This window comes from Camellia sinensis, chromosome 6, assembly GCF_055761805.1.
Source record: "Camellia sinensis isolate YWXY chromosome 6, ASM5576180v1, whole genome shotgun sequence".
NCBI classification, from domain to species: domain Eukaryota; kingdom Viridiplantae; phylum Streptophyta; class Magnoliopsida; order Ericales; family Theaceae; genus Camellia; species Camellia sinensis.
In genome coordinates, this window is record NC_138966.1 from 204,366,201 (window position 1) to 204,438,289 (window position 72,089).

Genomic DNA, 72,089 nt, shown 5'->3' on the forward strand with positions numbered 1-72,089 from the left:
AAAATTTGGGGCGTCACACAAATGGTTCTGATCCAAGGCCGATAGTAGTAATGCTGAACAAACATTGAGTACGGGAAAGAAATAAACCTTATCGTATAATCCTGTTGATCAATTCTGTGCTCCTCCGTACGACGTCGCTTTACTCCCTGAAAACACAAACGTGAGCTAGCCGGCGGGTGTGTGCCGGATACCTCTCCGATGCCTAAGTCAGCAAAATAGACAAATAGACAAAAAGTTTTGTGTATTCAGGAATCAAAGTTGTGTTACCTCTCCATAGGTGATGTTATGAGCTTTTATAGCTTTCGTGTGGCACAATCCTAGTAGGATTCTTACTCCTTCATGTAGAGTCCTCCTAGGAATTACATTTTTGAAAGATAATGCTTATCTCTCAACACCCCCCTCACTGCTTAAACCAAGTGAGATGGTTTTACTACGGTTGGATGTCAATACGACCGAGATAACATGGCCATGCTAAAGCCGCAGACTAGACCGAGCTCCAACTAACTCGGTTCTTCCTTTCATTGCGCGTGTACCTCGGCTGACATTCCAACTGGGTTGTCCGGACTAATTACAAGGCCCTTTTACCCAGCCCTTCTCACCGTGGCCCTCAGAATGACCCATTACCTAGTTCGGCCCAATTTATATATAAATTACCCTCTCAAATATTATTAAATGAGAGTCGTCAAATATCAACATTCTTTTTTATTTGACCCAAATGGTTCTGATCCAAGGCCGATAGTAGTAATGCTGAACAAACATTGAGTTGGGTTAAATTTGGATTGGGTGTGGACTAAGTTTAAGTGGATATTTAAGATTTAGGTATTGTTTGACATGTGTTATTTCTCTATTATATCATTTTAACCCCAACCTACATTTTAAATATTTTCGTAAAAAGTCAAAAAGTATATTAATTTGAAACTTTCCAAACAGACCTTTACTTATTTACTAGTTTTTTAATTTTTTATATATACTTATTTTTATCTTCAGTGACTTTATTAACAAATTAAAAAATTTAAATTTCTAGATTTAGTTTGACGAGACAAATTAAAAAATTAATTTTTTAAAAAAAATTCAAAAAAAAAAAAGCCCAAAAATAGTAGTCTTTTTTTGGGCTTGTCTTAGCTTTTTTTCATTTTTTTTTAACTTTTTAAATTCATCTACACAAGACAAATAGAAATATATATATATATATATATATATATAAAATTTTGAGAAAAGCCACTAAAAACAAAAAAAAAAATTAATAAAAAAGATGTGACTTTTTCAAGAGTTTCCAAAGTGTAAAAATACAAAAATATCTTGAGTAAGTCGAGATTGGCTAGGCTACAAGTCTAAAAATCTCTATAATCCCATCCTTCAACAAATTCCATAATAAAAAATATATATTATAAAAATAAAATAGGTAAATTATAAATATATTCCCTGAAGTTTATTTAAATTACGAATTATCCCTGTAATTTTAAAAATTGCAATATGCTCTTAAAGTTTTTTTTTTTTTTTTTAAATTTCATAACAAATAAGTCATTTTATTAATATATCATCAAGTTAATTAACAATTTTTAATGATGTTAAAATTTTATTTCAATTAATAATTCAGATAATTTTATTATTATATAGGAGAACAGTTGGAAATTTTATTTTTTCAGTTAATTTTGTTAAATAAAAAATTATAACAGGGAGGTATTTGTAATTTTTCAAATCACAGGGAGCAATTCATATTTTAAGTAAGCCTCAGGGGGTGAATTTGTAATTTATCCAAATAAAATTAGGTAAATTATATAGATATAATTAAACTAATATATAATATTTATAATTTCATATAAAATTAAATATCAATGGGGCATTTATTAAAAAGTTCCTTTTCATCTTCTTATGTTTCATTTAATTTAAATTATTTTCTTATATTTTAATAAATTTTACGAGTGACACAATTACCACAATATCCCTAATAATGATAGGATGAACACCAATTAATGTTCACAATGATAGTGTAAATGTTTCATAATATGAACATTCATATTGTCAATATAAGCATTCACACTGTAAAATTTATTTATTTATTTATTTTATAAAATTATATATTCAATTGAGATTTTATTTGATAGATTTCGTTAATTAGGTTTGAAAAATATAAATTTCATTAAAAAAAATATGTACAACAATTCTAAATTTCTAAAGAAAAATATACAAAAAATACAAAATAGTCCAAAATACTACACACCATGTTGCTAAGGTTTAAAAAAATATTTAAAAGGGTAAAATTATTTATAAAATACCTTAAATATGATAAATAAGATTTGGTAGATCAAATGTCCAAATAATAAGACTTATTAAAATACAAGAATATGTCATGAAATAATTGAAATAAAAGTATTTGAAAGAAAATTTCTTAATAAATTTATCATCCTGATTTTTTTTAAATAAATTAAAATAAACAAGCTGAATCAACTAGTGCACACCCGTAAATGATAGTGATGTGGTGCAATCAAGGGCGAGCTCATAAGAAGTATTATGAGGTCAATCTCATGGTATACTTGCTCTCTTTTGTTTTTGCCAATTAAAAGTTCTTTTACCATCAATTGAGCCTTGAGTTCTAGATCCCACAATTTTATAATGGAGACTAATCTCTCAAATACAATAGGACCTCGATTATAAGCTGCCAATTTCAAACTTTTTCTCAAGATTTGGTAAACCAAAAATTATCACGAGTCTAAAATATTACAAGATCGTGTTCCCATAAAAATATTTTATTATTTATTCATTATAAACACATGTTTTGAAAAAATAAAATAATTACTCAAAAAATATAAGAGGGTTGCATTTTAGGTGACTATTGTATGGCACCTCTAATTATTTCCTAGACAATTTTATGTAAATTACCAAAATTGCCCTTATATAATAATTAAAAAATCTAATTAAGGGGCAATTTTGGCACTTTTGCCAATTCTTTGAGTAATAATTTAAATGTCAAAGCAAAATAAGAAAGAACCCCAAAGCTATGAGAAATGACATTGAGTCTACAAAGAAAGTAAAATATAACTGATTTTCATTTACATAAACATTCAAATTATTTACAAATCTTGTAAGCACATTGAGCTCAGACCCTGCATAGATAGTTTGAACCCTAAGCAGATATCATGCATCGAATGATATTTATTACCAAGTTTCGCTCGTTGGCAATGATTTTTTTTTAAAGCACAAATTTCTGCAAATTTCAGTAACAGTAAGCATTTACAAGAAACCCCAATAAAATAAACAGATGATGAAAGTAAATAAATTTCTCTAATTTTGAAGTTAAGCTAATGAAATGTGCATTCTTTCAATCTGTTGTCAGAAGTAACTGTTCAAATCCCCACAACACTACGGGGATAGTTGTAGTCAAGAACTAACCACATCATGATTAGTTAAAAACTTAGAAAATGCAACTCAAGAGATCTTTTGGAAGTAATTTAATCGCCATTCCTACCTATGTGCCTGTGTCACCAACTAAACATATCATATAAGTGAATTGGGGGCTTTCAAGCTATTTGTCAAAAAGTACAAGAGAAAATATATGAATTAGCTTGTGGCAACAGCATAGGCCCTTGATCCAAATATTTGCAGCTTCATCTCAGAACAGAGTTCTCAAGGGTCTCACATTCCTTTTGTTTTCCTTGACAGAATTTGAGTCTTTTAGCAAAATCCATCCCCGCTACAGTGAGGCTGAGCTAAATCTGATTCAATATTATCTAAAATTGTCTCTCTGGATGTGGAACTTCTGAGCCATTCAAATTCTCCTGCAAGATCGAACCCACATAAACTCCAACCTCTACAACCTCTCTGCCCCACTTCACTCATTTGAGAGCTGGCGAGACATTACCCATCAATAGTGAGCTTTGTAAAGAGTTAAGTGTTGGGTAGTGTGGATCCTAATTAGTATCTAATCACTCAACTCAACTGCATAGTAAGGGTATTTTTAATATTTCCTCAAGTGACTTGTAACCCTAATACTACCTAAATGTAGTTTAGGGGGGTGACTATCTCTGTATCTTGTTTTGTAACTCTTTCTGACCATAGTGAAATAGCAGTGATTGTTGACGTAGCCCTATGGTGAACCACGTAAATCTTGTGTGCATGTAATTTATGATTATTGTTTATTGTTGTTCTCTAATTTTCGTGTCTCACAATAACTAGTTAGGTGTCCTGCAAATCCTAGCATTAAAAAATACCATCCTCCAGGTAAACAACTCATGACACCTTTGGTTAAAGTTTGAGAAACACAAGTGTTACTGAACTGTCTTAAACAAAGGCTTTCCAAATAAAACCAAAAAAAGAAAAAAGAAGCAGCCAAAACTAAGAAATAAAAAAGAATTCTACAAGATAGAAAGTACCATCAATGCAGCATTCTCAACCCTAAGTTTCTCTGAATCTTCCATTACTTGTTTCATTTTAAATTTAAGGGTTATGTTTTCCACTTTCATGGTTTCATATCTTTTCATCAGTTCCTCAATTTCAGCCTGAAAAGAAAAAGCAGATTAAACTAATAACAAATTCAATTGGGAAGCTGAGTTACAAAGGTGAAAACTAAAAGAATAAAAGAAATTATAACTTAAATTCTATATACATGTTTTCTTAACCTAGACCTCCTAGCAGATTGTCTGTTAGTGTGTTTCCTCTTCTCTCGTTTCAATTGCCGTTCATCCTGAAGAAATAGACACAAAGCAAATAAGAGTTTGAAAATAATATTGCACCTCTGCTATACTCTGCAAACTGTTCTATATGGAAATGTTCGAACTCAAAGTCCCCTCAAATATCTTTACAATGTTATAAACATGGCTTTAGAAAGCTGCACTATTAACTAGGTCTTAATATAGGCAATCTCTCAGCTAATTTTGGCTATTGAACTCAAAATTTTCTGTGTTCCTTTACCACTCCTGTGGTTCATGCAATGTAGAACTATTTTAAGAGAAGGCAAGAAAAGAAATGTTTCTTGCATCTATGGACAACCTGAAACACGTTAGTTCAAAGCATGACAAGTGGTATTAACTACAGATGAAATATACCATCCTACTTTTTTCCAGTCTTCATAAGGCAACCCTGCAGCAGCAGTAGAAGCAACACAAGTTGCTCTATTTTCTGTTTTCCAACTGGGAGAGTCTACTGGTTTTCCTGTAACATTTTCAAGAGCCACATCAATCCCCGAAACTCTCCTGGAAGTTAGGCATCCTCTTCAAGTACAGACCTGGCCTGTTTATGGACTTTTACTTTGTTGTCTGTTTAAGAAAAAATAAATAGCAAACAATAAGTTTGGAGACACAATTAGGCAACTTCTCTACTATCTTGGAGTGTAAACAAGGCTCCTATTCCATTATTATGTGCCAACACCAATATAAAGGCAACATAAGCCCAAGATTTTTATTCCAGAAGGCCGGCCCCTAAAGGCACCATCTTCTTTCAAGACCAATTGGTTGTGCAGTCCAAGGTGCATTCCATATTATTATCAGAATAAAATATATTCAAGGACTTAATCGTACTAGTGGGTAGCTAGCCTATTTGTCACGACCCAAACCCGCTCCTATGGGTTTAGCACCGTAACCAGCCAGTAATCCGTGATTACTGAAGGCCTGCTTGACAGTAAAGACAGTAATACAGAGTACAGGGGCTGGCGGAAGCCAAAACAGTAATAAAAGATGTCCAATGAGCTGTGATAGTCTGTATGCAAAAAGACTTTTTCAAATATATTCACATTCATAAGCAAAACATATATACACCATATGTACAAACATTCAGAGTACAGTACAAGTCTTAAACAGTATTACAAAATAGAGATGGAAGGGTGAAACTGAGACACCCTAAAGCAGCCTTGGCTCGGTCAGACTTGGAATCTCGAGGTGAGGCACAATGGTTGGCTTGACAAAAAGGGAGTTACCCCAACGCTCCTAGCATTGATCCGGTGCCTAAACACCTACATATAAATATAAACCGTGAGCTAAAGTCCAGTGAATAACAACTGTGTAAAGAGGTTAAGAATAAATTTCCTTTCAGTCATTAAACAGTCATATCAGTCATTTAGAAATCATAGCAGTTATATGTGGTACATCAATAGCAAAACAGTACAGTAGGTCTTAACAAACCGAGCAGTCAGTCGATGGCCATCATAACAGTAAACAGTAATGGTTCCAAACATGAGAATCGACAGAGATCTCTGTAACAGTAGCAGTAACAGTACAGTAATAGTAAATTACTATGGATGCCACGAATACAGTTTACAAATAGGACTAACATTCATTCATTAAACAATAACGCTTCAGTAAACAGAACAGTTGATCATTCAGAAAATATTCATAATTGAACATATCTTTACAATATTGTTACTCACAGAGCACTGGGCTATAAGCAGCTAATGAGCGTCCTCGGATGCCAACCCTACACAGTTACAGAATGAACACACACTAAGTTACACACTTGGGATAGACAAACTAGCCCATTAACATAACTCGGTGTGGTCCTACATCAATATCCTCATTAAGATGCCTTAAACTAGGCCTAGGAAAGCCTAGGATGAAATGAGGATGCAAAGATGTACTTTAAAACACTTTTCAAAATTTTCAGAAAACAAGGGTCTCGCTCGAGCATGGCTTTCTTCGCTCGAGCGAGCTTGTCAAAACAGTGGGGTCGCTCGAGCGTGGACTTCCTCGCTCGAGCGGTCTGTAAAATGCAAAAAGTGCTAGATGTTGAAAATTTCTGCTCGATGCCCGCTCGACGCTCGATCGAGCGTGAGACACAGTCCTCACTCGAGCGTAGGTTCCCTCGCTCGAGTGTGCGTCTGTGTGCACCAAAAACCTGAGAGCTTGCAATTTACGTTCGAGCCATCATTCCTTCGCTCGAGCGGAGCTCTGAACAAACGATGGTCGCTCGAGCGTGGAATGCTTCGCTCGAGCGAGGAAGCCAAATTTTGAAATTTCCAGATTTGCCTTCAAAGGTCAAACCAAGCATTCAACACCTCAAAACTCAACCTCTTGGGCCCATTTTCTGGGAAAACACTTTAAACCCATAATATAACATGTTTTGAAGATCAATTTATAAAATCAAAGCCCAAGGATGAGTCAATTGAACACAATTTCAACAATAACTTCAAGAACATGATGAACATATGATATGCATGTTTTCATCTGAATTCAAAGCTTCTAATACAAGATCAAATGAGTCTAAACTTCCAAAAACAAGATGAATTCATGAGCTACGACTAGAGTGTAGACAGCATGTAAGAATTTCCATGAAAACAACCTCAAAACTCACCAATGTGTACATGCATGCATGATTCAAGTTTCAATTCAACAATTTAAAACCAATTCTAGACTTAGATCACTAATGGCTCATGGACCATGCAAGATGCAACTAGAATTCAAGTTCAAGAAGATGATTCTCCTACCTTAGGTCTTCAATTCTAGGTATGGAAGCTCAAATATGCAATCTCTCTTCAATTTCTTCTAGTTCCCAAGCTAAATTTAATGAACTCAAGTTCTTTCTCTCACTCTCCTCTCTCATACAGTTTGTCTAAGGAAATGGTTGAAGGAATGATGCCTCAAAGACATAACATGGAGGGTAAACAATGACCTAGGATTGTCTACTAAGTGGCAATTTCGTAAATAACTTGAACTAATGCGATTTAGCTCCATTTAATCTAATTTAATCATACCAAATCAAATTTCAATTAAATCTACCATAAAATCACATAAATTCTAATTAACATATAACACTAATCAATTTCAGATTCGGCCGCCGATAAGGCCTTCAATTTGCAGTTCAAAGCTTAAAACATGAACAGATCAATTAAGTAATCAAATAGATAGAAGTGCGATCAAACAACCTACTCATGCAATCAATTCAGAATTTCAGTCAGATCAATCACTTATCATGCTTAATCAGAGATTAGCACTAATCAGAGGTGAGGGTTGTCACAGTCTTCCACCCTTAAAAGCGTTTGGTCCCTAAACTTGAATTACCTTCATTTTGGTAGAATACTGGATTCAGAGGAAACGGTTCATGATATCTCTTTAACATATCATCTTCTCTTTTCCAAGTGGCATAAACGCCACCATGGTTTTGCCAATCAACTTTTACCAACGGGATTTCTTTATTTCTCAACTTCTTGATTCGTCGGTTTACAACCTGAATAGGCCGTTCTTCATAAATGTAGTCATCACTTAGCACTACACGGGTAGGCTCAATCACATGGAAGGGATCCCGTAGATAATCCCTCAACATTGAAATATGGAAGACATTATGCATATGCTCCATTTCAGGAGGAAGCGCTACTTGATACGCCACCGGATTAATCTTTTCAATGATTTCATATGGCCCGACGTATCTCGGCGCTAGCTTACCCTTGACTCAAAAACGAGTCTACCCTTTCATTGGTGTCACTTTAACAAAAACATGATCACTTACTTCGTATACCCTGTCTCGCCTTTGGACATCCGCATAACTTTTCTGTTGGCTTTGTGCGATTTTCAATCTCTGTTGAATCAGTTTCACTTTTTCAGTAGTCTCATGTACAATTTCGGGCCCAAGCAAAGGCCCATCTCCAACTTTTGCCCAACAGATGGGAGATCGACATTTTCTGCCATATAAAGCCTCGAAAGGTGCCATACCAATGCTCGAGTGAAAACTGTTGTTGTAGGCAAATTCAGCTAAAGGTAGATGACTTTCCCAATTTCCCTGGAAATAAAGAACACACATCCGCAGTAAATCTTCCAGAGTCTGGATGGTTCTTTCTGACTGGCCATCTGTCTGAGGATGATATGCACTACTCAGTCTCAGTTTAGTACCCAATGTCGCTTGTAGGCTTTGCCAAATCTCGATGTGAACTTCGAGTCCCTGTCAGAAACAATAGATACAGGCACTCCATGCAATCTAATAATCTTGTCAATATAAATTATAGCCAATTTGTCCGCATTATAGATTGTTTTAACAGGTAGAAAGTGAGCAAATTTAGTCAATCTATCAACAATAACCCAAATTGAGTCCATACCTTTACTGCATCGAGGTAAGCCAACAATGAAATCCATAGTGATATGTTCCCATTTCCACTCCGGTATTGGTAAGGGTTGCAGTAAGCCTGCGGGTCGTTGAAGTTCAGCTTTAACTTGTTGGCAATGAAGATATTTCGATACAAAGTCAGCAATCTCTTTCTTCATTCCTGGCCACTAGAAATTCAGTTTCAAGTCTTGGTACATTTTCGTATTTCCTGGATAGATAGACAGTTTTCAATTGTGGCCCTCTTGCAAAATTCGTCTTTTCAGTTCAGAATCATTCGGTACACACAACCTTTCCTGGAATTTCAACACATTGTTCTCAAATTTAAAGTCCGGCCTCGGTTTGGACTCCCGTTCATCAATGACCTTTTTCAAAAAGACATCATGTTGCTGTTTCTCTTTAATTTCCTCAATCAGTGCTGGTTGAGCAGAAATAGCTTCTAAGGTTCCACCTTGTTTACGCAAAACAATCTCAACTTCAAATTTTTCAAGGTCACATAGCAATTCTTTCTGCACGGTGAGTAAACAGGCTAAATTTCCAACTGATTTCCGACTCGGTGCATCGGCAACAGTGTTAGCTTTCCCCGGATGGTACAAAATTTGCAAGTCATAATCTTTTATCAATTCTAACCATCTCCGCTGCCTCATGTTCAATTCTTTCTGTGTGAAGAAATATTTCAAGCTCTTATGATCTGTATACACTTCACATGTTGCCCCATAAAGGTAGTGACGCCAGATTTTCAATGCAAACACTACTGTGGCAAGTTCTAAGTCATGGGTCGGGTAGTTCTTTTCATGCAGTCTCAGTTGTCGGGAAGCATATACAATAACCTTACCATTCTGCATCAAAACACATCCCAAACCCTTGTAAGAAGTATCACTAAATATGGTAAATCCATCCGTACTTGAGGGTAAGGTGAGAATCGGTGTAGTCACAAGTCGAGTCTTTAACTCTTGAAAAGTTGATTCTCTCTGGTTAGTCCAGTCAAATGATATCCCTTTTTGAGCCAACTGAGTCAACGGTAGGGCAATTTTGGAGAAGTCTTTCACAAATCTTCTGTAGTACCCGGCTAAGTCTAGGCCAATTCACCACTGTTTCAATTTTCTGTGGGTCAACTGTAATGCCATCCTTACTAATCACATGACCCAAAAACATAACGTTATCAAGCCAAAATTCACACTTTGTCAGTTTTGCATAGAGTTTCTGTTCTCTTAAGGTCTATAAGGCAATTCTCAAATGATGTTCATGTTCTTCCGTGCTTTTGGAATAAATCAAAATGTCATCTATAAACACAACTACAAATTCATCGATGAACAGTTTAAAAATTATGTTCATAATGTCCATAAATGTGGCAGGTGCATTAGTAACTCCGAAAGGCATAACAAGAAATTCATAATGTCCATACCTCGTTCGAAATGCAGTCTTTTCAATGTCCTCTGGTTTGACTTTCAACTGGTGGTATCCGGATCTAAGGTTAATTTTTGAGAAAACCTGGGCACCCTGTAACTGGTCAAACAAATCGTCAATTCAAGGCAATGGATATTAGTTTTTCACTGTTACCTTGTTCAGTTCACGGTAGTTAATGCAAAGTCTCAGTGAGCCGTCTTTCTTCTTTACGAACAAAACTGGAGCACCCCACGGCGAAGTACTAGGCCTGATGAACTTCTTATCCAACAGTTCCTACAACTGAATTTTCAATTCTTTCAGTTCGGTAGGTGTCATTCTGTACGGAGCTTTGGAAACTGGCTGTGTACCTGGAATCACATCAATGGTGAATTCAATGTCCATGTCAATCAAATCCCCTGGCAAATCATTTGGAAATACATCTGGAAATTCTCTGACGATAGGAATACTGTCCACATTAGCTTTAGCATCAGTAGGTACAGTCAATATGCAACATAGATACCCTTTACACCCCTTTTTAATCAGTTTAAATGCTTTCATGGATGAAATCAGGTATGGGGGAGGTATTACACCAATTCCACCAAACATAAATTCAGGCAATCCAGGTGGACGGAAAACAACTTGTTTTGTTACACAGTCTATGGTAGCATGATATTTTGTTAACCAGTCCATTCCCAATATTACATCAAAATGGTTGATGTTCAAAGGCAGTAAATCAATATACAAATGCACATCTCCAACAATAATTTCACATGTAGGGTATATATAAGCACAAGTCATGGATCCCCCAACAGGCGAAGATACAGCTAAAAAATAATTCATGGGTTCCAGTGGTCTATTCAATTTCCGTGAAAAAGCATGTGAGACATAAGAATGTGTAGACCTTGAATCAATCAGAACATAAGCATTTTGAGTACAGATTGAGAGTATACCTGACACAACGGTCTCGGTATTCTGCACATCTCTTGGTACAAGTGCGAACACTCGGCCTTGCCTCATAGGCTCTTTTCCAGTAGCTTTGAGGTTGGGTTTCGGTGGAGCAGTTGATGCTGCTGCGCTTGGTGCAGCTTTACTATTGCCTTGAGAAGTGAAAGGGCAATCTTTAACCATGTGGCCTACCTTGCCACACTTGTAACAAGCACCAGAAATTTTATAACAAACCCCTTTATGTCTTTTCCCATATTCGGAGCAGGGCGGAATGGAATTGTTTCCCTGGCTGGAATTGGTTGTTGACTTTGTATTTTGTTTCTTGTTCAGTGAGTTATTTTAGCCCTTCTTAAACTTAAAACCCCGTCTCTTACCAAGCCATTCAGTTGCTGGTGTTTCCATCTGTTTCAATGCTTCAATATTTGACTCGGCCATTATTGCTCGATCAAGAACATCTACATATTTCAGTAATTTCAGCACATTGATTCTGTCAAGTATCTTTACATTAAGGCCGCCTTCAAACTTTTTGGCCTTTTTGTAGTCAGTGTCCACTATGTGTGGTGTGGCGCATATCTGGCGAGTTCGGTAAACTTTGATTCATACTCTGCTACTGACATGGTACCTTGTTTCAACTGTTCAAACTCAGTCACCTTGCGATCCCTGACACACTGAGGGAAGTATTTCTCAAAGAAGGCTCCCTTAAACTGAGCCCAAGTCATAACAGTATCGGTGTCACGGATGACCATCCACCATCGTCTAGCTTCCTCTTGCAAAGTAAATGTAGCCAATAACACCTTATGTGCTTCAGAACACGGAAATACCTTGAACAATTTCTCTGTTTCTAGCACCCATGCTTCAGCCTTTAATGGTTCAAGGCCTCCTTGGAAGGATGGTGGTTTCATCTTGCTGAACTTCTGTGTTAAAGCAATTATATCATCATTAACATTCTGCTCTGGTTGAACTGGAGGAGGTGGGGGCTGTTGGTTCTGTTGTAGCCTCAAGGCCTCAGTCAACAATTCAACTGTTCTTTCCAATCTTGCCATTCTGGCATCAGATGATTCTGTTTCATCGGCATCCTTGCATTGTCCATTTCATTATATGCAATACAGCAATAATAAACATAGGAATTGCCTACTTAAACACATTAGCACATTAGCACATATATTCATGTCATGGCCACACACACTTTTTCAATGCTCATGCAATGCCTTAATCGCTTTTCTAGGACATCCTATAGCTCATTTGGACACGTGTGTGCAATAACTCGTGCTTTAGTATCGCTCTGATACCACTCTGTCACGACCCAAACCCGTCCCTATGGGTTTAGCACCGTAACCGGCCAGTAATTCGTGATTACCGAAGGCCTGCTTGACAGTAAAGTTAGTAATACGGAGTACAGGGGCTGGCGAAAGCTAAAACAGTAATAAAAGATGTCCAATGAGCTGTGACAATCTGTATGCAAAAAGACTTTTTCGAACATATTCACATTCATAAGCAAAACATATATACACCAAATGTACAAACATTCAGAGTACAGTACAAGTCTTAAATAGTATTACAAAACAGAGACGGAAGGGTGAAACTGAGACACCCAAAAGCAGCCTTGGCTCGGTCAGACTTGGAATCTCGAGGTGAGGCACAATGGTTGGCTTGACAAAAAGGAGTTACCCTGACGCTTCTAGCATCGATCCGGTGCCTGAACACCTACATATAAATATAAACCGTGAGCTAAAGTCCAGTGAATAACAACTGTGTGAAGAGGTTAAGAATAAATGTCCTTTCAATCATTAAACAGTCATATCAATCATTTAGAAACCATAGCAGTTATATGTGGTACATCCAATAGCAAAATAGTACAGTAGGTCTTAACAGACCGAACAATCAGTCGATGGCCATCATAACAGTAAACAGTAATGGTTCCAAACATGAGAACCGACAGAGATCTTTGTAACAGTAGCAGTAACAGTAAATTGCTATGGATGCCACGAATACAATTTACAAATAGGACAAACATTCATTCATTAAACACTAACGTTTCAGTAAACAGAACAGTTGATTATTCGGAAAATATTCATAATTGAACATATCTTTACAATATTGTTACTCACAGAGCATTGGGCTATAAGTAGCTAATGAGCGTCCTCGGATGCCAACCCTACACAGTTACAGAATGAACACACACTAAGTTACACACTTGGGATAGACAAACTAGCCCCTTAACTTGACTCGGTGTGGTCCTACATCTACATCCTCATTAAGATGCCTTAAACTAGGCCTAGGAATGCCTATGATGAAATGAGAATGCAAAGATGTACTTTAAAATACTTTTCAAAATTTTCAGAAAACAGGGGTCTCGCTCGAGCGTGGACTTCCTCACTCGAGCGGTCTGTAAAAATGCAAAAAGTGCTGGATGTTGAAAATTTTCGCTCGACGCTCGCTTGAGCGTGAGACACAGCCCTCGCTCGAGCGTAGGTTCCTTCGCTTGAGCGTGCGTCTGCGTGCACCAAAAACCTGAGAGCTTACAATTTACGTTCGAGCCATCATTCCTTCGCTCGAGCGGAGCTCTGAACAAACGATGGTCGCTCGAGCGTGGAATCCTTCACTCGAGCGAGGAAGCCAAATTTTGGAATTTCTAAATTTGCCTTCAAAGCTCAAACCAAGCCTTCAATACCTCAAAACTCAACCTCTTGGGCCCATTTCTGGGAAAACACTTTATACCCATAATATAACATGTTTTGAAGATCAATTTATAAAGTCAAAGCCCAAGGGTGAGTCAATTGAACACAATTTCAACAATAACTTCAAGAACATGATGAACATATGACATGCATGTTTTCATCTGAATTCAAAGCTTCTAATACAAGATCAAATGAGTCTAAACTTCCAAAAACAAGATGAATTCATGAGCTATGACTAGAGTGTAGACATGCATGAAAGAATTTCCATGAAAACAACCTCAAAACTCACCAATGTGTACATGCATGCATGATTCAAGTTTCAATTCAACAATTTAAAACCAATTCTAGACTTAGATCACTAATGGCTCATAGACCATGCAAGATACAACTAGAATTCAAGTTCAAGAAGATGATTCTCCTACCTTAGGTCTTCAATTCTAGGTATGGAAGCTCAAATATGCAATCTCTCTTCAATTTCTTCTAGTTCTCAAGCTAAATTTGATGAATTCAAGTTCTTTCTCTCACTCTCCTCTCTCATACAGTTTGTCTAAGGAAATGGCTGAAGGAATGATGCCTCAAATACATAACATGGAGGGTAAACAATGACCAAGGAATGTCCACTAAGTGGCAATTTCGTAAATAACTTGAACTAATGCGATTTAGCTCCATTTAATCTAATTTAATCATACCAAATCAAATTTCAATTAAATCTACCATAAAATCACATAAATTCTAATTAACATATAACACTAATCAATTTCAGATTCGGCCGCCGATAAGGCCTTCAATTTGCAGTTCAAAGCTTAAAACATGAACAGATCAATTAAGTAATCAAACAGATAGAAGTGCGATCAAACAACCTACTCATGCAATCAATTCAGAATTTCAGTCAGATCAATCACTTATCATGCTTAATCATAGATTAGCACTAATCAGAGGTGAGGGTTGTCACACTATTAAATCACTTTTCCTCAGACTTTGCTGTGCCGGAAAGATAAGAGAGCAATATTTTCTCGTAACTCCACATTTAACGTCTTGTAGCTTTATTTGGTACATGAATGGATAACTGGAAAGAAGTTGCATGAAGGATGGTTGAAAAAAGAAAGGGAAATCCTTCTTCCATTTGTCTAGTTGAGACAAAAGGGATGACGAAGGCAAGGGGTCTGTCTTTTTTAACTTTTCCACCCTGATGTATTACTATGAACGTGTCGTTGGAAGAGACAAATGCAAAAAAGAAAGGTACCGTTATTTTCTTTCCCACGTTTAATTTTTGATAGATTGAAAATGGTGGACCGGGGTGAATATGCTCTTTTGCTATGTTTGCACTGCCTTCCCTTTTCCTTCTAACTAAACAAAGAATCTGTCTCCATTAAGGAAGGAAAGCATGTTGTCTTTCACCTATGTTACCAGAAAACGCTAATACCCTAGCGAATTACGTATTGGTACGCACGTTCTGAAACATGGTACACTCCCATTTCAAAATAGTATATTTAGTGATCCAAAACGATCCCAAAAGTTTTTTTTTTCAATATATGTCCTTAAATGTTATCTTAGGAGGAAAAAAAATCAAATATAATGAACTAAAATCTAAGGCGAGTTAAGTTTTGATAAGAAAAAAAATCAAAAAAATGGGTCATAATACTCATAGAAAATATTACATTTTATTAGAGGTCTAATAATTTTAAAAAATTACTCTAGAAATACCTTAAATTCTTAAGTATAATATATACAAGCCTACCCCTATTGTACCACATTTTAGAGCATGTGGCGTACCATGTTCCAGTTCCCGTTTCACGTATCGGAACGATCCACGTTCCAGGTAACATAGGTCTTTCACATGTTGGTTTGGTTTATTAGGAAAGAAAGAAAAGTTAAAGTTAATTGTGTTACTTTATTTTACCATTATATTGACATGAAGATGTTTGTGTGGCAATGATATGAAAGAAAAACACATTATTTTCATCTCTACTCACTTTTGGGGAGATTGAAAATGGTGGGACACTAGAGATTTGCCTGCACTTCCCTTCTCCTTTCCCCTTTTCCGCTAAATGGAGGAAACTGTCTCTGTCCACTTCATTTATTTCATTGTGCATTAAGGAAAGGAAAGGAAAGGGGAAGCTTAGGGATGTTCGTTTATTTTACCATCATAATGTCAAATATTGATAGCATGGTTTTTGAATGACGAAAAACAAAAAAGTAAGAGATAATCTTCTCATTTGTTCCTCTCCTTCCACCTCTAGGTAAAATGAAAAATGGTAGCCAGGCTGGACTTGCTCACCTTCAAGTTTTCCTTTTTCCTTCCCCTTCAATTTCTACAAAACTAACAATACTCCTTTATCCTTCCCACTTTCCTCCTCCTAATGTTCCCTCATATCAAACAAAGCCCAATGACAAAAAGAACTTAAAATATAAAATAAGAAAGAATCCTTACTCGTGTGTTACCACCACTTGCATTACTAGAAACATCAATACTGCGTTCTACCCTGCACATGTTAGATCCAGAAGTCTAGGTTAGATCCAACAGAGCAATGATTAAAATGGGACTCGTCCAACTGAGATACTAACTTAAAGCATTAAATGGAGCATGACTTCAACTCATGCACTAAGGGCACTGGAAGCATTGCTGGAAATTAAGCTTTTAGTAGTGTTTAAAAAACGCATCTATAGTTATCAAAAACGTTGCTAATTGTTTTTGTGGCGTTTAGTACCAAACGCCGAAGATTTGGCTGTCGCTATAACTTCACGACGCTTTAAAAGTGTCACTATATTAGTATAGACGGCGTTTTTTAAAATGCCGGTAAATGTGCTGCATAACGGTACAATGACGTCACGCCACATTTGGCGACGTTTTAAAAACACCGTGATAGATCTTTTCTATTTTAAAAATATAACCGTTGGTATTCTATAGTGGCGTTTAAAAATGTCGTTATAGCTTTTTGTTTTTCTTTTTAAATAAAAAAATAGTGCTAATTTTGTGAGATTTAACTAAAAAAAAATACTTGTTATAAAGATAAAAAAATATTCAATATATTGACTAAATTTAGGTAAACACTACAACAAAAGTAACCTATGGTGACGAAAACTAGTGAAGAAAATAAAATTCGTCACTAAATGAAAATAATTCGTGAGGAATTTATAAATTTTGTCACATATAATAAAAAAATAAAAATGATAGGTGACAAAATTTATTTTCGTCAATAAATACTTCATTTTAAGTGAGGAAAAATTTAGTTTCGTCACCAAAAATTTTCCCGCTATTTTTTTTGGGTGGCGCCAAAATTTTGAGACTTTTGGTGACAAAAAAATTTGTCACTAATTATAAAATTATTTGTGATTAATATATTTTCGTCACCAAAACATTTTAATATTTCTGATATCTTTTGGTGAGGAAATAATATTGTCACCAATTTTGGTGAAATTTTTTTGATATATTGAGCAGCAATAAAAAAAAAGGGTATTAATTTTTTTTACCCTTTTTCTGTTTATCATCTCTCTCTCTCTCTCTCTCTCTCTCTCTCTCTCAAAATAGGGTATTAATTTTTCTTACCTCTTGCTCCTCCACTACGCCGATTGCCATCGTTGCCTCTATTAGTCTTGCCGATCGCCACCGCCAGTAGTAGCCTTGCCGGTAACCGTCACATCTTCTTCGCTCGATGATTTGGTACATGGTTTCTCTTTGCTCTTTTTCTGGTGTCACTTTCTCTTATTCTCTGTTTTGGTATGGTGACGAAAATTAGTGAAGAAAACAAATTTCGTCACTAAATAAGAATAATCCATGAGGAATTATAAATACTGTCACGTATAATAAAAAAAGAAAAATAATAGGTGACGAAATTTATTTCTGTCAATAAATACTTACTTTTAGGTGAGAAAAAAAATAAGTTTCCTCACCAAAAATTTTGAAAGTTTTGGTGAGAATTTTTTTTTTTCGACAATTAAAAAATTATTAATGAGGAATCACTACGACAAAAACAGTTAAAGATTACACTTTAACAAAATGAAAATATCTCACTTTTATTAGAAGTGTGATAAAAAAAATTAGATTGATATTTTAATCACACTTAATTTGATTAAGTGTGATAATATTTATTTTTTATGATATTTTTTAATTAAGTGCAATTATATATATATATATATATTTTTAATCTCACCTTCTAAATAAGTGTGATTATATGTAATTTTTTTAATCACAACTTCTAAATAACTGTGATCAAAAAATTTTGAGGGAAATATTTACCACCTAATTTTATTTTATGTTTAATTTTATTTATTTATTATTTCTCTGATACATACAAAGGAAATACCAATCAACGCTGTTTACCCCTCTTTTCCACTCTCTCATTGTCTTGAACCCTAACCCATCAAACAGAGAGCGGTGAAGGTTGAGCAAAATCAGAGGGCAATGGCGAACGGAGGTTGACGGCGGACTGATGGGGTCTGCGACGACGAGAGAAGGCAGCTGTGAAATCTGGGTGCCTGCGACGAGGTTTGATGAATTAGCCTCTGACCTTCTCTTTCCCTCTCTCTCTCTCCCTCCCTCCTAAATCCATTGGATCCCATGTTTCTGAACCGGCACTCCTCTTCGCGAACACCTTTTGCTTCATTCTCTGGATTTCTGAGGTACTTTCACATTTGGGGTTCTCTTAATTTGTTTGGTTTACTTTTAATCTCTTAAATTGAATGTGATGATCACTAGTCCTAGAGCAATCCGCTTATTGGTTATAAACGATAATAGTTAGCTGGCAGAGGTATTGATGGTTCACCTTTATTAATTGATATGAATGAGGGTTTGAATTAAAGGTTGCTGGGTTGATGGTCCTCTGCTTCAGCATTATTGAGGCTGGTTGTCAATTTGTTTAGCATTTGATGCTAGAATTAGATATTAGCTGAATGTAAAGGCTTGAACGTATTCAATTAGGAAATAAAAAGGGCTGATGATCTTGAAACCTACCACTCTAAAGCCTCTTTTTTTTTCTTTTTTTTTCTAAGTAAAAATGATCTTACTGCAACTGTAACTGTAATTTGCTAAGTTTTAAAATTAATTTAATTAAAATTAGGTTGACATTTTATCAGTATTCATTAATATGCTTGTCCAGTTTAATTTCACTGATGTTAAAGGCTTTTATTTGTTTCTCTTTGCTTTCCTCATATGAATGGAAGTCTCTCTTTCTCTATTGGGAGTCAGGATAACTCTGGCAACATCTCAACTTATGAAGACCGCACTTCTCGTTTCTTTCCTTCTGCACCAAGGGTTCCTCAAATGCCTGGGGTGGTACCTGGAGATACTGGCTTCATGGATAAAAGTGAAGATTCATTTCGGGAGCTATCAAATTCTTCACATCAATGATTTAATATCTTATGCAGTTGGGACAAAGATGGGAGCAGATTTAGTATATTTGGCATATTTCCCATTGGAAAAGTTGTAAGTTAATTACTGGATTGAACCATAGAGGAAATAACTCTAAATGTGGTTCATTTGTATCCCCTTCATTAGTCTCTATTCTTTTTGGTATTCTTTTTATGAGTCTCCTTGTGGATTACAACCCTGGTATTATTTGCCAGAATATACACTAGTTTTCTCTCTCTAATCAACCAGTGGACAACCACATCATTTGTCGACTTTTGAATGCTTCAATTTGCAAGGTATGCTTATCCTTAATTTGGGTGGTTTTAAAATCCTTGATATTTATCTAATTATGTGATGCTTATGATTATGGAGAGCTAGTCTCTATTTCCTCATGAATATATATATATATATATATATATACATTTATTGTTCTATGCTGTATAATATGGGTAATTTCATTTCCAATTAGATTCATTGTTATTTCTGTTGCTTGAGCCAAGACACCTGGAAAGAATACTAACTATATTGAAGTAGAGACAAATCCCATGAATGGGACTACAAACAAAAGTCTTATACAGGCCAAGCAAAAATAAAAATCACGAGGAATTCTTTCGAAAAGGCTCAAAAGCTAATATTCAATGGTCTACGTTTGATGCAATCATAAATGATTATGACCTAAAATAAATTTCTTCTTTTTTTCCAAAAAAAAAGTTTAACTATTTTTGTTTTTAGTCTCTCTCTTCCTAAGAAAAAATAATATAAAATTTTATCTGCGCCTGTACAACAATATAACTTGTATGAAGTTGTCAATGGTCTTACATAATATCTATTGAGAGTTAGAGGAAATTTCTGACAGATGCAAGTGCATATGGAATAAATTTGGAAAATAAGTCGATTAGATATGTCAAGCAAGACAGCTTATTGAATGGAAACCTGTTAGAAATACAGTTGTTACATTTCATTAACTCATGTATCTTGATTTTTATGATTGTAGCAATCATGAATGAAATGGGTCCAAGTTGTTTGCAGATTTCTTTTATGTGGTTATTTTTCTTGTATACGTGTGTTCATAAATCTTTGATGGATATCTTATTTTTTGGGGAAATAATATCTGTAAGAAATAAATGCATACGTACATATGTTGTTAAATGAGATGAAACTAAGTATATTTAGTTTGTTGATGCTTTTAGAAGCTTTTCACATGTCAGTTTTCTGAAGTAACTCATTATCAAGTACCTTTCTGTCATAGGGCTTTGGCAAAAGATCTTTATCATTTGGTAGTCATTTGCTCTGGGGAGCTTTCAGAAGAACCAAGCAACAGTCCAATATCTGGACATGATTTACTTGGTTTGCATTGCTTAGTGCTTGATACTTCAATATTTTGGAAGAGGTAATTTTAACATGTTGCAGAAGTTGTGATTATTGGAAGAATTAAAGAAGCTAATGAGTTCTATAGTCCTGAAGTCGCATTCATTATTCTGTTATTTTTCTTGTTTACCATTCCATTGCTCAGGAATTGGTGTTTCATTTTGTCAGTCTTGCAAAGATTGAGTTCTTAGTATAATTATTTTAACTTGCCTTATTGGTTGTTTGTATCATTGAGAGCTCCTTGGTTCAAATTTTTTTGTACCATTGTGCCGAACAATTATAATTTTTGCATTTTTGTGTATATTATATGCACCATTACACTTTCTGATTATCTATATGTTATTTCTCCTAGATTCATGATAATCTATATGGCAAATTATGGAGCCTATATTTAATCTACTAGGTAGGCTTTAATTTTTATATGTTGTGCTTAGTGTTTGAAATCATGTCTTTGTCAAATACCACAAGAGTACGAATTGCTTTGGTTGATATAAAGACCCTTCGTGTTTTTTAACTGGAACACATTTGAGATGGCGAAAGATCAACAAGGTTTTATATACTTTTAAACTTCTTAGTAATAACTGTTTATGTCATCTACTCTATAAAAAAAAAAATCAATATGATTAAAAGTAGATTTATTTTTTAATGCATTTTTGCATGAGCGCCATTCCTTGAACTCTTTTAGATGTAGATTTTCCCTATTATTTACTGTTCTATGGACTTGATTGAGTTATTAGAATTTTTTTTTTTTTTTGGTAAACTAGTTATTAGACTTCAAGTGACCAAGCAGTGTAAGAATATTGAGATCAATGCTAACTCAAGAATGGCTATTTTAATTTTTTTTAAATATATATTGGGGGCTAGGGCACCCCTGAAACTTTATCTATGCCTCAATTATGCTTTTCTATGCATGTTGCACACTTATGTGTGTGCACAAGTGTAATGTTGGTTAAGTCTAAAAGTTGTTTAGTGTTACATGAATGTAAAAGCTGGCATGAAAATTCTTGAATGATGTGGCTAGGTATCATTATATTTGCTTCATTATTGATGTCACTGCAGGTTGTGAAGTTTACAACCTTGGAACTGGAAAAGGAACATCAGTTTTGGAAATGGTAACAACATTCGAAAATGCATCTGGAAAGGTACTGAATTGTTGAACCTGTGTGTTAAATTTTCCCAATGTGCCAAATCTTAAAAAATGATCTAACTTCTTATGTTGGACATAATCTATATTCTATATCCTAGTTCTCCTTTTCATTTGATGTGAGTTTTTTCAATATATATATTTAAATTGTTCTACTGATTCCTGAGTAAGCAAGTGCTTGGAGATTGAATTGGAGTTCCTCTCAATAGTTCCTTGAATTAAACTTTGCAAAGTCTTAGATTCTGGGGCTATTATTTTCATATCCCAGACTTTTAAGAGCAGATGTGAAGTCTGGTGAAATCTAAACCAAACAAGGCTTTGGTTCATAGACCATTTATTCCTCTGTTACATTTTCGAATTCAGTGGATAACAACAGAATCGTATATGATGTGTGAATGTAATTTTAAATGTACATCAAGTGATTCCTCCCAAAGGTCACCCCGAGTCCAAGGTCAATGTACCACCCAGTATTGGGTCTTCATCAGGAAGAGAGAGGAAAACAAGATAAACAAAAGGTTACTCTAGGCATCATAAATGGACATTGAAAAAAAGGAAAACTGGCATTTTTGTTATTAAACATTGATATATTCTCGTTTGTGTGGACAAGAGCCATAATTTTCTTTTTGTGTTTGTTCCAGATAATTCCCCTGATGTTTGCTGGGCGGTGACCTGGTGATGCTGAGGTTGTGTATGCATCAGTAGATAAAGCAGAACATCAGTTGATCTGGAAGTAAGTGTTATCCCCCTTGCAAACCACTATGTTGATAATTACTCTGTAATTTGGCTTCTCATGAATGATTCAAGAAGTTTGCTTTGAGGAATTTTCATCTGGATTTGTGGTGATATTAAAAGATTCTAATATATTGCCCAAAGGAGTAAAATTTTAAAATGGCAGCCAGTGGAAATATAACTATATTTGTAATGACCGACTCAACTAAGTTGCCCATCAGTTCCTAATATTTTTTATATTATTGGTTTTACTTATGTCAAATAGAATATTGAAATATAGAAGTTGGAGAAAAGATGAGAGCATCTGCAATGGAGTGGCTAAAAATGTGTTTTATTGAGAATCTGTTTGACGTGGTTGTGATGATTGTCAACACTTAAACTATCCTCCTTGTGGCAGGTCCTGATGAACTTAACAAATGACAACCCTGTCGGCTGTCAGCAAACTTTGCAACACATTAACTTAAAGAAAACTTGACATAAAACTTACTTGACTAAAATCTTATTTCCATTAGGTTCCATGTGGCACTAATATGTAATTCAGAATTTGCACATCAACAGTTAACAAGCTTTGCATAATCAAGTCAAACTTTTTCCTTGGTAGATATTGACCTCATCTCAAGATTTATAAATGGCATTACTATACTTTTATATATTATCATTACATTTTTTATTTGATAATTGTTTATCTATTATCATTACATGACCTTTGTCTGTGGTAAACTGACTATCACTATATGATTTCAATGTAACAAACTCATCTCTTGTTACAGGGACAAATTGTTTTATGTGGTTTAAGAAATGGAGCAATTTTTTTTCTACATGTTCATGTCTTGGAATAATTATCAATTTTTAAATGGAGATGACAACTGTCTTCCGGCTATTAATTTGAGGTGCGTGTAAACTAATCCGGACATCGGTCATAAATATATATATATATATATATATATTGGCTTTATTATGTGATAATGCTAGGATAGCACTCTAAAACTAAAGAGTCAAAAAAATCATGAGCATGTTTATAAATAAAAAATAAAAAATCACAATGATTCCTTACCAAAGACGATTTGATCAAGGCTTTTGTTGGGTACAAATTCATAAACAAGAAGGCATTGAGGGGCTTCAATGGTACAACCCAAAGGTCTTACAAGGTTCTTGTGTTGAATTCCACTGATCAAATTTACCTTATTGAAGAAGTCATCGGCCCATTGTCGTGAATCAAATGTACCTCAATGCTACGTTATATTTTGGAGCTATTATATATATATATATATATATATATATTCTGCCATTAGTGATAGTGATATATAGTATTTCTGCAATCTTTTGGCATCTTATGTTATCCGTGTTGCTTTATCATCAAGGATCACCTCAACTCTTTGAAGTTTTGGTTTGTTAGATGCATTTCTACTAAATTGGTTTATAAAATAAAATTATTTATATATGAGTTTAGATGTAATTGATAATATATTAATGTTTTCTTTGTTTATTTTCTTTGCAGATTGGTTTTTAATGACGTTCGAAAGTTTACTTGCAAATGAAGATCAACTGTTGAATTTTGTTTCCTGAACGAATACTTAGTTGTAGTTGCAAATCAAGATTGAGTGTTGATTTTTTTTTGTGGATTCCACGTTAGTTCATTTTGGGATTTGCTTTGATGGTTTTTTTGTTACACTTAATGGTTTATATTATTAAAGTTGTTTGATGGATATATTTTGATTTATAATATAAATTGTTTACTGAATTTTTTTGTGGAGTGATGTATAATAGCTAATGGATTTCTTAGTACAATTAAAAGGCTATTGGGATATGAGCAGGGATATTTGTGAAATAATAATTGAAATTAAAATATAAAATATGGAACAGGTTTAGTGACGAATTTGTTTCGTCATTTGTATTTGTTATTATGACAAAGTGATTATTCGTCATTAATAAACATTTTTTGTGACAAAATTTATTGCAGCGCATATATGAAAGTTTTCATTGATTTTGTTGTTTGGTGACGAAATGTATTTCCTCATATATATAAATATATTTGAGAGGAAATATATTTCATCACCCATGTATGACTTTTGGAGACGAAAAATTTCGTCACCTTTACATCTTACCGTGACGAAATTATTTCCTCATCAATGATCAACATTTGTGACAAATTTATTCGTCAACTAAAATTATAAATATGGTACTGAATAATTATTTGGTGACGAAAATGAGAATTTTTGGCGACAAAATCTTGTTTTATTGGTGACAAAAAATTTCGTCACTGAACTAATTTCATTGGTGACGAAATTATTTTTCGTCACGATGGTTTTTAGTGACAAACATTCAATGACGAAACTTGTGACGAAAATATTTCGTCACAAATATCTATAGTGACGAAATTAGCTCTTTCGAGACACACTACAACAAAAGTAACCTATGGTGACGAAAACTAGTGAAGAAAATAAAATTCGTCACTAAATGAAGATGATGGTCCTCTGTTTACATCTCAGCATTGTTGACACATCTTGTGCTGTCACCCGCCAAGCATTCACCAAAATAAGTGTTAACAAGGACAAATTCAGAACAGTGAATCCCATTACTGCAATCCCTTAAGTTTATAATCCTTCATATTGTGCATGCTATGTGACATATGATGAAGATATACAAATATCAACGTAGGAAGTATATCCAATACAGTATTCATAAGATTAGGAGAATTTATAAAAATCAAGACTATATTATATACACTGAAGATTGAAATGTATGCATAATTACCTGGAAGCTACCATCACCAATGGAAGCAATCGCTCGCTTATTCCGTGCAACCTGTGCATATCCAAGAGTCGCACCTACATCCCAGCCAATTGATCCATATTGCATCTGGAGCTCATACCTGCAAAACCTAATTTCATAATATTTTTTGTATCATAAAGCATAATAAAACCCCAAAAAAAATGCAACATTCTCTCCACAACTTACCAGCATCCCTTAGGCAACTTAGGTAGCGTTTGGTAGAATTTTCTAAATATGATTTGAGAATAGATTTGTATTTTGAGTTTGTGAGTTTTGAAATTATGATTTGAGTGTAGAAAATTTGTTTGGTTATGAGTTTTGAAAAGAGTTTTAAATTGAGTTTTGGTTGAGTGTTGAATTGAGTTTTTAATGTTTGATGTGACATGTGAAATAAGAAAATTTGTTTGGTTATGAGTTTTGGAAAGAGTTTTCAAAACTTAATTCAATTTGTTATAACTCGTAACCAAAAATACTACTCAAAACTCTATTGAAAATTCTGATAAATAAGCAAACTCTTTTTAAAATTCAATTAAAAAAATTAATTATTAACAGAAAATAACATTAGACAATTTTTTTAATTGAAAATATTAGTAAGGCAATAATTTTTTTTTCAAAATAAATATTCAATTACTGATTTAAAATAACTTTTGATTGTATATTTGGTTCGAATTTTTTAAAAATATTTTTCAGTTAAAATATTTTTAATAATTACTGTCACAAATTATTTGCTATTATTGTATTGTTATTTTCAAATAAATGGCCAAATAATTTATCAGGTATTATGTATGTGAGAGTCAAACAAAAATTAGAATATTATTTTGTTAGCATCTACACAGTTTACCACACACAATTCAATTTTATTCAAATTTTTTTATTCGCTTTCAATAGAAAATTAGTCTACAATAGCACAAACACATGTATGTATGTATGAAAGAGTTACAAAAAAAAAAAAAAAACCACTGTAGTGCTCAACCGGCTGGACATCTGGGGGATGTCTTGGGAGATGTCTTGGGGATGTCCCATAGACTCAAAATATTCAAAAACTGTATGAAAATGTGAGAGTTTTGCATTGAAAGTTTGTTTTGAAATGAGCTCTGCCAAACGTAAAATATAAATATATTTTGAAATATGTGGTGGAATTAATTTTTGAAAACCTTATCCAAACACCTTGTTCACGTGAAGAGCGGTGGAATTGTAATTGGAACGCTGTACCAAACACAGCCAAATATTTTCAAACAAGAAAGCCCAAAAAAGACCAAATTTAGAAAGAACAAAAAAAAAATAATGACGAGAAATAATATATTGGGTTTTTTTTCTTTTCTTTTTGGAGTGGACTATATACCAAAAAGAAAAAAAAAGAAAAAAAAATCATGAATCCAATAGAAAATAGTACAAATTATTTAGGAATTTAAGGTTATCTTTCAAATTTCAAGAGTCCCCCTAACGCATCATCCACTGTTGTAATCAATATATATGCTGTTAAATTGTCATTCCATTACGGAAAAATTCTCGATTTTGATACACAAAACCCTACAGCAGAAACCAAAAATCAATACCAAAAATACATTTACAGAAGAAAAAAAAAAAAGAAAAGCAAGATTTTTCATCTTAAATCTAAAACAGAAAAGAAAATGTTTGCAATTCCTACTGTGTGAGAGACTTCAAGCTGCAGATATACACAGCAGATGATAATCGCGGCAGAACAAAACATCCCATGCCGGGCTAATATATTATATACGAATAATATTACATACACCATTTTGTTCTACTGCATTTTCCTACTCACAGTGGGAGTCGAGCCCACATCATGATGACGTGTGGACTCCAGTCTCATGTTGCTAATAAATCTCGTTTTGTATTGAACATACTGTCTTCCCTTCCCCTCTCATTTTCATTGGTCAGCACCTGGTTCATTCCGTTCCGTCGGTGAACAGGGCACGTAGGGAACGAAACCCCGCCCACCAAACACGGGAGGCATGAACGTATCATCAAACTTACGCCAGAGACGGTGGATGGTGTGAGTTGGGGTGCTTAAAAATAACCGTAGGCTGTTTGGGCGGGGGATACCAGTGCCGTCCAGATCAACTTCGGAATCTTGTCTGCCTTCGAGAAGTGGCATTGTGGATGACTTTGGAGTTCCGAGATCTGATGATACGGTGCTGCACAACCGTTTTGGGGGCAGCAATAACCTTACAAGAGGTTTGGTCAATAAACCAAAAACCTAAACAAACCAGGGAACCGTTATATAACTTTCGTAACAGAAGGAAAAAGGAAAATTTAAAAGAAGATTGTCATGGGCAGAGGTGAAAAAGCTTACCACCGTGCTAAAAAGAACGACGGTGATGGTGCTTGTTATCATAATTGCATTTCCTCGCAAGTGAGTATGACCCAAGCTAGTGAACTACACATTATACCAAAGTTAATGGTAATTCCTTCCTTCCAAAAAAAAAAAAAAAAAAAGTTTTGTTGTGTTTTCATTTTCTGTTCTCTATTTTTTATTTGGGAAATTTTCTAAAGCAACCCAACTTTTAGGTCCTGTTTCCTAATGTTTACAATTTATTGTTTTTTTGCTTACAAAAAAACATTAAACATATTTATGTTTGTGGGGGTGGGGGTGGGGGGGAGGGGGAGAAATGTTGGGTACACATGATTCAAAACATATTTGAAAACAAGTGAGGGGTGGTCAGAGGTTGTGGTTGATGGGCAAAGGTGATGGCTAGAGATGCTAGCCGACAGGAAGTGGTGGCTAAAGGTGGTTGCTGGTGGCCACCAACAACCAGACTACGTCAAAAAACACCACTTTCCATTGTCTTTGTTTCTGAAAACACAATAAAATCAAAACACAAAAAATTGAGAAAATGAAAACACAACCAGACAACATCGTTGTATTTGTATGAATATTGTCCTCATCTTTACCTTATTATAAGCAAGTGCCATAGACACTGCTCCCCTCATAAGACCGGCCCACCATATTGTAACCTGAAAAAACAAAAATTATTCTTAGGATAACAAATTAACAAGCAATTAAAAAATAAGATAAAGCTTTAATAAGAAGACGCGTACTTGCTACTTGAACTCAATTTTTTCATTTGGATTTTTCTTGGCTAGATTAGATAAGAAGGATAGTGGAAACACAAAAGCTGCTCTTCCAGCCAAAATTAGGCCTAGCAGGATTGAACTCACTGCAACTGATATTCCAGGACTGTGAAAAACACAAGTAAACCCACATGTGAGAACAGTGAACACTAACAACATCCACAGACGAACACAAAAGTTCTGCTTGGAGGGAGCCGAGTTAAGTGTATGAAAAAATAAATAAATTCTCTTTTTAAAAATTATAATTCCTTACATAAGCTTTATTAGTAAAAAAAATCATTAAATTCATGCCAGTCATTTCTTAATAGTTATCCCAATTATTTTATACAAATTTTAGGCTATATGATATAATTAGGTTCTTAGTGTATAATTAGATTGTCATTTTGAAAGAAGAAGCCTTTCTCTTGTCATTTTAAGTCATTCTATTGATAATGTAATTTATATAAATAAACAAATCTACCTCTATAATTTTTGTTATCGAAAAAAATAACAAATGACATATACATAACAAATTAATAGAATTGATGCTATTAGGTAATATGTGAAATAGTATAGGGTCATGTCATATAAATTATAAGAATATTTAAGGTCAATAAAAGAATTTTAAAAAATTTAGAGGGAGCCTTTATATATGTACATTGTAAAAGTACTTATAAATTAGAGGGGGTGATAGAATAATTTAAAAAAAAACTTAGGGCGGGCCATGACCCCACTTGCTGCTCCCCTACCTTCATCATTGGTGACATGGGTAATAAAATAATCCTCCAAATGGATGAAATTCTAAATTTTAGTAAATAATAAATCAAATTCATCATTAAACAATCTACAGAATCGGGCTTCTCTTCTAGATGTATATTTGACATACCTGTCATTAACAAACCTCCACTTCTCAATGTCCAAAGCATCCATTCCAACATAAAGAAAAATAAAAATCTCAGCAACAAAAGACAAAGTCGCAAAAGCATGCCTGAAATGATTTGTAGAAAGAACTAAAGCATTAGTTAATAGAGCATTGAGAACAATAATATGATCAAAATACGTTCCGATGGCTTGAGATGATATTTTAAGAGGAATGTACTTTGTTGTGATCCTTGAACTCTCTGTCACGTTGTGCCAGGTGTAATGGGACATAACAATCCCACAGAAAAATAAAGTTAGAATCCCGCTCAAATAGAATAGCTGCAACAAAAATTGTGAAGAACATAAGGCAAAAGAAAAGAAGGGCCTCAAGGGAAAATTACAATGGTATTAAGTAGAATCTTACTTCGGCCATCATATATGAAAGATAAGCCATGAGAATCATAAGAGCTACCTCACGATCGGTTGAGTGCCTGGTTTTGTCAGATTCAACATAATGCCATATTAGTATATTACATTCATATTCTTCCCAACAAATATTTTTTTATGATTCATATAAATAATGAAAAACCAAACGTAATCAAGGCAAACACAATAGTTCAACAAAATTTCAGTGTTACAATTTTTTTGATTTGTTCTAGTGATGATCTAATGGCTACTTGTGTGATCTGCATATAGTATATCTGGTGAAGAATCAATGATGAAGATTTAGGGCATGTACAGAGTTTTATATTCTCCCTCATCTAAACTTTTAAGTCTTCTATGGATAATTATCTAGGTAGATTTCTGTAACTAAAACATTTGGGGAAAAAATTGCAAAAAAAGTGTCAATATATATATATATATATATTTTATAAAAAAAAAAGGAAAAAGAAAAAAGAAAAAGTGTGATATTTCGGCAACTATAATAATTATCCATCAGAACGGAAAAACTAAATAGTGATCATGAAGCAATTAACTGGTAGGACAGAAAACAATCCCCTATGTCCTCAAGATATGACCCCATACGTGAAGAGGGGAGCTTTCTAAACTGGCAGGTAGTCCAGTTTTCTTAACCAATTGTGTAGGTTAATACCTAATAATGCGATACACAATATGTGACAATCAGAAGTTACTATCATTCTATCATAGTAAAAACAACAAATACCTGCCAAAATACAGCTTTTTGATGATATAGGCACTAAGCAGCCCAGTCTGCAAGGGAAAAGGAATATGTGTCATATCATAGACACATTCTTGCTCTATCATTTGCATGTAACAAAAGAGAGAGAGAGAGAGAGAGAGACATACTAGCACTCCCAGCAAAGTGCTTGCAACAAATAAATACGAGAAATTGCCAAGAAATTGAAGGGCAATTGTGGGATCAAAATTTGTAACGTCAAAGCTTTGTATTGCATTGAAAAGCACCACTGATGTAGCATCATTTACGACACCTTCCCCAAAAACCAGACTGTAGAGTAGCGGTGTCTCATCCTGATTAAGCACCTGCACCATCAAATAATTTTAGTTTTCTAAGTCTTTGGTACCTTCAATATACAAAACACTGCTTTAACTTTGATATATTCTTTACCTGTAATGTGCAAACAGAGTCTGTTGCAGAAAATATTGCACCGATTGCTGAAATAGTGCAGCAAAAACAGGTCAGCTTCCAAAAAGGTAAGAAAACAACAGCGAAGCAAACGTGAGTGAAAAAGATGATACCTAAGTAATCACCAATATCTAGGGAGCCAATCTCCATTCTTTTAAAGATCTGTGTGACACCTGAGTCAAGCACAAGAGAGTCACTAATATGACCAGATAACAGACTGATGACCATTCACTACAAACCAATTTAATTGGTTGGTAATCGATACCAATAGACATCTGATAACCCAGAAGGTCATCATTTACCCATTTGATTACAGCTATGTACAACCAAGTCAAACAGGAAACTCAGACATACACCACAAATTCAAGGGAAAAAGATTTAATTAGATTCAACTGCAAGTAATCTCAAAAAGCAGTAAATTCAGAACAAGGTAAACAAGCTCAGGAGATCAAACCTACCCTTTTCCGTCCTCAAAACAAGAACTATGTTAGTGACTACTGTCTTCCATATGTCTTGCCAAATATCTGGCTACGTACATTGTGAAAGAGTGACAAGAGATAAGAAACAAGAGGGAAAGCATATGAGTCAGCCTTTAGAAAGCCTACTCTTATATTTATAGAGGACTGTTATATCTCACTTGTTTTTCTTACTGTTTTATGTCATTAGGGATATGGCAATGCCTTCATTATTTCCTTATTGATTATTTGCAAACAAAAAACCAATTATGAGTATTCACGTAGGAGGTGGTACAACGCACTGACCAAAAATCTGTGACAAAAAGAATTTCTCATATTTATATAACACCACCATGTATATGAAAGTACAAAATGGTCCCCATTACATGTGTCATACTTGACAATCCCTCTCAATATAGGGCGCACAATAACAAATATAATGGGGAATGTGGGAACAAACACAATTGTGACTTGTGAGACTTGAACCAACAGCCTGTTGGACTCAAAAACCATGTTAGATGACAAATTGTCCTGAAAGCGTAAGCTTTTAGAAGAAAAATAATCTCACGTCATTTATAATTTTTGCTATTTCTTTTGCATTCAGATGGAAAAATGAATGGAATGAAAAGGTGGTCATTTGAGAATAACCCACCAGAAGAGAAAATATACGTTCCTAATGCATGTCGACACCCAGGAATGGAAATCATCCAAGTTGCACACAAAACAGAATATAGTATAAAAGAATGTAAACAAACTAAAAAAAATCATTGCTTCTTCAGGTAAACTTTACCAACATAGGGAAGGTTCCAGCCTTGGAAACATAACAAGAGAAAATTAAATGAGATTTCATACTGTTGAGGAAACATTTTACAGCATACATAAGGTTTTAAGGTATACCTACTGATATAACGACCCAGGAAATAATTGTACCAACAGCACCAAACAGTGTAATAGTGATGAAGTTACGGAAAAATTGCTTCTTTTTCACCTGAAACCTGGTACATAACACAATCATTAAAAATCATGCTTAAAAGATTGGTGAAGAAATTTTTTGGATAATTGATAATATGTGATCATCATCAGGACATCATTAGAAATGTTAGACAACCAGTAACAAATGGCATATTAAAATCATTGCATAAATAGAAACAGTCAACAATTTAACTCTTAGACAGTGATCTGCTCAAGAGGGAGAAAATGTAGTTTTCTTAGTAGGCTGAATGCCGACATATATTTTGAGTCAATAATAAGAGTCTAAAAAACCTGGGTGCCACAATACCATCAACATTGTGCTTGGTTACACAAAAAGATGCACCACATTTATTAATCATATACTTGGATTAAATGGAATAACAATAAAAGCTTAGTCAAGAACTTTTATAGGAAATTATATGTGAAAGCAGTATATCAATTATCACACCTCAAATAGAATATTTTGTATAATAAAAAAAATTAAATTAATTATGATCTAAAAAACAGAATATTACTGGATAAGATGTAATAAAACACCAAAAAAAATAAAAAATGAAACTCTTTTAAGCCAATGTAATGGTAAACATAACACCTGTAAATGACAAAAGAAGCAATGTGAGTGAGAAATTTAAATCAATGACAGCCACAAAACCAGAAGTAGAAACACACTTCTAACGAGGTACAACTTACAAGCATAATGAGAAGCACACTCAATAATCTATAATCAGGTTACAGGTATATAAACTATTACAAAGATCTCAGTAAACAGCAAAGTTTGAAAGGAACACAATTTACCCGGCATTGAATATAATAGGTGGAAGAAGATATATGAAGAAAAGATCTTCACTGAAGACTAAAACATGCGAGCTTCTTCCCCCACTTGTAAGCAAAATCACAGACCCGGTACACAGACCCTGTCACCAACCACATTACAAGTTACATTATTGAATATTTTGAAAGGACGAACGTATGAATGCTGATAGATATAATCAAGAATTTAGCTTCACATATAATTCCTTTTTTTAGCTATACAATAAGTTACAACACCATTTAATTCCCATTTCTTGAATTTTTTATTATTCAATGACCTCATAAACTCTATTTTTTTTTCTTTTTCTTTTGGGCTTATATCAGGCCCGGCCCGAGGGCAGGCAAAAGAGGCCTGCGCCTTGGGCCCCAAATTTAGGCTGAAAATAAAGGCCCTCAAATATAATTTTGTATTTTAAATATATATATAAAAAAAAGCTCAACTACTATAGACCAAATTGAACTGATCGTGATTTAATTATAAACTGGATATTGCTAAACTATAAAGCAACAAGACCGGATATTTTTTTTTTTTTTTTGAGTATTTGTAATGATTACTTCCTATCTTAATATATGAAAGTAAATTTTTGTTTATAATTTTAATAATTATACGTGCAAGTAATTTTTTTGTGGCTACAAAAAAAATAAAAAAGTTATTGTAACTTATCCTTTTATTTATGAACTTTTTTTTTTCAATGTAAGAGGGATCCTATTTCCAAAGTTTGTCTTGGACTCCCTAAATCTCAGGGTCGGCCCTGAGGCTTATATTTTCAACTTTTTAAAAATTATGTCAAAATATTTCACTTTTTAAGTTTGTCTAAACTAGATTGACTGAAAAATTTAAAAGATTTCAAAAAAAATTCACTAAACACAAAAATAACCCAAACTTTATCCCAAAAAAAAATCCTTTATGAACTTTTTTCAATATTTTTTTAAAAACAATTTTTAGGATAGTCTAATAACATATTTTGACTCAAAGTTATAAAAGTTCACTAATATGAAAGTAAGCTTAGAAAATAGCACAAGTAATTAGATGCAGCCAAAAAAAATCCTAAAATTCAAACACCAAGCAACATTCAAGGTTGGATAATTGGATTCAAAATATGATTTCTTTTGTTTTCGCGATAGTTTTTGTTCTTAACAATGAAAAGGAGGATAACGAGGATAAAGACTCACAAGGACAAGGGCAGTGGTGGACTCATTCATCCATCGGCTCTCCTCGAGCAAATGACCGATCACAATACACGCGCAAAGAAGCGCCACAAATAAATTCATTGACACAACCGAAGCATGGTTCGAAGTTGATACCATCCCCAACCTTGACAATACTGAACTCAATTCGAAAGCCATTGTAACAACTTTCTAAATCCACCACACAAAGCAATTAACTATAATCTGACCTACTTTTCATTCTCAGCCCCAAAAAATTCCCTCCAGATTGTAGAATCCACATTAGAAAGCCCCCAACTCTGCATCAAACAATATTAAATAACTACGATTCTGAAAACAATTGAGCAAAAAATAAGATCATTTCTTCACAAAGCGTAATTGCAAAAATGCTTTGTTTGGTTTCTCGGAAAATGTACGGAAAATAACACTAATGTAAAAGAATTTAGGTACTAATATTGAAATATTTTCTGCATGCAAACTAAAATACGCAAAAATGTTCTGTTTGGATTCTCGGAAAATGCATGGAAAATAACTAATGTAACAGAATTTACGAGATATTGCAATTTTTTTTTTTTTTTCTTTCTGTAAACAAACTAAAATAGCATCAGAGGACAAAATAATAGAGTAAAGTAAAAATAAGATTTACTAAAATTTTTCTTTTCATTTTTTTATTTTTTCTCAGCAAAACAGAAGGTAACTTCGATGCAAAACGTAATAAAAATACTCACAAATGCATTTCCAAGGGAAATGAAACAAGGCATTGTCGAAATCAACCAACAGTTTTCAAAAAATGGGCAAAATGATTGAATTCAAACAGATGGTTCGGAGTTGATCTCTGTTTTCGAGTTCTTCAGCAATTAGCGATGTTTAGGGACACGGAAACTATGGAGATAGCCAGAGAAAAAGATCGGAAAAAGAGAGAAAATGAAAGCAAATTGCCGAGAAAGTTGAAGAGAGAACGTGAAAATCCTGTAAAGAGAGAGAAAATGAGAATGCATGAGAGAGAGAGAGAGAGAGAGAGAGAGAGACGGGGGCGTCTTATGCGGGAGAACAGGACAGTGGAGGCGGAGGAAGGTTTTGATTAGGTACGGTCACGTGGGACCTCAAACAAGGTGGTGTTTGATCTGGATCGTTGGTTTTTGGGGCTGAATCATCGTACGGTTAGAAGCAATGGGGATGTTGTAGTAAAAGTAACTTTTTTAAGACCTTGCTTTGAAGAACAAAATGACAAATAAATAAATAAAACTGTATTTAAATGAACAATTCAAAAGAAAAAAATAAAATCTCATTTTTCTTGAAAAAAAATAATGAATAAATTACATTGACCTCTCATAAAGTTTAGTGAAATATGACACTAACCTCCCATAAAATGTCTCCCTAGTTTTGGCATAACACTAACCTCTATTTTAGTAAAAATTAAAGAAATTAAAACTAATGTAAATAATAATGTGAATGCATAAGAATAAACAAAGAAAAATAAATTTCTGTGTAAAAGTGTTGTCGCTAATGAATTATTCATGAAAAAAGTGTTGTGTCAATTAAAATCTTAAGAAAATTTAATTTAATTATACTAAAACTGCGATATTAGTTATATTTAAAAAAAAATAAAAAAATCTTAAAAGAAATCAATATAGTTTACTCAAAAAATAATTGTTAATAAAGTTATTGTATTTGACAAGTGTTTTTTTTTTTTCAGAAAAAAAAAATTGAGTAAAAATTGCTTTTTTTTCCCCTTCTTCTGTCAGTTAAATTAGTCATTTCCTGACCAACAATTTTTTTTTTTTTTTTAGCTGATATAACTACAATGCTGTTATTTAAGCTATTGTCAAACATGACCTTAATGCTAAAAACATTAATTAAATTATATATTTATATATAAGGCTATTTACTCATATGTTCAAACAAGAAAAAGGACCTTTTTAGTTTGCTCATTATAGTTGGCTGTTGGTACAAGACAAATTTGGTAAATGACCAAAAGTTAGTTTAGTGTTTGGCAATTTATCACCAAAAATTAGTCTGAATTATTTCGAATTTATTTCTCAAATTCAAGTTATTGTGTGACGTGGAATTATTTGTCTTTAAATTTTTGTTACACTATTTCTATATACTCTCAATTATTAAATAATATCTCAAAATTTTAATATATTGATATTCTTATATAATTTTACGATTAGACTAAAATATAACAATAGAAAATTTTAAAAATTGAGATATGAAACAAATGTATTTAAAACATAAGAAAAAGAAAAAGAAAAAGAAAGAATGAAAGAATATAAGACACTTTTATTAAATTCAAAACAATTTTTACTGAATTCACTACTTTTTTTATAAAAAAAAAATTGAAATACTCTTTAGGTTCTGTTTGAATTATAAATTTGGGTACAGATTTTAGACTTAATTTTTTTCTTATTTTTAAAGCACATTTTATCATAATTTCAATACTAAACAAACAATAGCTCAAGAGCACTTGTCACATTTCCAAATACAGAATAAGAACTACACTACTTTGTGTGAATCAACTCTTTTAGCATTTTGGATTTGGCTTCTCATTTTATTTTGGTAGCTTTAGTTTTATTTTTAGTTAAAATGTATAAAAAAAGAAAAAGAGAGAGAGCAGAAATTTTTTTTCCAGACAAATTACATTTTCACCTTCAAACTTCCATATGAATTTCTCTTCTAACTTTCAGTCAAATTTCACTTCGGTATTTCATGTTTCCACTTCATTCAAATTTCATAAAGTGAATTTACGGGAGGATCACATTACAACACATATTAAAATCTAAGGACTTAATTGTTGCAATTAAAAGATAGGGGACCAAATTAAAATTTGAGTGAAGTTCAAGGGCACTGCTAATTCCATGAGCAGCCACTGCTACGATGTTGACGGCGTGAAGTAGTTGGCGTCACGGACTTTATGTTTGTAAGTTACTTTCTCTACTAAATTACAAAACCACCCCAACTCTTTTGGCTAATTCCATATTAGGCAAAGTTTTAGTCAATTATCTTCCTTTTACTACTCGTTTGTTGCCTTTTTGTGAGGTTTTGAGTCATGCCATGCCATATGGTGAATGAGAGCCTCAAATTTGTCTCACATTGCTTGGAGGATGAGATATTGACACTATAAAAGTAAAGATCACGATTTTTTTTTTTGTCCATAGAACTTTTGAAAATAAAATCATGCGCTAATTAAGTGAATTTATGTGTATGGACACAAGAGTTGTACGTGGTAATATTGTACCCAATAGGGCTGAGTTGTTACAAATTTGGTAGTTACAAAGTCGACTTCATACTTTTTATTAGGGTCATGTTAAATATAGTCAAATTCGATAAAATTGTATTGATTCGCATTAATTCGCATCGCTCTAACTACTATTAGCAATTTAAATTTTAAAACTTATAATCTACTTTTTAAACCATTCTGCTCTACTTTTAAATTGCTCCACTCTGTTATAATTAACATATATATATATGTATATATTTTAACCTCTAATAAAATATCAATGTAAAAATAAGTGCGAGAGAGATTTAAGATATGAAATTTATTACAAATTAGTAATTATATATATGAAACATATTATATAAAATTACTTTGTGTTATATATATAAAAAATATTATACAAATTAGTGTTATATATTATGTAAATGTGTGATAATTAGTTAGAATATTATTCAATCTGTCGATCAGCCAAAAACCGCTCAAATCACAATTTGTCAATCTGCATCATTTCTAATATATTGTGATTGGCCAATTTTTTGTTTTTGTTTATTTTATTTTTTTTCTCCTATCTTTAGCTGACATGTGTCTGTGAGGGGTTGTAGGAGTAAAAAAAAGAAGAAGTCTAAATCATTTATGATAATAACATCTTGTTTGGTTTTAGTTTTCAGAAAAAAAAATTTAGAAAATTTTACATTTTTATTTTCCGTATTTTAATGTTTTCAATGAATTTTTTTAAATATTTTAAGCTATTTTTTTTTTAATTTTTAGACACACCTAACATAAATACACTTAAAAACTATAATATTTGTGAAAAAAATCTTTAAAAAATACATTAAATACCAAAAATATAAAAAAAATACGAAAATTCATTACATTTTTTATATTTTTATGTATTTATTAATTTTTTAAAATATTTTTTCATAAATATTTTACTATTTAGATACATCTAAGTAAGGCGTATCTAAAATAATAAAAAAAATTGCTTAAAATATACAAAATATTCACTAAAAACAAAAAAAAATACGAAAAATAAAAACTCAATTTTTAAAAAATTGAATTCAAAAAACTGAAATCAAACATACTGAATAATGTTCAAAATCGGCTGAGGCCACTCCCCATGTGCCTAAGCCTCTGTTGGAAGCTACAAATACAACGCCTCTTCATTTTTATGGTAAATGTAGTTAGAAATGGGTTTTGGAAGTTTTAGAAAAACAGATTTTGCCTCAATTTTGGTCTATTTTTTAGATGGGACCGATGCGCCAAAGTTGGTGGGTCTAAGTGGTAATGCGTTCTATACCGCGTTGTGATTCACGTAGTATATTTGATTGCTCAAAACCATTGTCGAGTGAATGAGAAATTGAAATCAAAGTGAGCTCCATGAAAATGAAGTTTTTGCTGGAAATTCCTTAAGGTTTGGTTTAAGATTTGTCCCACATTGGTTTGGTGGGCAAACTTATGTGGGTTTATAAGGCATTAGTTTGTAACTTGGGGAGGGCCACAAGGGGCACCCCAAGTTTGTAGAAGGGAGATGTTATGGGCAAATTGGGTTAGACCCATTGGACCAAAAAATAAACACACACAAGCCACTGTCACCCATCCGATTGGGCTGGGCGTGGGCTTGGGTGCGTAGTGTGAGGTTGGGTTGGGCTTGTCTAGCCCAATACTTATCTTTTTAGGCAAAAAATATTTGAATTAAATTTTATTTTTTGGTAAAATAAAATTTATCCAAAGTTTTAATTTCAAATTTTGGTGGAAAAAATTCAAATTTGTTTTCACTTTTTCCGAATTTCTGTACATATTCAAATCTGTTCAATACGGTTTTTATCTGTTCGAAATTTAAACCCAACAGATTTGTATCTGTTCATTCAAACCGAACAAGTGTTCAAACAGGTATGCTACCTGTTTAATTCAAACTGAAAAGGTACTACTGCATCTATAAATAGGCAGGCCCTCACTTGGTTTTTTCACTCCAATTTTCGTCCTAAATTCTATCTGCTCTCTCTGCATTTTTGCTGCATTATTTTCATTGTGAGAAAGAGTATAAACACTTAGGGTGTGTTTGATTGGGGGGATTAGGAGGGGGGACTATCCACTATTTGGATTGTAATCCAAATAGTGCACCTTATCCGTCGTTTGATTTTTTTTTAGTCCGGCGGACTCCATGTCCGGCCGGACTCCATGTCCCCCATATGGGGGACTATCCTGTCCTGGGGGGGGTGGGACAGAAAGTGGGGGACTAATCACTGTTTGGATTATATGCAAAAATGACCATTTTGACCCTCTACTATTTAATTATGTATTATATTTAATAAAATTCAATAAAATTTAAATGTCTTAATTTTAAAATAAAATAATTTTATTTAACTTTTTATTAATGTTTTATTTATTTAATTTTTTAAAATAATTTTTTATAGATATTTTATTGATGTTTTATTTTAAAATTTTGTTTATGTTTTATTTAATTTCATTGTTTAAATTTAATAGATGTTTTAATAGATGTTTTATTTAAACAATTAAATGTTTAATTTCAACAATAAATAATTTCATTTATTTAAATTATGTTTTATTTAAACATTTAAACATTTGTAAATCAACATGTTTATTAAATTATTTCAACATTTGTACATCAACATGTATATTTATTTAACATCTATTAAATTATGTTTTAATACGTCAACATTTGATTACATCTACATTTGTTAATTGTTAATTGTTTAAACATAATCTATACATCAACATTTAATTAATTGTTAATTGTTAATTGTTTAAACATAATCTGTACATCAAAATAATTTCAATGTTAATTGTTTAAATAAAAATTTAAACATTTAACCATTAGTATGTTTAATTTCAACAATAAATTTTTATTTGTTTAAATAAAAATAATCTATACCAGTCAAATTTTTTTATCAATATTAGTATGTTTAAATATCTTTAAACAAAATTTAACCATTAGTATGTTTAATGTTTACTAAAAATAATTAAAATATTAAAGATATGTTTAATATTGCTATTACATAGTAAACAATTGAAAAAGGGTAAAATAGTCTTTTGTTCATTTATCCTATCCAGTCCGTCCAACCAAACGTTGGATTCACTGAAAATAGTCCTATCCAGACATCTAATCCCATGAAAAAACAAACACAGGATACATATCCAATCCGACCAAATAGTCCGGGGGATTCACAGTCCCAGGACACAAGTCCGATGGATTCTAATCCCCCCTTTTCCAGTCCATCCAATCAAACACACCCAGTGTGTTCGTTATGTGAATAGTGTGTAGTGCTGCTACTATTCACTGTTGATCATTTTATCCTAGAAAATAGACGTCCACAATCTGAAAGCAGCGTGGAGATGACGAATCTGTCTTAAAGATACAGTGTTAAACACTCGACTTGATCAAAACTTTGTTCGAGCAATTAATAAAGTAAGTTGTTAATTTATTTTCTGTTTTATTATTTATTTATACAAGATTTTGATTTTGTTTTTGTAACAAAATAAAAATCTGTTTTTATTTATTTATTTTATATTCTAGTTTGATTTTTGTAATTAAACAAAATCTCTCTCCTTTTCATTATCTATTCATAATACAGTGAAGATTGTCCAACAATCTTAAGACAGAATATTTTTTGGTGTCTTCATTGTATTTATTTTTCTGTACTTTCACAAAGTGATATTCTGATTGGAAAATACAAATAGTAATAATATATTGTTTGATAAATAGTAGTAATATACTGTTTATTTTCTTTGACAACTAGTAGTAATATACTGGTGTTATCAACAATTGCAGAATATTAATTTGTGTTACAGAAAATTATTGTGGTATTTTATTTTTCTAGTTTTAGTAATAAAAAAAGTAAAATTATTTTGTGTTATTATTTATTTTCTGGTTTGAGTAATTAGAAAATTAATTTGTGTTTTGGTTTTTCTGATTTTTGTAATCAGATATTATGGTGATTGAAAGTAATACTCCAAATCCGATCGTTACAACGACTACGGTCCCTATCCAGAACCATGTTCAAGTTCCAATAAATCATGGAGAAAAAAGAAAAAAATTTAGTGGCACTAAGTTTAAGAGATGGCAACAAAAAATGCTGTTCTATCTTACAACTATAAATTTGCCCCGATTTCTCCGTGAAGAAGCTCCAGTACTTAGAGAGGATGAAAGTAATCGACAAGTTGTTGTTGCTGTAGACGCTTGGAAAAATTTTGATTTTTTGTGCAGAAATTACATCCTCAATGGCTTTGACAACATGCTGTATAGCGTTTACAGCCCTCTGAAAACAGCAAAAGAATTGTGGGATTCTTTGGAGAAAAAATACAAGACAGAGGATGCCGGTACAAAGAAATTTATTGTCGGTAAATTTCTGGACTTCGTAATGGTAGACTCCCAAATGGTAATCTCACAAGTTCAAATTTTCAATTAATTTTGCATGATATTCATTACGAAGATATGTCTTTTAGTGAGTCTTTCCAAGTTACTGCTTTAGTGGAAAAGTTACCACTGGCTTGGAAAGATTTCAAAAATTATTTAAAACATAAATACAAGGAGATGACCATGGATGAATTGATTATAAGACTAAGAATTGAGGAAAATAACCGAAAGGCTGAAAAGAGAAATGGTAAAAATCCCATTGAGTCCAAGGCTAATGTGGTTGAACAAGTGCACAAACCACATAATAAAAAGAGGAAGTTTACTAGAGATGGTCTTAAACAAGGCGACAATAATGGCAATAAAAAATTCAAAGGTAAATGCTATAATTGTGGCAAGATCGGACATCGAGCTTCTGATTGCCATCGCCCTAAGAATGATCGAGGAAGTACAAGCAAGAAGACCATCAATCAAGCCAATGTGACAGAATTAGATTACATCTCTGACGAGGTAAATGACATCGATCTCTCTGCTGTGGTGTTTGAGGCTAATTTGGTTAGAAATCCCAAGGAATAGTGGGTTGACACTAGGGCAACTCGTCACATTTGTGCGGACAAGAAGATGTTCACTACTTACAATGAGGCTGCAAATGGTGAATAACTTTTCATGAAAAATTCTTTTACTTCTACTGTGACTGAACAAGGAAAGGTGATTTTGAAGATGACATCAGGGAAGGAACTTACCCTCAATAACGTACTACATGTACCAGACATCCGAAAGAATTTAGTTTCTGGTTCTTTGTTAAGTAAAAATGGTTTTAGGCTTGTATTTGAGTATGATAAATTTGTATTAACAAAGAGTGGTATGTATGTTGGTAAGAGATACATGAGTAATGGTCTCTTCAAGTTGAATGTAATGATGGTTGTACCAAAACTTGCTATTAATAAGAATAACACATCTTTTGCTTATATTCTTGAGTCAAATTTATGGCATGGTAGATTAGGACATGTGATAACCCTGTTCTGTAATATGTTAATTGATCTTTATTATGAATGTGATTATGTGTTTGATATGATTTTGAGTTCCATTTATATGAATATATGTGGTTTTGAGTTTCAATCTTTTTGCCGTAGGAAAATCTGTTCAACTTACTGTTATAAACTGAAAAATTGAAGGCCTTATCGGCCACAGAAACCGAAATTGATTGCGCCATTGTGATTAGCATAATTTTTAGAGCCTACAGTGAAATTTAATTGAAAATTGATTCGGATCAAATTAAATAGATTAAATTAATGAAATAGTGCTCAATTAATTAGTGTTAATGAAATGTGATTAAGAGAGCCTATAAAAAGGCTCATTCTCACTCAATTACTCTTTTTTAAACTCATTTGGCTGAAATCACACCTTAGAGAGAGAGAGAGAGAACCGAATTTAGAGAGAGAGAAGGACCAATCTTGAAGATCTTGCTAAGGAGCTCAAGCTTTGAAAGGCTAGGCTTAAGAATTTGCTATAATTTGGAAGAATTGAAGCTCATAGGTGAGTAATTGAGCAAAGATTTATGAGTTAAGTTTGCAATTTTGTGAATTCAAGTGATATGGTAGCTTATGGCAAAGATTGAGTTGAATGTGAAGTTAGAATGCACATGCATGCATGAAATTACTATGAATCACCATGAATTGCCATGAAATTGCATAAGCTAGCATGAATAATGTTGAACATGGAGAATTGGGCACCAATCTTCATATGCATGCATAATTTTCATGGGTTTCATAATAATAAGTGTCATTTATAACATTTGAAATAGAAATGAAGTCAAAAATTGTCATGCATGCATGATTGAAATTGGTATGAAGCTTGAGTGCATAAGTTTGGACCATGCAAGAGAAATGTTGATCTATTTGAGGATTAGATCATGATTTTGAATAATTAGCCTCACATTGGTTGTATTCTTATATTATGTAATGCCTCTCCATGTTTTTGTACCAAAAATGTGAGTTTTGAACCTTTGAACGTGGAGTTTGAACTTGAAGAACAATTCTGGAAAACCCAAAATTTGGCATTGTCACGATCTAAACCCGCCCCTATGGGTTTAGCACCGTAACCGGCCAATAATCCAAGATTACCGAAGGCCTGCTTAACAGTAATACAGTAAAACGGAGTACAGGGGCATGGCGGAAGCCAAAACAGTAAATAAATAATGTCCAATGAGCTGTGACAATCTGGATGCCAAAAAGACTTTCATACATATATACATGAACAGTACAGAACAGTATGTACATATATACAATCATTCAGTTCAAGGACCTAATCCCTATTAAATAGTACAGTACAGTAAACAAAATGGTTACAGAGACAAAAGGGGGAACTAAAACACCCTTAAGCCATAACTTGACAGGCTCGGAATCTCGCAGTGAGGCACATAGGTTGGCTCGACAAAACTAGAGTTTACCCCGACGCTTCTAGCCACGGTCTGGTGCCTGTACACCTACATATATATATAAGCAGTGAGCTAAAGCCCAGTGAATAACATAATGCGTAAAGAGGTTAAGAATGAATGTCCTTACAGTAATGAAAACAGTTCGTTAATTCAGTATATCAGTCATTCAGTCATATGTGGTACATCCGTTAGCATAACAGTACAATAAACAGTAGGTCTTAAAAAATCGAACAGTAAATGATGGCCATCAATCAGTAAACAGTAGTGGTTCCAACAAGGGAACCGACAGAGATCTCTGTAACAGTAACAGTAAACAGTAGTTGCTAAGGATGCCACAATACAATTCAGAATATAGGACATACATTCATTCAATTAACAGTATCATTTCAGAAAACAGTACAGTTCAATTGTTCAGAAGATAATCATTTTGAACATATCTTTACACAGTTGTTACTCATAGAGTTCTGGGCTACAGTAAAGCTAGAGCATGTCCCCAGTCGCCAACCCTACACAGTTATAGATTGAACACATACTAAGCTACACAGTTGGGAAAGATAATAACTTAATCCTTAATTTACCTCGGTGTGGTTCTACATCTATATCCTCGTTAAGATGCCTTAAACTAGGCCTAATAATGCTTAGGATGAGATGAGGATGCAAGATGCACTTTAGAAGCATTTTTAGAATTTTCAGAAAACAGAGGTCCCGCTTGAGCGTAGGTTTACCCGCTCGAGCGTACATGCAGACAAAGGTATCCGCTCGAGCGTAGACTTTCATGCTCGAGCGTTATGCAAAACAGGGCAAAAGTACTGGATGTGTGAAAATCACGCTCGATTGGGCGCTCGAGCATGAAACACAATGTCCTGCTTGAGTGTCAATTATTCCGCTCGAGCGGACATCAAAACAGTGCAAAGTAGTGGGAGCACGAATTTCACGCTCGAGCGTGAGTTCAAAATCTGAAATTCCTAGATTTAAACCTCAAGCTCAAATTCAACTTTTAAAACATAAATTTCGATCCTCTTGGGCCAATTTTCCAGAAAACATCCCAAAACTCATAGTTTAACATGATTCCAAAGCTCAATTGTAAAATCAAAGCCCAAGGGTGTTTCAAACAACTCAATTTCAAACCAATTTTCAAGAATATGAAAAACATGCAAACATGCATGAATCTAACCAATTCAAATCTTCAATTTCATGCTCTAATGAGCCAATTCTTTCAAAGACAAGGTGAAAACATGGTTTATGATCAAAACATGGACATGCATGTGGCAAATTCATGAAGAACAAGCTCTAAAATGCAAGAGTATGCCATGCATGCAATAATTAAGCTTCAATTCAACACTATTGAACCAATACTTGACTTAACTCTTTAAACTACCATGATCCATGCTAGAAGGAACTTAAATACACAATTAAGGAGGATGAAATTCATACCTAGTTCCTCAATTACAAGTCTAGAGGCTCAATTATGCACTTAAGCTTTCAATTCCCCTAGGCCTCCAAGCAAAATCAAGATGAAAACAAGTTGAACTCACTTCTCTCCCCCTCCCTCACTCTTTAGCCGGTTATACACTCAACAAGGCTGATGAAATGTTTGTTAAAGTGTTGTGAGGCTCAAATGTAGTCTAGGTAGTGGGCCACTCATGTGGCAAAATGGTAATTAAAGCCAATATATGTAATTTATCAATATTCAACCTAATTTAATCGTACCAAATCACATTTTAACTGAATATGCCATAAAATCACATTAATTCTAATGATCACAAATCATCAATCAATTTTAGATTCGGCCGCCGATAAGGCCTTCAATTCGCAATTTAAACACAAAGGCATGAACAGATAATCAAACAGTCAACAGATAGACATACAATTAAACAGATATACTTAATCAATTCAGTTCCAGATTTTAGTCAATTAGTTCAGTACTTCAATAAATTTAGTTACCAATCATAATCAGTCTCAGTTTAGCAGTAATCAGTGGTTAATCGGTAAATAGTGACGAGGGTTGTTACAGTCTCCCCTCCTTAAAAAGAGTTTAGTCCTCTAAACTCGAGTTACCTTCGTTTTGGAAGAAAATAGGATTCAGTGGAAACAGTTCCAGATATCTTTTAGCCATGTCATCTTCCCTCTCCCAAGTGGCATATACGTCACCATGGTTTTGCCAGTCAACTTTCACTAACGGGATCTCTTTGTTTCTCAACTTTTTGATCCGTCTGTTTATAATCTGAGTAGGCCGTTCCTCGTAAGTGTAGTCATCACTCAGCACTACACAAGTAGGCTCTATCACATGGAAAGGATCCTGGAGGTAGTCCCTCAACATAAAAATGTGGAAGACGTTGTGCATATGTCCTATTTCAGGAGGAAGCGCGACTTGATACGCCACCGGATTGATTTTCTCAATAATCTCATACGGTTCGACGTATCTCGGCGCTAACTTGCCTTTGACTCCAAAACGGGTCTGGCCTTTCATCGGTGTCACTTTCACAAACACGTGATCACCTACTTCGTATTCTCTATCCCGTCTTCTGACATCGGCATAACTTTTCTGTCTACTCTGTACGGTTTTCAGTCTCTGTTGTATCAGTTTCACTTTCTCAGTCGTTTCGTATACAACCTCGGGCCCAAGCAAAGGCCCATCTCCAACTTCTGCCCAGCAAATCGGAGATCTACATTTTCTGCCATACAATGCCTCGAAAGGCGCCATACCAATACTTGAATGATAGCTGTTGTTGTAGGCGAATTCAGCTAAGGGAAAATGACTTTCCCAGTTTCCCTGAAAATCAAAGACACACATTCTCAGTAAATCCTCCAGAGTCTGGATGGTCCTTTCTGACTGGCCATCGATCTGAGGATAATAAGCACTACTCAGTCTCAATTCAATACCCAATGCAGTCTGTAAGCTTTGCCAAAATCTCGATGTGAACTTCAAATCCCTGTCAGAAACAACGGACACAGGCACTCCATGCAGTCTAACAATTTTATCAATATAGAGTATAACCAATTTGTCCGCATTATAAATTGTCTTAGCAGGTAAGAAATGAGCAGATTTAGTCAGTCTATCAACAATAACCCAAATTGGGTCCATACCTTTACTGGAGCGAGGCAATCCCACAATAAAATCCATGGTGATATTCTTCCATTTCCACTCCGGTATCGGTAAGGGCTACAATAAGCCTGCGGGTCGTTGATGTTCGGCTTTGACTTGTTGGCAATGAAGACATTTCGATACAAAATCAGCAATTTCTTTCTTCATTCCTGGCCACCAAAAATTCAGTTTCAGGTCTTGGTACATTTTCGTATTCCCTGAATGGATAGAAAATTTTGAATTGTGGCTCTCTTGCAGAACTCTTCTTTTCAATTCAGTATCATTTGGTACACACAGTCTTTCTTGAAATTTCAGTACATTACTTTCAAATTTGAAACCCGGTCTTGGTCTAGTTTTCCTTTCTTCGATGATCTTCTTCAAGGAGTCATCCAGTTGCTGTTTTTCTTTAATCTCTTCAATCAGTGCCGGTTGAGCAGAAATAACAGCTATTGTTCCACCTTGTTCTTGTGAAACAATTTCAATTCCAGATTTTTCGATGTCACAAAGTAATTCCTTCTGCCCGGTAAGCAAACAGGCTAAATTTCCAATCGATTTCCGGCTCAGTGCATCGGCAACGGTGTTGGCTTTTCCCGGATGGTACAAAATCTGTAGGTCATAGTCTTTAATTCGTTCCAGCCATCTCTGCTGTCTCATGTTCAGTTCTTTCTGTGTGAAGAAATATTTCAGACTCTTATGGTCGGTATATACTTCACATGTCGCCCCATACAGATAGTGACGCCAGATTTTCAGTGCAAATACTACTGCAGCAAGTTCCAGATCATGGGTCGGGTAGTTCTTTTCATGCGATCTCAGTTGTCAGGAAGCATAAGCAATAACTCTCCCATTCTGCATTAAAATACATCCCAAACCCTTATAAGAAGCATCACTAAATACAGTATAACCATCCGTACCTGAAGGTAGGGTAAGAACCGGTGCAGTCACAAGTCGAGTTTTCAATTCTTGGAATGCTAATTCCCTTTGGTCGGTCCAGTTAAATGATATCCCCTTCTGAGTTAACTGAGTCAACGGTAAGGCAATTTTGGAGAAATCTTTGACAAATCTTCTGTAATATCCAGCCAAACCCAAAAAGCTTCGGACTTCGGTCACATTTGTTGGTCTAGGCCAGTTCACAACAGCTTCAATTTTCTGTGGATCAACGGAAATTCCATCTTTGCTAACAACATGCCCCAAAAACATAACATGATCAAGTCAAAATTCACATTTAGACAGTTTAGCATAAAGTTTCTGTTCTCTTAGGGTCTGTAGGGCAAGTCTCAGATGATGTTCATGTTCTTCTATACTTTTGGAGTAAATCAGTATGTCATTAATGAATACTACAATAAAGTCATCAAGGTATGGTTTAAAGATTCTGTTCATGAGGTCCATACATGCAGCAGGTGCATTGGTAACTCCGAAAGGCATAACTAAAAATTCGTAATGTCCATACCTCGTTCGAAAAACAGTTTTGTCAACGTCCTCTGGTTTAACTTTCAACTGATGGTATCCTGATCTGAGGTCGATCTTAGAGAATACTTGAGCACCCTGTAACTGATCAAATAAGTCATCAATACGTGGCAATGGGTATTTATTTTTCACAGTTACCTTATTCAGTTCACGGTAGTCAATATACAGTCTCAGCGAGCCGTCTTTCTTTTTCACAAATAAAACAAGAGCGCCCCATGGCGAAGTGCTAGGCCTGATGAACTTCTTATCAAGCAGTTCTTGCAGTTGCACTTTCAATTCCTTCAGTTCAGTCGGAGCCATTCGGTAAGGAGCTTTAGATACTGGCTGCGTTTCCGGAATCACATCAATGGTAAATTCAATCTCCCTGTCAGTCAAATCCCCTAGCAGATTATCTGGAAAAACATCTGAGAATTCTTTGACTATAGGAATACTGTTCACGTTAGCATTATCATCAGTAGATACAGTCAATACAAAACACAGATATCCCTTATACCCCTTTCTAATCAATTTAACAGCTTTCACGGATGAAATCAAATACGGAGGAGGTACTACTCCAACCCCATTAAACACAAATTCGGGTAAACCCGGTGGACGGAAAACTACTTGTTTCGTTACACAGTCTATGGTAGCATGGTATTTCGTTAACCAGTCCATTCCCAATATTACATCAAAATGATCAATGTTCAAGGGTAGTAAGTCAACAAACAAATGTGTATCTCCAACAATAATTTCACAAGCAGGGTACATATATGCACAGGTCATAGATCCCCCAATGGGTGATGATACAGCTAATAGATAATTCATGGGTTCTAATAGTCTATTCAATTTTTGCAAAAAAACATGCAACACATATGAATGCGTAGACCCCGAATCAATCAGTACATAAGCATTTTGAGTACAAATAGAGAGAATACCTGACACAACGGTCTCGATATTCTGCACGTCTCCCGGTACTAAGGCGAACACTCAGCCCTGCCTCATGGGCTCTTTCCTGGTAGCTTTGGGGTTCGGTTTTTGTGCGACAGTTGATGCTGCCACGCTTGGTGCAGCTTTACTACTGGCTTGTGGAGCAGAGGGGCAGTCTTTAACCATGTCGCCCACCTTGCTACACCTGTAACAGGCTCCAGATATTTTGTAACAGACCCCTTTGTGCTTCTTGCCACACTCAGAATAGGGTGGTATGAAACCACTCCCTTGGCTGGGGCTAGTTGTTGACCCCGTATTCTGTTTCTTGTTCAATAGGTTATGCTTGCCTTTCTTGAATTTAAAGCCCTGCCTTTTACCATGCCATTCAGACACTAGTGTTTCAGTTTTCAGTGCTTCGATGTTCGATTCAACCATCAAGGCTCGGTTAAGAACATTTACGTAATTCGGTAATTTCAGAACATTTATTCTGTCGAGTATTGCAACATTAAGGCTGCCTTCAAACTTTCTGGCCTTCTTGTAGTTAGTGTTAACCATATGTGGTGCATAACGGGCAAGTTTAGTAAATTTTGTCTCATATTCAGCAACGGACATTGTGCCCTGTCTCAACTGTTCGAATTCAGTTACTTTTCTGTCCCTAACACACTGAGGGAAGTACTTTTCAAAGAAGGCTCATTTGAATTGAGCCCAAGTCATTACAGTGTTGTCATCACGGATAAGCATCCATCACCTTCTAGCTTCTTCTTGCAGAGTAAAGGTGGCCAATCGCACTTTATGTGCTTCAGAGCACGAAAAAACCTCAAACAATTTTTCTGTCTCGAGAACCCACGCTTCAGCTTTTAACGGTTCAAGGCCTCCCTAGAAGGATGGTGGTTTCATTTTGCTGAACTTATGGGTGAGAGCAATTATGTCCCCATCATTAACATTCACATTCTGCTCCGGCTGTACCGGAGGAGGAGGTGGGGGCTGTTGATTCTGTTGTTGATCTAGTCTCTCAGTTATTAGTTCCATCATTCTTTCCAGCTTTGCCATTCTTGCCTCAGAGGATGAAGATTCAGATTCATTTGCAGTTCTCGCATTATCCATTTCACTATAGACAGTTATAACAGTTATCAACATAGGCAGTCATTTGTTTAAACAGATTAACACATTAGCATACATTCAGTCATGTCATAGCCACACACTTATCATGCTCATGTAATGCCCTAATCGCTTTTCTAGGACATCCTATAGCTCATTGGGACACATGTGTGCGGTATCACTCATGGTAAGTATCGCTCTGATACCACTCTGTCACGACCCAAACCCGCCCCTATGGGTTTAGCACCGTAACTGGCCAGTAATCCAAGATTACCAAAGGCCTGCTTAACAGTAATATAGTAAAACAGAGTATAGGGGCATGGCAGAAGCCAAAACAGTAAATAAACAATGTCCAATGGCTGTGACAATCTGGATGCCAAAAAGACTTTCATACACATATATATGAACAGTACAGAACAGTATGTACATATATACAATCATTCAGTTCAGGGACCTAATCCCTATTAAACAGTACAGTACAGTAAACAAAATGGTTACAGAGACAAAAGGGGGAACTAAAACACCCCTAAGCCATAACTTGACAGGCTCGGAACCTCGCAGTGAGGCACATAGGTTGGCTCGACAAAACTGGAGTTTATCCCGACGCTTCTAGCCACGGTCTGGTGCCTGTACACCTACATATATATATAAGCAGTGAGCTAAAGCCCAGTGAATAACATAATGCGTAAAGAGGTTAAGAATGAATGTCTTTACAGTAATGAAAACAGTTCGTTAATTCAGTATATCAGTCATTCAGTCATATGTGGTACATCCGTTAGCATAACAGTACAGTAAACAACAGGTCTTAAAAGACCGAACAGTAAATGATGGCCATCAATCAGTAAACAGTAGTGGTTCCAACAAGGGAACCGACAGAGATCTCTATAATAGTAACAGTAAATAGTAGTTGCTAAGGATGCCACAATACAGTTCAGAATATAGGACATACATTCATTCAATTAACAGTATCATTTCAGAAAGCAGTACAGTTCAATTGTTCAGAAGATAATCATTTTGAACATATCTTTACACAGGTGTTACTCACAGAGTTCTGGGCTACAGTAAAGCTAGAGCGCGTCCCCAGTCGCCAACCCTACACAGTTACAGATTGAACACACACTAAGCTACACAGTTAGGAAAGATAATAACTTAATCCTTAATTTGCCTCGGTGTGGTTCTACATCTATATCCTCGTTAAGATGCCTTAAACTAGGCCTAATAATGCCTAGGATGAGATGAGGATGCAAGATGCACTTTAGAAGCATTTTCAAAATTTTCAGAAAACAGAGGTCCCGCTCGAGCGTAGGTTTACCCGCTCGAGCGTACATGCAGACAAAGGTATCTGCTCGAGCGTAGACTTTCACGCTTGAGCGTTATGCAAAACAGGGCAAAAGTACTGGATGTGTGAAAATCACGCTCGATTGGGCGCTCGAGCATGAGACACAATGTCCCGCTCGAGCGTCAATTATTCCGCTCGAGCGGACATCAAAACAGTGCAAAGTACTGGGAGCACGAATTTCACGCTCGAGCGCCAGTCACCCCGCTCGAGCATGAGTTCAAAATCTGAAATTCCTATATTTGAACCTCAAGCTCAAATTCAACTTTTAAAACATAAATTTCGATCCTCTTAGGCCAATTTTCCAGAAAACATCCCAAAACTCATAGTTTAACATGATTCCAAAGCTCAATTGTAAAATCAAAGCCCAAGGGTGTTTCAAACAACTCAATTTCAAACCAATTTTCAAGAATATGAAAAACATGCAAACATGCATGAATCTAACCAATTCAAAGCTTCAATTTCATGCTCTAATGAGCCAATTCTTTCAAAGACAAGGTGAAAACATGGTTTATGATCAAAACATGGACATACATGTGGCAAATTCATGAAGAACAAGCTCTAAAATGCAAGAGTATGCCATGCATGCAATAATTAAGCTTCAATTCAACACTATTGAACCAATACTTGACTTAACTCTTTAAACTACCATGATCCATGCTAGAAGGAACTTAAATACACAATTAAGGAGGATGAAATTCATACCTAGTTCCTCAATTACAAGTCTAGAGGCTCAATTATGCACTTAAGCTTTCAATTCCCCTAGGCCTCCAAGCAAAATCAAGATGAAAACAAGTTGAACTCACTTCTCTCCCTCTCCCTCACTCTCTAGCCGGTTATACACTCAACAAGGCTGATGAAATGTTTGTTAAAGTGTTGTGAGGCTCAAATGTAGTCTAGGTAGTGGGCCACTCATGTAGCAAAATGGTAATTAAAGCCAATATATGTAATTTATCAATATTCAACCTAATTTAATCGTACCAAATCACATTTTAACTAAATATGCCATAAAATCACATTAATTCTAACGATCACAAATCATCAATCAATTTTAGATTCGACCGCCAATAAGGACTTCAATTCGCAATTTAAACACAAAGGCATGAACAGATAATCAAACAGTCAACAGATAGATATACAATTAAACAGATATACTTAATCAATTCAGTTCCAGATTTCAGTCAATCAGTTCAGTACTTCAATCAATTTAGTTACCAATCATAATCAGTCTCAGTTTAGCAGTAATCAGTGGTTAATTGGTAAACAGTGACAAGGGTTGTTACAGGTATGTCCGCTCGAGCGGGGAAAGCGCCGCTTGAGCGTGAAATGCGAGCTCCCAGAATTTTTGCAGACATTGATGTCCGCTCAAGCGGGGGCATTCACGCTCGAGCGGGGAGCCATGTAGTGTGACTTTCAGCTCGAGCGTTCGAATTCACGCTCGAGCGTAAAAATGAGGCAACCGGTACTATTGCAGACCATGAGGGTCCGCTCGAGCGGTGGAACCCACGCTCGAGCGGGGACCCTTGTTTCAGAAATTTTGTAAAGGTGTTATGTGTTTCATTTTCTGTTCTCTTTCATTTCTAAGCACTCTTAGGCATGCATTATGCATCATAAATGAGTTAAAATGATAAGAAAGAAGCCTTATAGGGATATATGAATTAAGAATAGATTGAATCGTTTATGACCCATTATGTTCATGAAATATGTAGGGTTAAGCACGAGGGCAAATCTATCGACAGATTACTGTGAGTAATATCTTAATAAAGATATTTGAATTATGTTATTTGTCCAATTGCTTACTTCTATCTAAGTCTTACAAGTTTGTTAAATCGAATTGTGGACAAATATTTGTTATGCCATATGATTGGGACAAAGGCCGTTGGATGCCATTGATTGGGCCGAAGGCCGTTTGACATGAATGATCGGGCCGAAGGCCGTTTAACATGAACGATTGGACCGAAGGCTGTTTGATATAGATGATCGGGCCGAAGGACGTTTGACATGAACGATTGGGCCGAAGGCCGTTTGACATGAATGATCGAGTCGAAGGCCGTTTGACATGAATAATTGAGCCGAAGGCTGTTTGACATGAATGAATAAATAGGCTGAAGGTCGTTTGACATGAATGAATGAATGAATGAATGTGCCAAAGGTCGTTGGATACAATTGATTGGGCCAAAGGCTATTTGATATACATAAATGAATTGGGCTCGAGGCCGTTTGTTAAGGGACGAAGTGGGCCAGAGGCCGTCTGATATGTTCGGGCTTGGATCGCCTAATGTGCCAAAGTAATGCACTAAATAGAATTCTACAGTCCGTCTGGTATATGTGAATTTCATTTGCGTACCTTCTTTATTCGATATTATTCACTGGGCTTTCGCTCACACTCATTCATGTGTATGTAGGTAAGCAAAGAGATGTCCAAACCCAGCCCCGGTGAAGTCTGTGAGAAAAGTCAAGTTTTGGAGAGTCAACCCAAACGTCTCATGCATGAGACTTACTTTCGCCTCTTTTGTTCTCTTGTCATAATCTTATTATATTGGCGAAAATGTTGGATTACCTTTGTATATAAGTTTTGGTTAGGCAAACTAAGACTTGAATGATCATGTGGGTGTATAACATTTTAAGTTGATTTCCCTTTTCGTGTGAGTTATTAATGAATGCAGATATGCGTTATTTGATGTGCCATGTAAGCACGACTCTATGGACAAAATTTTTGAATCTGCTTTCGTTTGGCCCCTTAACTCTGATGGAATATGTTTTAATTAGTTTGAGGCCACAGGTAATCCCTTGATTACTGGCCGGTTATGACCTTAATCCATAGGGGCGGGTTCGGGTCATGATAGAACATGCAAATTTTGATACTTTGCATAGATTAATTCGTTTGGATTATATACCAAAGTTTGAAATTGATCCTAATCACAAATGTGAGATTTGTGTAGAAGTGAAACTAACTAAGGCACCATTTAAATCGGTTAAAAGAAAAACCGAACCTCGAGAATTAATTTATACTGATGTATGTGATCGTAAATTTGTTCAAACTAGAGGAGACAAAAAGTATTTCATAACATTTATCGATGATTGCACAAGATATTGTTATGTATACTTACTTAGAAGTAAAGATGAAGCCTTAGAAATGTTTAAACTCTACAAAATTGAAGTCGAAAATCAACTTGGTAAAACCATTAAAATGGTTAGAAGCGATAGGGGTGGTGAATATGATGCACCATTAAATGAATATTGTACACAACATGGCATTATTCACCAAACTACAACATCCTATTCTCCACAACAAAATGGAATTGCTGAAAGGAAGAATATAACCGTTAAAGAAATGATGAATGCCACATTACTAAGTTCAGGCTTACCGTAGAACTTGTGGAGGGAAGCAATATTGTCTACTAATTATGTTCTTAATAGAATACCCCACAAGAAAACAAACAACAATCCTTATGAATTGTGGAAAGGACGACCACCTTCCTACAAATACTTGAAAGTTTGGGGGTGTTTAGCGAAAGTAGAAGTTTTTGTTCCTAAAAAGACTAAGATAGGACCAAAAACCATGGATTGTGTGTTTCTTGGTTATGCTTAGAACAGTAGTGCATATCTGTTTTTGACTTATAAATTAGAAATATCTGATATAAATGTGAACACTATTATAGAGTCAAGGAATGCTGTGTTTTTTGAACATGATTTTCCTTACAAGAGAGGACAGGAATTAAGTTTACTTAAAAGAACTTATGGTTGTACATAAAGTTAAGAGACAAATGACAATCAAACGCAAAAAACAAGTAATGGTCTCGACCAGCAGGATTTAATTGATGATAAACCAAGACGAAGTAAGAGAGTAATAACATCAAAATCCTTTGGTCTAGATTTTCTGACATACTTGTTAGAAAATGAACCTCAAAACTTTAAGAAAGCAATGATAGGTCCTTATAGACACGCCCCGAGGGCTTCGTGCTACTACAGTTTGAACTCAAATGTCACGGTTCTGAATCTAATCCCGCAAAGTGCAATGCGAGACCGATAAATCACCAAAGAGTCCAAATCCGACAAATCGTTTTGGAAAACTGATTTTTAAGAAAGAAGTGCCAAACATGGACTGCTTTGCCAGATACAGAGTCGCCACCTAAATGTTTTATTTTGGGATAATTTAGGAAACCCTGACTCGTTGCCTAAGGTCACGTGTCCGTCATCACCAAAGTTGCCTCGGGTCAGGAACTTGGGTACGATTGGGGAAGGTCATGCAATGAGCACCCCCGCTCGCCCGATCAAAGATCGGCCACTACTAAACATGATATCTTGTTTTTGAAAACATATGCGTTCTTATTTCGGTTAATAGCCTAAAATTACTATGTGATGCACACAACACACAAGTATAGACCGGATCGCCTAAATTGGAATAAAACATTTCACATTTGTTTATTTGAAAATGGTTTGATGGTGCTACTCGCAAATAAGCTAAGACGTGGATTTGTCACCCTCAAGTGGGCTTAAAAAACATGATTTTGCTACAATTAAGTGGGCTTAAAACTCGCATTTCAATAAATTGTTCCAATTCAAGTAACCTAACCTTCACCCACAGGCATTCAGGCAATTATATCACATAAGCAGTTAGCCTCATGGCAAGCATGCTATCATGGCAATACTCACACTCATACAAGATGCTAAAGCATAAAAGGTTACCTAGTACTCCAAGCCAAAACAATAGCTAATTAGTAATCAATGCATGATCCTAGTTTATGTTAAGATGGCTAATGCAACACATGCAAAATGCAACTAGAATAGGCTCGGCTATCTAAGAATGGCATGTGAAATGCGACAACTCGATACACGTATTCAAGTTGGAATTGAAATACTATGCAGTTAGTATGATACGCCGAGCTCGGTGCATGCAATACGAATGAATGGATGCAAACATGTAAGCATACTGTAACGACCCAGAACCGTATATCATGATTACCAGTAATTAATTATGTGTTAGTATGATTTAATTGAAGATTATCTGTTGAACTTAGAAAATACCTGTTGAGATTACGACTTCGGGACTGAAATTGATGACCGTAATGGGTTCGGAAAATGAAATTGAACACGCCTATGTGATACTGGGAATTTTTAGAATCATTTGAGGAAATAAATTAAGGACTGAATTTCGTCTGATTCGTAAGTCATGTTTGGCTTAAGTGTTTTGAGCATAATGGTTTATTTTGTTATATAATAGATAAGGATGGATGTTTTGACTCATTTGACTCAAACTAAAGAAAAAGAGAATATCTGGGGAGAGAAAGAGAGAGAACTCGGGGAAGAGAGAAAGGAAAGGGAAAGAAGAAGAGAAAAGGGGGTTAAACTCAAATCTTCTCCAAACTAAGCGGTTAAGGTAAGATTCCCATGAAATTGATTGTTGATTCGTGGTATTTAGCATGTTGAACACAAGATCATGGCTTTAAAATGGTATGATTTATGGTTAATTGGCATTGTTGAAGGAAACCTCCATGGATGTTTCGAAATGAAGCTTTTATGCTCAAGTTTACGATTCTCTATTTTACTCCAAGATTTGATCTTCTATTGTTCCCATATGGGTTTTGATTTGAAGTTTTGATGTTGATTTAAGATGGGTTTTAAGTATTTTGGGTCTTAGATTTCATAAATGTGGAAAGTGATTTTGTAAAGAGGAGAATGAAGCTTGGAAGAAGAACCAGAAATTCGGATCTTGCTCTGTCCGCTCGAGCGGAGGGAAGCCCGCTTGAGCGGTGAAAACAGCCTCCCAGCAGTTTTGGGACTTTTTACAGTACGCTCGAGCGGCCAAAGTGGCGCTCGAGCGGGACGGCCTTTTTCAAGAAAACTTTGGGGAAGTTGCAGACTTGATTTTAACATGTTAATTGCATCATTTATCATCTTATGAACATGAAATGAGTATGAATCAAAGTAAAGAAAGATTAGAATGAACATGAAATGAAGTAAAGGAAAGAATGAAGTGCATGAATTACAGGATTTAATGATAATGTGTCTTGAGAAATGTGTGATATGTTGATATTTGCAGGTCAAGATTTGAAGACCGTGCATTCGGTTTCGGAAACCCTCTGTGAGTAACATTTCTGTAAAGATATGTTATTATGAACTATGTTTTAAATGTATTACGCTATGCTATACTTTGAAATGAGAATGTTTTCCGTGAATGAATGTCCTGATTTGCGAATCTAGTATGGCATCCATAGATAGTTGGGTCATGGGGGCGGGAACATGCAGGCCCATGCGTCATGAGTCATGGGGAACGGCATAGAAGGACAAGCCCATGACTAGTTACGAGATCTCGTAGACTGTTGACTGATAGACTGTTATGAAAGGTTCTGTGGAGTATGCCATTACGTATGTTCTTATGATGACGGATGACTGATATATGTTTATGATTGATTTATTGTGGATTTATGAAAATGTCGGACTTCGTTCACTAACCTCTTTACTGTTATGTTACTTGCTGAGCTCTAGCTCATTGTTTGTAATTATGTATTATAGGTGAGCATTCTGGAAGTCAAGCCTAGGCGGGTTCTCGAGCCGAGCCGCTGTTTTGAAGCCTAACAAGTGTTTTGTGTGCTCCGAGCCGGGGCTAGGCCTGGAAGGCCGTTTTGTGAGCTTTGTCTTGTTGTATCTGTGGCTTTTGCCTATGTGTTGTATATGATCTTTTATTGTATGTGATGTACAGTAAGTGGGTAAATTAACCCCTTTTTTGGCATATAATACTTGTTCATATTTACGCACAGCTCTTTGGACCATGGTTATTTGTTTTCGCTTCCGCGAGCCCCTTTTATTTATGTTTTGTATAGCAAGGCCTGTGGTAATCTAGGATTACTGGCCGGTCTCGTTGCCAAACTTCTAGGGGCGAGTTTGGGGCGTGACAGAATGGTATCAGAGCGCACGAGTTAATTTACCCACACACGTGTCCATCAGAGCTGTAGGGTGTCATAGAAAAGAAATAAAGCATGGCATACATGTGTGCATGTGTGTGTGTGTTTGAAAGAGAAAGAAACGAGAATTGTATGATGAGGCAACAGAAGAACTGTTATGTGAAAATAAGATGTTGTATTTTCTATGGGTTCTATAGACCAATGGAAGACGCCAATGCAAGAAATGTAGATGAGACAGAACCTTCTGATGCTAGAATGACTCGGTTAGAAAGCATGGTTGAAGCTCTGACTGGATTGGTTAGACAACAGCTAGAACAAAACCAACAACCACAACAAAGACAACCTTTTCCACCACCTCCTCCACCACCTGTTCAAGTGGAACCGATCAATTATGATGACATCATTACAATGACACAGAAATACAAGAAATTGAAACCGCCAGAATTTACAGGAGGTATTGAGCCATTACAAGCAAAGGCATGGGTACTTGAGACTGAGAAAATTTTTGAAGTGTTTCCATGTAATGATACATATACAGTTCTATTAGCCACATTCACTTTGAAGGAAGAAGCGAGAAGATGGTGGATGCTCATTCGAGATATGAACAGGGACTTGACATGGGATCGATTCAAAGGAATGTTTTATGAAAAGTATTTTCCACAATGCATGCGAGATAGAAAAGTATTCGAATTTGAGCAGCTGAAGCAAGGTACAATGTCAGTAGCGGAGTATGAAAGTAAGTTTACCGAATTAGCTCGTTATGCTCCTCATATGGTTGATACAGAATACAAGAAAGCAAGGAAACTTGAGGGCGGCCTACATGTTGAAGTCCTTGACCGGGTAAATGTATTGAAATTAGAAAAATATGTTGATGTACTTGACAGAGCCTTGATGGCTGAAACAAATATTGCTATCTTGAAAATGTCCAAGTCTATAACTACACCTGAACCAGAAAGTAAGAAATTCAAGAAACAGAAGATGGAAGCGGTTAGTGAATCAGTGGCCTCCGTGAATGAAAATTTGAACTCAAGCTTTAATGATAATACAACAAGGGGAAATAGTGGGAGTGTAGGTAAACCTATTTGTAGGGAATGTGGGAAGCAGCATGGGGGCATTTGCCGCCGAGGAACTGGAGTTTGTTACAAATGTGGACAACAAGGACACATAGCCAAGACTTGTCCACAAGTGTATCCACGGAATGAAAGACCCGTGACTAGTGGAGCTAACTCAACAGTGACCCCAAGGACGACCGCAACAGCTACTCCCGAGGGGAATACGTTGAGGCAAGCAAGAGTTTTTACCCTAGTGGCAGATAAGACGCAAAATACTGGAAAAGCAAAGACAGGTATGACTTTAATTGTCTATTATGAAGTTAACACTGTTACCTATGCGATGGAAATATGAACATATGACCATGACGGAATAATATACCTTTGTTATTACTTATTAAGGAATGATTATGTCTATATGACTACTTTTATATTGAACATTTCTGACGGAAGAATTATCACGTACAACCGAAATTTCTGATTTGAATATTATCAGCATGAGCTAAGTTTGGAGGACCAAACTTTTAAGTTGGGGAGAGTGTAACGACCCAGAACCGTATACCATGATTACCAGTAATTAATTATGTGTTAGTATGATTTAATTGAAGATTATCTGTTGAACTTAGAAAATACCTGTTGAGATTACGACTTCGGGACTGAAATTGATGACCGTAATGGGTTCGGAAAATGAAATTGAACACGCCTATGTGATACCGGGAATTTTTAGAACCATTTAAGGAAATAAATTAAGGACTGAATTTCGTCTGATTCGTAAGTCATGTTTGGCTTAAGTGTTTTGAGCATAATGGTTTATTTTGTTATATAATAGATAAGGATGGATGTTTTGACTCATTTGACTCAAACTAAAGAAAAAGAGAATATCTGGGGAGAGAAAGAGAGAGAACTCGGGGAAGAGAGAAAGGAAAGGGAAAGAAGAAGAGAAAAGGGGGTTAAACTCAAATCTTCTCCAAACTAAGCGGTTAAGATAAGATTCCCATGAAATTGATTGTTGATTCGTGGTATTTAGCATGTTGAACACAAGATCATGGCTTTAAAATGGTATGATTTATGGTTAATTGGCATTGTTGAAGGAAACCTCCATGGATGTTTCGAAATGAAGCTTTTATGCTCAAGTTTACGATTCTCTATTTTACTCCAAGATTTGATCTTCTATTGTTCCCATATGGGTTTTGATTTGAAGTTTTGATGTTGATTTAAGATGGGTTTTAAGTATTTTGGGTCTTAGATTTCATAAATGTGGAAAGTGATTTTGTAAAGAGGAGAATGAAGCTTGGAAGAAGAACCAGAAATTCGGATCTTGCTCTGTCCGCTCGAGCGGAGGGAAGCCCGCTTGAGCGGTGAAAACAGCCTCCCAGCAGTTTTGGGACAGTACGCTCGAGCGGCCAAAGTGGCGCTCGAGCGGGACGGCCTTTTTCAAGAAAACTTTGGGGAAGTTGCAGACTTGATTTTAACATGTTAATTGCATCATTTATCATCTTATGAACATGAAATGAGTATGAATCAAAGTAAAGAAAGATTAGAATGAACATGAAATGAAGTAAAGGAAAGAATGAAGTGCATGAATTACAGGATTTAATGATAATGTGTCTTGAGAAATGTGTGATATGTTGATATTTGCAGGTCAAGATTTGAAGACCGTGCATTCGGTTTCGGAAACCCTCTGTGAGTAACATTTCTGTAAAGATATGTTATTATGAACTATGTTTTAAATGTATTACGCTATGCTATACTTTGAAATGAGAATGTTTTCCGTGAATGAATGTCCTGATTTGCGAATCTAGTATGGCATCCATAGATAGTTGGGTCATGGGGGCGGGAACATGCAGGCCCATGCGTCATGAGTCATGGGGAACGGCATGGAAGGACAAGCCCATGACTAGTTACGAGATCTCGTAGACTGTTGACTGATAGACTGTTATGAAAGGTTCTGTGGAGTATGCCATTACGTATGTTCTTATGATGACGGATGACTGATATATGTTTATGATTGATTTATTGTGGATTTATGAAAATGTCGGACTTCGTTCACTAACCTCTTTACTGTTATGTTACTTGCTGAGCTCTAGCTCATTGTTTGTAATTATGTATTATAGGTGAGCATTCTGGAAGTCAAGCCTAGGCGGGTTCTCGAGCCGAGCCGCTGTTTTGAAGCCTAACAAGTGTTTTGTGTGCTCCGAGCCGGGGCTAGGCCTGGAAGGCCGTTTTGTGAGCTTTGTCTTGTTGTATCTGTGGCTTTTGCCTATGTGTTGTATATGATCTTTTATTGTATGTGATGTACAGTAAGTGGGTAAATTAACCCCTTTTTTGGCATATAATACTTGTTCATATTTACGCACAGCTCTTTGGACCATGGTTATTTGTTTTCGCTTCCGCGAGCCCCTTTTATTTATGTTTTGTATAGCAAGGCCTGTGGTAATCTAGGATTACTGGCCGGTCTCGTTGCCAAACTTCTAGGGGCGAGTTTGGGGCGTGACACATACAGATACTAATTGAAACATGCCCTAAAACTAACCACTGAAAGCAGGTAAGTAAAAAGGAGAAAGACGTGGAATTGAAAGACGTTCACACACTCACGCACACTTATTACAAAAGTTGGCCCTCTTGACGGAGGGTCTGAAAGAATAATACAAATCATCTAATTAACTAACTAACAAGCTAATTAATTAATGACACAACACTTAACTAATCAAAAAAATAAATTAAGCTACAAAAGTAGTAAAGAGGCCTCGAGAAGAGGGATGCATGCATGCTCGGACGGCTTCGCTCGGAAATCCATCGCCATGCTTCATGTTGCCTCTGTTTGCACTGCTCTACACCTCTGAAAACTGTGCCAACTTCTGTGACACTTCTAAACCACCTTGGGGACATGCTGAGAGTCCATCGGCCAAGAGATAGGGCCATCGGCCAAGGGAATGGTGCCATCGAGCAATGATAAGGCTCTCGGCCAAATGTTTGTTGCCGATCGGCACTGAACATGGTCGATCGACCATGTCTTCCTATAGAATGCTTCTGTTGCTGTAGCAGAGGAGAAACAGAGCATGGGAATACATTTACAAGACTATGTATGTACAACCACCCTCCCTATCATGTCATGAACTCAAGGGAGTATAGTTCTCGACCCTCAGACCACTAACCACGCATTTCAATGTATGATGGCCAAAGGAGCTGAATGTGCAATTAATATCAAATAAAATGCACACCAAAACACATAAGGGGCCCCAACCTCTATCATGCTTGATCAAAAGGCAAGGCAATGCACACACAATGTGATACAACCTAAGCATGCAAGCAAACATGCAAACAACTCAAGCATGCAACAACATGCAACAATATCATGCAATGCAACTAATATACAATAGGCATACAACCTAAGCATGTAAAGATGCATGGCATAGGTATGTGACAGCAATAAGCATGAGACAACTTGTAATCCAGCAAGTGTGCAAGATGGATAAATATACAACAACATATCAATTAGCAAGCATGTAACAACATGTAATGTGCCAAATATGCAACAAGCATGCAACAACATGCGAAGATGGACTTAAACTAAAATGGACAGCTCTCAAACACGCCCAAATCAGTGGCCAATAGTGCTGAAATGATGACTTGAAAAGTAAAGAAATGCATGCTCATGCATTGGCCCATAACTTAAGCATAATAACACAACTCTCAAATATGATGAAGATGTGACAAATGTGAGAATGTAGCAATGAAGTAAGCTCTGAAATGACATTCCAAAGGATTCTAAATCATGCATATATGACAAATAAAGCATGCTAATGGACTCAAAGCTTAAAACTAACCAAGGGACTTTCACCATGGCCATAACAAGCAAGCCCCAAAGGGCCAACGTGACTCAAAATAGTCCCAAGGTAGGCCAAAAAAAGGCTAGAAACATGCTTGAACAGGGTTAACTCATGCTAGAATGGAAGGCACAAAACATGACGCATATAAGGCCAATGAGGAGGATTGCACTACACCTACTAAAGCCAAGCATGTGATGGCTTAACCAACAAAAATCAAAGTTATGGCATGTCAAACTAACACCAAAAAATGGGCTAATACCAAGTTAAAACATGCTAGAATAACAAGCTCACTCATTAGGCATGCAAGACTAGTAAAGAGGACTTACACTACAAGTGTAAGAAGCAAATGAGGGATACTCTAACCAAGTAAAAATAGAGCTATATCATGGCAAAATAAGACCCAAAACACACTGAAATGGTGGCCCAAAAGCCTAGGCAAGATGGCATATATATGGGCCCTTTTTCAAGGCATAAAGCATGAACCCTTCAAAGCATTGAAGGAGTGAAACATGTGAGTGGATAGAAATGAAACAGGCTCTGAAATATCATTCCAAATGATACTAAATCATGCAAATAGCCCAAGCAATGCATGCTAGTGGCTTGGAAACTCAAGGCTAGTGAGCTAAAATGCACTATGGCTATACAAAGCATGGCATGCATGACCAAAATAACATAAATCAGACCTAGAGCATGCTAAAACATGACTAAAATCTTCTCAGAATCAAGCCAAAATCATACTAGAATGATAGTCAAAAACATGATGCATGTTAGGCTAGTGTGCAAATTTACACTACAAGTGTATGGAGCATGCAAGCAACAACCAAACCAGCTTAAAACAGAGTTAGAGCAGGCCTAAAAAGTCACAAAAATATGCTTGAAAAGAGCTAACATAAGCCACAAAAAGATGCTACTTTATAGAGCTAACAAGGCATAGCATGGAGAGACAAGGAGGGGAGATCCCCTCCTATTTGGGACCTCAAACAAGCTTTTTACCACTGAAAATTCTCTGGATTTTAGTGGTTCTAAGGCCACGAAAATTTATTTTGAAAGGCCTTAGAAGATGGCTCAAAAGCTATACAAGTCAAGGAGCAAAAGGGAGGAAACACCTCCTAGCCAAACAAGGCACAAACCAACACTTTGAGGACTGAAAAACAGAGTTTTCTTTACTTCAAAATCAAGCCAAAAATAGTTTAAAAGGGTGGCAAAACAAGCATGTAAGAATGGCCAAGATAGCGTACAAAATGAGCTCAAAAGAGAGGGATGCTTACCCTTGAAGCACAGCTGCAAAATAGGTCCAAACTTTGAGCTAAAACCAGCTTTTGGAGCTCAAAATGATCCTCAAAGAACCTCAGCCCAATGGTAGTTGAGTTTGATCAAGGGTGCCTAGGCAAATGAGAGGTATATCTCCAAGTATAGTTCTTATTATGCACACAAAGGCAAGAGAATGAGAGAGGGGCAGAGATTTGGCTTTGACATTTCTAGAGAGAGAGGGACTTTTTAGAGTGAGAAGCTCCCAAACTTGTCCAAGAAGTTCTAAGTATTGAATATGAGATATTTTGCTTCATATATAGCAATTCAAAGCTTTTTTGGTCGAAATATCTGATTTAGGACAGGTGGCACAAGCTGGAAACAGCTGGAGGGGAAATATCTGTCAATTCTGGGCTTTCTGGACACTTTTGGCCGACCAGCCATCTTTGGTGCCGACCAGCCATCATTTTTGACTGATAAGGTTCACTTTTGGCCGACTCATAGCTGCTGAGGTCAAATTGTGGCAGATACAGTTCCATAGAGGCCGATGGAAAAAATCAATGCTGGTCCCTGACTTGAAGCAAGTCTAATTCCTTCATCTGGACTATTTTTTAGGTCATTCTTAAGCCTAAACTGTAGCCCCGGAAGTCTTATTTCCAAATTTGGAAGCCTCACCTCAAAATTCCATGTGTGCTAAGAGATATCCCTCTTTTAGTGAAGGCTGCTCAGTTTCGATCCAACCGGAATAATGCCCAACTTCAACCAATCATATCTCCCCTATCCGGACTTGGCTTTAGGAGATTCTTAAGTGAAAAATGAAGCCCCGGAAGTCTTCTTTCCAACGGTGGTGACCTCATAGCTTAAATCCAAATATACAAAAGGATAAGCCTGATTTAGCGAGGGCTGCTCGACTCTCTCTTAGCGATTTATGCCCATCTTCTTCTCCAACTAGGTTTCTTCCCTCTTCTCCCTTTTTCTTCAACTCCAAACCCCTAAACAAGGTGCTTTGAAAGATTTTTCAAAGAGTTCATCTCTCTTTCATTCATTTCCACTTTGTCCTTGCTCGGTTTACCGAAAAGCGCAACATTTGATAAAATGTGAACCTCAGAGTATCGTAGAAACTTTATTTCAAAAATATTTTGAAAGAGAGGGTTTTAAGGTCTAAAAACCATCCAAAACAGCTTTGGTCCAAAATGGGGTGTGAGGTTATGATTTAACTCTCCTCTTGCCGAAGAAATCGAACCTTTGCCCTGCATACCTTTCACCACCAAGTAAACCATTAGTAGCGCCCAAGTCTTAAGGGCGGTCAAAAATGGGGTGTCTACAGTCTTGAAGCACCTTTGTGGAAAGAGGCTGTTAATAATGAAATTGAATCCATTATGCAAAATCATACTTGGGAATTGGTAGATTTTCCACCTGGTTCTAAACCTCTTGGATATAAGTGGATTTTCTAGAGAAAAATAAAAACAAATGGTTCAATAGACAAGTATATAGCAAAACTTATGATAAAAGGTTCCAGACAAAATGAAGGTCTGGACTATTTTGACACATATTTTCCTGTGACAAGAATAACATCCATTTGCATGCTTATTGTTATAGCAGCATTGTATAATTTAGAAATATATCAAATGGATGTTAAGACAGGTTTCTTAAACGGTGATCTAAATGAAGAGATCTATATTGAGCAACCCGAAGGGGTTGTAGTGCTAGGGCAAGAAAAGAAAGTTTGTCAGCTTGTAAAATCTCTTTATGGATTAAAACAAGCTCCTAAGCAATGGAATGGAAAATTTGATCATGCTATGCTTACTAATGGGTTTAAGATAAACGAATGTGACAAGTGCGTCTAGGTTAAAAACACTGACTAAGAATATGTCATAATTTGTTTTTATGTGGATGACATGCTTATTATTAAGAGCAGTCAAAACATGATCAAATCAACTAAGCAAATGCTGAATAGAAGATTTGATATGAAAGATATGGGGGTTGCAGATGTTATATTAGGAATGAAAATTACTGAAACATCTGATGGGTATGCATTATCTCAATCTTATTATATTGATAAAATTCTTGGTAAATTTATCAAGGATGATATGAATGTAGCTAGAACACCTGTAGACATCAGTCTTTATTTATCGAAAAATAAAGATGATGTGGTGTCTCAGTTAAAATACTCTCAAATCATTGGAAGCCTAATGTACCTAATGAATTGCACTCGTCCTGATATAGCTTATGCTATCAGTAAATTGAGTAGGTACACTAGTAACCCCGGAGAAGACCTTTAGAAAACGATCATTCGAGTTTTTAGATATCTAAGATTTACCCGTGATCATGGTTTGAACTTTACGCGATATCCTATAGTACTAGAAGGTTATTGTGATGCCAATTGGATATCGGATGCTAAATATTCAAAATCCACTAGTAGATAAGTCTTAACTCTGGGAGGCGTTACTGTTTTTTGAAAATCCACAAAACAAACATGCATCGCACGATCTACAATAGAATATGAGTTCATTGCTTTAGATAAAGTAGGAAAAGAAGCAGAATGGCTTTGCCACTTCTTAGAAGACATTTCAATGTGGCCTAAACCTGTGTCAGCTATTTGCATTCATTATGATAGTTAATCTGCAATAGGCAGGGCACAGAATCATATGTATAATGATAAGTCACGACATATTCGTCGTCGACATAATACTGTAAGGCAATTGCTGTCAAATAGAATAATCTTAATAAATTATATAAAATCTAAAGAGAATATTACGAATCCGTTAACAAAAGGTTTGACAAAAGAGCAAGTGTATAGTTTATCGAAGGGGATGAGATTAAAGCCTATTATATAAGAGTCATCATAATGGTAACCTTACTTATATGACTGGAGATCCCAAGAACTAAGTTCAAAGGGACAACTAAGTCATGTGTGGCTCGCCAGAAATCACCAAGGGATTAAAAATTGCCTACCCATTCCTATGGTCAGAGTGATATCTGCAACATGTGTTGTATGTAGGGGTTTAAGGATAAGCTTCGCTTTTAATGATTACTTATATCTTGATTTAGGCATAAAAATCAAGACGAGTATTGGAGATACTCACAATAAAAATCATCTATATGAGTTTCGAACTGAGGTCGGTTCTATGAGAATGAAGAGACTAAATTTTCTAGAAGCACTCACAAACAATTAGGAGTGTTCAAGGCCAAAATGAACATAACCGTGAGAACCACGACGTGTCAAAAGATATTTGTGTGAAATCTATTGCCTTGGCTTACACAAAGGACTGAACAATTCAAGGCATCGCGTCCATTGGTTAGCTAGTAAATCCGATAGGTTGTCACTAGGGAAGGTTCAAGACCGAAAGCTACCTATCCTGATACAAGATATTTTTGATTTATACTCTTTCGACAAATTTTTCATATTGTTGCATTTCTGTTGTCATCAAATTCCATTCATGTGGGGGATTGTTAGAAATGGGTTTTGGAAGTTTTGGAAAAATAGATTTCTCCTCAACTTTGGTCTATTTTTTAGGTAGGACTCATGCGCCAAAGTTGGCGAGTCTAAGTAGTAACGCGTTCTATGACGCGTTGTGATTCACATAGTATATTTGGTTGCTTAAAACCATTGTCGGGTGAATGGAAAATTGAAACCAAAGTGAGCTCCATGGAAATGAAGTTTTTGGTGAAAATTCCTTAAGGTTTGGTTTAAGATTTGTCCCACATTGGTTTTGTGGGCAAACTTATGCGAGTTTATAAGGCATTGGTTTGTAACTTAGAGAGGGCCCCAAGGGGTACCCTAAGTTTGTAGAAGGGGTAGGTTATGGGCAAATTGGACTAGACCCATTAGATCCAAAAATAAACACACACGTGCCGCCGTCCGTCCGATCGGGCTAGGTTGGGCTTGGGCGAGGGTGCGTGCTGTGAGGTTAGGTTGGGCTTGTTCGGCCCAATGCGTATCTTTTTTGACCAAAAACATTTGAATTAAATTTTATTTTTTGGTAAAGTAAAATTTGTCCAAAGTTTTAATTTCAACTTTTGGTAGGAAAAATTCAAATTTGTTTTTCACTTCTTCTGAATTTCTGTACAGATTCAAATCTGTTCAATACGATTTTTATTTGTTTGAAATTTAAACCCAACAGATTTGTATCTGTTCATTCAAACCGAATAGGTGTTCAAACAAATATGCTACCTGTTTAATTCAAACTGAAAAGGTACCTCTGCATCTATAAATAGGCAGGCCCTTACTTGGTTTTTTTCACTCCAATTTTCATCCCAAATTCTGCATGTTTTCCTTGCATTTTTGCTGCATTATTTTCCTTGTGAGAAAGAGTATAAACACTTAGTGTGTTCGTTGTGTGAATAGTGTGTAGTGCTGCTGCTATTCAGTGTTGATCATTTTATCTTAGGAGATAGACGCCCATAATCTGAAAGCACCGTGGAGAGGACGAATCTGTCTTAAGGATACAGTGTTAAACACTGAACTTGATCAAAACTTTGTTCGAGAAATTAATAAAGTAAGTTGTTAATTTATTTTTCGTTTTGTTATTTATATCAAATTTTGATTTTATTTTTATAACAAAATAAAAATCTGTTTTTATTTATTTATTTTATACTATAGTTTGATTTTTGTAATCAAACAAAATCTCTCTCATTTTCTTTATTTCTTTTGTTTGTTGTTAAGTATATAAACATTATTTATTTATAATACAGTGAAAATTGTCCAACAATGTGGCTTTCATTATAGTTAGTTTCTGGTATATTTGTTGGAATTATCTTTCTCTGCATTTGTTAGTTTCATCATCATACAATAAAGAACACAAAAAAGATGCAAAAAATTCAATTTTATTAATTTTAAAAAAATGGGTACATATCCTTTGTGAATCATAGTAAATATCAGATTTGGTTCGGTTGCAATTCAACGACCTTACAAATTTGATGTTGACTCTAACTACTTGTGGATTTTTTCAAATCTCCAAATGAGGAAGACTGTACAAGGATTTGATCAAGATCTGAAATAGCTTGATATTAAACAAACTTCAAATTAATCTCTTCAAAATGAAAAGATTAGACATTCAAAAGTCTTGGAATATTGTTTCAAGCCATGATCCAGTGTGCCATGGTCTATGAAATTGTGCATTTTGATTGGCTACTATTTTGGATACACATCAAGTTTGTAAAGTTAGCTCGAATTTTTAAGATAGACATGTCTCTTAAAAATAATTATTCAGTCTTTTTAAAATCCTTCGTTGGCAGTGTGTCCACCCAATAAAAAGAGACTATGAATTTACTTCACCATAAAAAAAAAAAAAAAAGAAAAAAAAAAAAACAATGTAATGTTCTAGAAAAACTGAATAAATTCTGGTCCAACTAAGGCCAAGTTTGGCATTCTCAAAAAAATTCAAAAAGTCAAAAAGTCACTATCCTATTTAAGTCATATCATCTTATTTAAGTCACATCACCTCTCTAACACATCACTTCAAACCCAACCCAAATCCAACCCATATTTCATAAAAAGTCAAAAAGTACACTTATTTAGTCTTCCCAAACTTGCCCTAAGGTTCTTAGACACTGGGAATTCATAGGTGGTTTTAAAATTTTATATTTTGCATAGATTAATTTGATTGGATACATTGGTGTGGCTTGGAGGAGTGGGCCTCCTAACGTGTTTTAAGGCCTCTTTTGAAAATTAATTATTTTAATTAATTTTTTAATTTTATATAAAAAAACGTGGAAAAAATTAAAAGCAATAATGTAATACTTTATAATTATAATAATTTATTTTTTTTTTATAACTATTTTAACCTAATACCAAATGAGCCCTAAGAGTTTTGCAGCTGGACTGAGCCATCTTAATAATAGCAAACTTTGTGCCATGCAAGAAGCCCAATTCTTTCAACAAAAACTGTTTATTATTTCACATAATTTAAACACAAAATGAATGCTCTTACATGTGAACTTTAATATTTATTTATATTTTGTATTTTAAACAAGTCTTAGTAACAAGTCTTAGTAATGTTTATTTTTATTTCTAAACATTTATGTACATCAAATAAATTTATTATTATTATTTTATAATAAAAAAACAGATTATGAAAAAATTAAAAAGGTATTATCAAATAGTGCGCTAGCGTTAGGGTGCCTCGTGATACACGATAATTATGACATTACATTGTTTTATATGGATGTTGACAATTACAATGATGATGATGTCTAATCAATGAAAAATTAGGCATGCATGCTTGTAAAGTAATAATGATTGAGACTCTTATTTTTTGAAGATGTTTATAATTTCCTTTAAATCTTTATTATTGATAGTGTGAATTCTACACATACATAAATGAGTTCCGTACATATATTAATGATAGAAACTTAAAAAAAATTATGAAAATTTTTAAAAAATGAAGGTTTCAAACATTTTTTAAGTAGCGACGAGCAACATTGGTCCCCCACAAAAACACTTTACTTTTACTAATGACATCTTTGTTATAGTCCTAAACCAAAAGGAGTTCACACCAAAGGAGTCACAAATTGAAATGGAATGACCCTCTTTTCTCTTTCTTTTTTTTAGGAGAGAGAATTAGCCAATGGGCACACACCAAATGTAATTATAAAAATGATTAGTAATTCGAATTTAAGCCTCTGTTTAGAAAGTGGGTTAGTTTTTTAGCTTTTTAACTTTTTAGTTCTGGACTATTTTAGCTTGGTTTGGGAAAAATTTTTTGACTTTTTGACTTTTTTGACTTTTTTTGTGAGAGAGGATTGTAATGATTATGAGTTAGATTTGATATTTTGTTTTTTGTGACTAAAATAGCCTATTTTGTTTT

General features: G+C 35.1%; 1 protein-coding gene and 1 long non-coding RNA gene across 2 annotated transcripts; one reads left to right on the forward strand and one right to left on the reverse strand.

Moving 5' to 3' along the window:
- The first annotated feature begins 18,370 nt into the window (after positions 1-18,370).
- On the forward strand, positions 18,371-22,441 carry LOC145793164 (uncharacterized). The gene is made up of 3 exons (XR_014333824.1): positions 18,371-19,670; positions 20,624-20,764; positions 21,802-22,441. It is a non-coding gene; the product is annotated as an uncharacterized LOC145793164 (long non-coding RNA).
- A 4,632-nt stretch (positions 22,442-27,073) lies between these two features.
- Positions 27,074-35,363, reverse strand: LOC114278795 (sodium/hydrogen exchanger 1). Its single transcript, XM_028220929.2, is given in 15 exon segments — positions 27,074-27,608; positions 27,705-27,788; positions 28,304-28,366; positions 28,451-28,589; positions 29,349-29,450; positions 29,562-29,662; positions 29,748-29,814; positions 30,489-30,535; positions 30,632-30,826; positions 30,912-30,958; positions 31,043-31,102; positions 32,282-32,379; positions 33,152-33,270; positions 34,340-34,632; positions 35,062-35,363. Coding segments are annotated over 14 exon segments (1,626 nt in total). The 5' UTR covers positions 34,514-34,632; positions 35,062-35,363; the 3' UTR covers positions 27,074-27,278.
- Positions 35,364-72,089: the final 36,726 nt, after the last annotated feature.